General features: G+C 38.5%; 5 protein-coding genes across 10 annotated transcripts; 2 read left to right on the top strand and 3 right to left on the bottom strand.

Annotated features, from left to right (window-relative positions):
* Nucleotides 1-13,788: 13,788 nt before the first annotated feature.
* Nucleotides 13,789-17,492, top strand: LOC121744999. 2 transcript variants are annotated; one of them, XM_042138735.1, is made up of 2 exons: nucleotides 13,789-14,031; nucleotides 14,430-17,492. In XM_042138735.1, exon 2 carries the CDS (start codon nucleotides 14,594-14,596, stop codon nucleotides 17,363-17,365), a length of 2,772 nt encoding a protein of 923 aa, XP_041994669.1. In that variant the 5' UTR covers nucleotides 13,789-14,031; nucleotides 14,430-14,593; the 3' UTR covers nucleotides 17,366-17,492. The 2 variants fall into 2 exon arrangements, with proteins under 2 accessions (XP_041994669.1, XP_041994668.1); XM_042138734.1 differs by having other exon boundaries at nucleotides 13,789-14,101.
* A 14,978-nt stretch (nucleotides 17,493-32,470) lies between these two features.
* Nucleotides 32,471-36,271, top strand: LOC121744799. 2 transcript variants are annotated; one of them, XM_042138448.1, is made up of 2 exons: nucleotides 32,471-32,765; nucleotides 33,148-36,271. In XM_042138448.1, the coding sequence occupies exon 2, from the start codon at nucleotides 33,284-33,286 to the stop codon at nucleotides 36,053-36,055; it is 2,772 nt and encodes a 923-aa protein (XP_041994382.1). In that variant the 5' UTR covers nucleotides 32,471-32,765; nucleotides 33,148-33,283; the 3' UTR covers nucleotides 36,056-36,271. The 2 variants fall into 2 exon arrangements, with proteins under 2 accessions (XP_041994382.1, XP_041994380.1); XM_042138446.1 differs by having other exon boundaries at nucleotides 33,116-36,271.
* A 1,175-nt stretch (nucleotides 36,272-37,446) lies between these two features.
* On the bottom strand, nucleotides 37,447-43,391 carry LOC121743740 (splicing factor U2af large subunit A-like). The gene is made up of 14 exons (XM_042137095.1): nucleotides 43,153-43,391; nucleotides 42,441-42,554; nucleotides 41,397-41,689; nucleotides 41,187-41,300; nucleotides 40,845-40,915; nucleotides 40,201-40,271; nucleotides 40,077-40,121; nucleotides 39,941-40,000; nucleotides 39,490-39,550; nucleotides 39,099-39,211; nucleotides 38,525-38,971; nucleotides 38,261-38,399; nucleotides 37,977-38,044; nucleotides 37,447-37,875 (listed from the first exon to the last, which is right to left on the bottom strand). The coding sequence occupies exons 2-14, from the start codon at nucleotides 42,552-42,554 to the stop codon at nucleotides 37,738-37,740; spliced, it is 1,734 nt and encodes a 577-aa protein (XP_041993029.1). The 5' UTR covers nucleotides 43,153-43,391; the 3' UTR covers nucleotides 37,447-37,737.
* Nucleotides 43,392-50,918: 7,527 nt separating this feature from the next.
* Nucleotides 50,919-57,682, bottom strand: LOC121743741 (splicing factor U2af large subunit B-like). 4 transcript variants are annotated; one of them, XM_042137098.1, is made up of 16 exons: nucleotides 57,560-57,682; nucleotides 56,691-56,804; nucleotides 55,476-55,753; nucleotides 55,280-55,393; nucleotides 54,374-54,441; nucleotides 53,742-53,812; nucleotides 53,610-53,654; nucleotides 53,468-53,527; nucleotides 53,018-53,078; nucleotides 52,812-52,924; nucleotides 52,241-52,687; nucleotides 52,007-52,145; nucleotides 51,745-51,812; nucleotides 51,500-51,638; nucleotides 51,351-51,418; nucleotides 50,919-51,261 (listed from the first exon to the last, which is right to left on the bottom strand). In XM_042137098.1, exons 2-14 carry the CDS (start codon nucleotides 56,802-56,804, stop codon nucleotides 51,501-51,503), a joined length of 1,716 nt encoding a protein of 571 aa, XP_041993032.1. In that variant the 5' UTR covers nucleotides 57,560-57,682; the 3' UTR covers nucleotides 50,919-51,261; nucleotides 51,351-51,418; nucleotide 51,500. The 4 variants fall into 4 exon arrangements, with proteins under 4 accessions (XP_041993032.1, XP_041993033.1, XP_041993030.1 ...); XM_042137099.1 differs by having other exon boundaries at nucleotides 51,558-51,638; XM_042137096.1 differs by having other exon boundaries at nucleotides 51,351-51,638.
* Nucleotides 57,683-62,788: 5,106 nt separating this feature from the next.
* On the bottom strand, nucleotides 62,789-68,413 carry LOC121743742 (splicing factor U2af large subunit B-like). The gene is made up of 14 exons (XM_042137100.1): nucleotides 68,290-68,413; nucleotides 67,856-67,976; nucleotides 67,065-67,339; nucleotides 66,859-66,972; nucleotides 65,789-65,859; nucleotides 65,133-65,203; nucleotides 65,002-65,046; nucleotides 64,877-64,936; nucleotides 64,454-64,514; nucleotides 64,247-64,359; nucleotides 63,709-64,155; nucleotides 63,445-63,583; nucleotides 63,184-63,251; nucleotides 62,789-63,094 (listed from the first exon to the last, which is right to left on the bottom strand). Exons 2-14 carry the CDS (start codon nucleotides 67,934-67,936, stop codon nucleotides 62,957-62,959), a joined length of 1,683 nt encoding a protein of 560 aa, XP_041993034.1. The 5' UTR covers nucleotides 67,937-67,976; nucleotides 68,290-68,413; the 3' UTR covers nucleotides 62,789-62,956.
* Nucleotides 68,414-68,742: the final 329 nt, after the last annotated feature.

Genomic DNA, 68,742 nt, shown 5'->3' with positions numbered 1-68,742 from the left:
ACATACTTAGTGGTGATGTAAGCCACGACCTAGTTAGTGGTGATGTAAGCCACGACCTAGTTAGTGGTGATGCAAGCCACGATCTTAGTTCAATGTATAAATAGAACTTAGATCAGAAGGAAAAGAGAGCTCTCTAGACATAAAAGATCATATAGCAAGTCTGTATTGTAAGCTGTAGAAAACAGATCAAGCAATACAACTCTGCCCTCTTTTCTTCCCGTGGACGTAGATTTACCTCAGTAAATCGAACCACGTAAATCTCTGTGTCGTGATCTGCATTTTCCTGCATTCATCACCATCAAAAATTCGCCAAACCATCATGGATAATTCTGTGTAGTGTGATATTTACTGATAAATATCTACTACTATAAACTAACAGGGATATCAAGACATCTAAAATTCCTTGACGGAGGTTATAATGCAATATTTTGCATTTTTCACGTATTCTTTAATATTAACAACATTATGAACTTGTCCTTATTTTTATCACGGCTTTAAATAATTAGTGGTTCTAATCTTAAAAAAGAAATTCCATAAATATCTAGATTTATGTATAATAACATATGTAGAAGAAAAATGAAAATCATTTTATCTCAAATCCTACTTACATAATGCGTTTCTCTCTCCTATCCAACTTTTCTGTACACATGAGTTAATTTTTGAGGATAAATCCGCAGTCTTTTTTTGATTGGTATTCACTACATTCGACAAATGTTCAGCCGAAGTAATAAAATTTATACCAAATTTATATTTTCCTCGAAATGTTGTTCAATTCAATTTCTAAAGAGCCCAAATGATTTTATTCTTTGGACTTTCTTCTTTCACATATGGTTGGATTGCAATATCTTGATTGGAGGAAGTGCAAGAAAGAAACGATATTGTTTTGACTTTCTTTTGGCTATATACGTCCTATATATTATGTTCATGTCACACTCCAAAGTGTCATTGATTTGCCACACAAATAGGAGTATATATTTTTCCATATTAGTTTTTTTATTTGGCCGAAAATTAATATTGCAGAAAATTTTAAAATATCAAGTTTATAATTTGGGAGAAATATCAAATTTTGATGCAATTTGATGATATTTCCGACAATGAGTAGAAGAAGCGATTGAAATTACATATGATAATGGGTGTTGGAATAGCGTGGGGGTGCAATTATTGGATTGCTCCTCATTCTGTGAGGGCCCACGGGTTTTAGGTTCTCTACATTCAATTTATGAATTGGAAACAACATTAAACATTTTTTATTTGTTCGTGTGTACATATTTAACTAACTTATGAATTGGAAAAAATATTGCTAGTTTATTTTGAAAAAAAATATGAAATGCTCATGAAGAAGTTATGCTAATGCATTAATATTGTCGAAAAAGCAAAGAATTTAAATAATCATTTTATTTAAGAAAAAAATAATTCTAATTATAAAATTTAAATTATATTATAAATAATAGCATATTTTTTAAGAAATTAAAAGCAATGTTCTCCTTTTAATAAGATTGTGAATAGTATTTGAAAATTATTTTTGGATATTGTATGTAAATTGCAAAGCGAATTTAAAAATAAAATTAACCAAAAATTACATTTTGTGAGTCATTTAGCTTGGATCAGAATCAGATGTAGAGTATTATGTAGTACATAATTATCCATTCTTCAAGGTGAATTAAATTAAATTAAGAAGTTAATAGTACATTATTTGAGGATAAAAATATGTAGAAGATGTAGAGATGAGTGATAAGGATGAAACCTTAGCTATTTCTACTTGTTTTTTCAAGGTTAACTGGTGTGGATGCAAGAGAGCAGTATGAACATCTCCAAAGGAAGGTGACATTTGAACAATATTTAATCAATTCATAGTTTATTATGAATTAATAGCCAACATATGTAAAACTAATCCCCACTCCAAATGCGTATGTGTATGTAAAACTAATCCCCACTCCACAAATGAGAAACACCCAAATTTGTTAGGGCATCCGCAACGCATCTCTTAATCGTCTCGGTCTCGTCTCAGAGAGACGAGACGGATAAGAGACGGCGTTGCAGCCTTCCGTCCCGGTCTCGTCTCGCCGAGCGTCTTGTGGAGGGTACGGCTCGCGCGACAGCTTGCCACACGCCAGCGCCACGTGGCGAGCGCTGGCGCTAGGCGTGACGCTCACTCGCCGGCCCGCGAGTGGGCGTCGTCACGCTGACGCAATAAATCATTTTTTTAAAAAAATCGATTTTAATAAAAAAAAAATTGATAAACGGTAATATTACCGTTGAAATTTTAATTTTTTTTCTTTTTTTATTCTATATATACTCCTCTTTCATTCTCATTTATATACACAAACACACATCTATTCTTCTCAAATCATCTCTCTTTCCTATCTAATTTTCATCTCAAAATATTATTCTTCTCCCAAATTTAATCCATTCATGGATCCGTTTGAGCAAATGCGTCGAATAATGGAAGAATTGCTAGAAGAAGATCGACGTAGGGAGAAGGAGGAAGCCGCGACGCCTCAACGTCGATCCCGGACTTACATCCATCGTAAAAAAAATTTTAGATTTTATTAATGTGGTTTTTTATTTTTTAGAATTTTAAGTTGTAATTTTATTTTATTTAATAAAGTGTATTTTTATTAATTGAATTTGCTGAAATAAAATAAAATAAAATAAAATTGAATGAATAGTTAAGGGATGAGATGGTTAAGAGACGCTTAAGAGATGCAGGATTGCGGATGTTGTCTCTTAGTTAAGAGATGTGATGAAGTGAGACTCATGAATAGTGAAGAGATGAGACGATTAAAAGACGGATAAGAGACAGTGTTGCGGATGGCTTAGCTGCGTAAAACATTGCATGCCTAAAGAAGTGGATGCAGTGACTGACAGTGCAGGTGTCGGCCCAGGCTTCTATCTCTCTCTCTCGCTCCTCCTGAATTTGGTCTCTCCAATTCCATCCAGTCATTTTCTATACTAACACTGCCACTACTTGCACGCTCTATCCTCTTTCTCTGTCCTCAGAGTAGACACACACTGTGTATGTGTATGTGTATGTGTATGTGTATGTGTATGTGTATGTGTATGTGTATGTGTATGTGTATGTGTATGTGTATGTGTATGTGTATGTGTATGTGTATGTGTATGTGTATGTGTATGTGTATGTGTATGTGTATGTGTATGTGTATGTGTCATACTTATATTTTTCTGCCCGTTGCATACATACATATACATGAGTTTGTATGGTTGATCCACAATTTAGGATATGACATGCTACATAATATATACATCCAAATGCTGTCACAGTTTATGCATATTGTACAATTAATGTTTTGGTGCAGTAGCTCATGTCAAATTGTTATGCTTGTGAGTGGGTTGGTGGGTGGGTGTCAGTTTCCTAGTTTAAAAATAAAATAAAGGGAAACAAACTCCTTTTTCCTTTTGGCTTATAGTACTACGAAGAATATTACTATCTTCACAATCCATGTCAGAAGATCATTTCTCAATCTCGGTACAAATACAATTCCAACCTTTTTGTTTCTCCAAAACAAAAATTAATACTCCATATAAATGTATTCATATGGGATCATTAATTACCTTATACTAGTATAAGAACTAAGAACTATTATGGACCTTTATCAAATAAAAAGTTTCAACCCATATGATTTTTTTATAAAACTTTGTCAAGTAACAATTTATAGTAGAATAAAATAATATTTCAACATTTGCAATCAAACAGTAACATTTAATTAGTGAAATGATTGAGATTGGTAATATTTAATTGCATCAATAGTTTAATTTGTTTGGCCAAAGTAATGTACGACGGAAAAGTTAATTTATACGTTATGGTCATAAAAGCACTTCAAATTAATACTCCCTCCGTCCCGCACTACTCGCACCTTTCCTTTTGAGCACGGAGATTAAGGAATGAGTGATAGACAAAGTCAACAATTACGGCTGTAGGTATAAATTGTTACTAAAAATGGAAATAGTGCAAATAACTTGGGACGCCCAGAAAGGAAATAAGTGTAAGTAGTGCGAGACGGATGGAGTATAATAATACTAATATGCGATAATATATATACGGGGATTTTATTCTTTTCAAGATTTTAAAAAGATGGGGTCGGCCCACGGAGCTGAGTTTTCTTTATAAATCTTGACCTAGGTCAGACCTACTTGATGAATGGATTGGGCTGGGCTGCATAAAAATACTCTTTTCATTTATAACCATTAGGGCTCTCGTTAAAGCACGAAATGCTTTGCAAATGTCACCATACGTAATTTTGCTTTTATTTATGATTAATTTTAATTATTAATCGTAGAAGATGCCCAAGGTTTTCGGTTCCGGCAGTTAACCGCGGAACCGTAATCGCCGGTTCCGGTTCCGAACTGGAGCCGACACTTTTTTCTTGAACCGGAACCGCCATATTTTGAATCGCGGGCCGGTTCCGGTTCCAAATTTTACGAACTGAAACCGTGCCGGAACCGCCGGTTCCAGACCGGAACCATGAAAAACTATCGGAAAACCGTGAAATCTAGCCGGAATCGTGAAAAACCGTCGGAAACCGGCGGTTCTGTACCGTGAAAAACGGTAAAAAAATCACCGAAAAACCGACGGTTCCGAACCGAAACCGTAACCGTCGGTTTTGGAACTAGAACCGTGAAACACCCTCACGGTTCAGTTTCGGTTCGACAATTTTCGAAACCGGAACCGGCGATTCCGAACCATAACCGCCGGTTCCGGAACCGTTGGCATCTCTATCTATCATGTGTCACGCGGATTCATTTAGAAAAGTTTTTACAGCCAGCAAAAGTGTAAAAGACTGAAAAAAAAAATAAGAAAACCAGTGCAATCATAAAAAATTATGAATGATGATTTCATCATAAAGTAATAATTAGAGATAAAAAAGATTCATACACCCTTCATGGCCAAAGGGCAAAATGGTCATTAGGAACACTTCATATGTAATTTTTTATTGTCTTTTTTAAAACGTGATTTTTTCTATTTCAAAAGATCTAAAATGAACAAATCTCATTTTCTAGGGTCTAATTATTTAGTTAACTCTAAATTCAACAAAGACAATTAGTCGTTAATATCATTTGTCGTAAAAATTATAGGTTTGTTGCTTTTGAAGATTTCCTAGAATTGACGACGACGCTGAGTGTAGAGGAGGCAGGAGCTCAACTGGGCGCCTATTGGACTTTACCTACATTAAACCTAATTGTCCAAAGTAGACCAAAACATTTGTACAAATGGATACCCATCAAAATTGATGGTACAGTACTAATCATCTACCACTAAAAAAAATATACGACCCCTGTGAATGATAAAATTTGTATGAGGTGTCGAGTTCTAGTTTCTTGACATTCGTTGTAATTTCTTCCTTTTTATACGAGTTTATTTGTAATTTCCTCCGAGATTATTTTTTAAAGAAAATGTATTAAAAAAAGTTATAAATTAACCATCAAAGTGAAATGATTCCGATGAAATGAGTTATAGTGTGGCCTTGAACTGATTCAAGTGGGTTCTAAAACGAGAGTTGTGTTCAAATTTATTAATCTCAGAAAGTAAAATATAGTACTAGCATAATGGAATATACTTCAATAAATAGTCCACATTCTTGGATAAATTAATCAAAATAGTGCACCTTGTAAAAGTGCTGGTTTTGAATTAGCACCACATCCTTTAAAAAAGTGACCAAAGATCATAAAGCAAAAGCACTCACATTAAAGAAAACACAATAATTTCAAACTACTCCTGCATGAGTTGGTATGGTAAAGATTCAAAATTACTCTACGCATTTACTAAAATAGAATTCTCTTGAAGAAAAATACTAATTTTACTAATAATGTGAAGATTTTTTTTCTCTTGCAAAAGTGAATGGCAGGAAGTAAATCTGTGTATCTTGGTACCAAATTCATCTAGATTTATTTTCATTTATACTAATGAAAATAAAACCGAATGGATAGTAGAAAAGGACAAGGTGTGTATTATATTGGTCTCTATCAAAAACAAGAAAAGGGACAGCAAACTGATCTCCTAAACAACGTGATTATCACAATTAAGTTGACCAAATCTATACATATATTGACAGCGCATGCAATTAAAAATCAATAGTCCACGCCACATATAATAATAATAATAATATATTGACAACGCACGTCGTGGTGGCCCCTTGCACCACGACGTGCAACGTCACCAGCCCATGGCTCGACTAAAACTCTCAAGCATGTTAATTATGGAGCCTAAAATATCTCCTACCATGTTTAGGATTTGTTTCCTTGAAGTATATTTCCTTGTGATAGATTTATTCCTTAAAAGATATTTCCTTATGGAATATGTTTCCTAGTTTGACTAGAATTAGGGCTCTCTAGTTACTTATAAATAGAGGTGCTCCCTCATTGTTAAATCATCCTGAAATTATATAGTGAAATCCCTGGCTTGGCATCGCCCCCAGACGTAGATACACATTGTATCGAACTGGGTAAACAACTTCTTGTGTTCATTCTCTTTCATATTCGTGATTGCCTGTGTTTATTTCCCAACAACTGGTATCAGAGCCTAGGGTTTAAGAGGCAGAAATCACGATGGGGATCGACGAGAAAATTGCTGTAGAGAAGTTCGATGGATCTGATTTCGGATTTTGGAAGATGCAGATTGAGGATTACATGTACGGTAAAGATCTATGGAAGCCTTTAAAAACCAAACCCGAAAAGATGGAACATGAGGAGTGGGAGCTGCTGGACAGAAAAGCGATGAGCGCGATTAGGCTATCGTTGTCCAAGGATGTGGCTTATCACACGACTGCAGCAAAGTCGACAAAGGAGATGATAAAGATCTTGGAGGACATGTATCAGAAACTATCAACGGCAAACAAGGTACATCTGATTAGACGATTGTTTAATTTTAGAATGCAAGAGGGAAAGCTGGTGCAACAACATCTCAACGAGTTCAACATGATTACTTCGCAACTGAACTCGGTTAATATAAAATTCGATGATGAAATTCGTGCCCTGATTTTGCTATCGTCTCTGCCTGAGAGTTGGGCTGGCACAGTGATAGCAGTTACTGCTGCAGAGACAAAACTAACAGTTGACAGAGTAAGAGATCTGATGATTGGTGAGGAAGTTCGCCGGAGAGAATCAGGATCTTCTACTTCGGGATCAACACTGAATACAGAACAGAGAGGCAGATCGAAGGGAAAGCAAAATCGTGGAAGATCAAATTCCAGAGGAAGGAGTCAATCCAAGAAGGATTTGGATAAAGTTAAATGCTGGAATTGTGATGAGTTTGGGCATTTTAGAAATCAATGTGAGGCACCGAAGAAGTATAAGAATAAGGATCAGAAGGACAAGAAGACAGCAAACGCTACCATGTCTGATGACGATGGCGAGGCGTTGGTCTTGAGCGTCAGTAGTCCGATGGAATCGTGGGTATTGGATTCTGGGGCGTCGTTTCACTCCTGCAGCAATGTGGAGATAATGGAAGACTACGTTTCTGGCGATTTTGGGAAGGTACATCTGGCTGATGACGAGCCCTTAGATATCGTGGGAAAGGGAAACGTGAAGGTAGTGACGTCCAATGGATCCGTAATAAAACTGAATGGAGTCAGACACATTCCTGGATTGCAGAGAAGTTTGATTTCGATTGGGCAGCTTGATGCAGAAGGGTACACCGTGACGTTTGGCTGCAACAATTGGAAGATTACCAAGGGAGCTATGATAGTAGCTCGAGGTAAGAATGAGGGTACGTTGTATACCACAACTAACTCCAAAGATTGTATTGATATTGCAAGTGAGGCAAATAATGCAGATTTGTGGCACTGTCGTCTTGGCCACATGAGCGAGAAAGTGATGAAGATAATGTGCTCAAGAGGTTTACTGCCTGGCTTGAAAACTGTTGAAGTTGGCCTGTGCGAGGATTGCGTGTTTGGGAAACAGAAAAGGGTGAGTTTCTCAAGAGGAGGCAGAAAATTGAAGACACAGAAGTTGGAGATGGTCCACACTGATCTATGGGGACCAGCACCTGTGAAGTCCCTAGGAGGCTCTGAATATTATATGACTTTCAACGACGACTCTACTCGAAAGCTATGGGTTTATTTTCTGAAGAGTAAATCCGATGCGTTTGACGCTTTCAGGAAATGGAAAGCCCTTGTTGAAACTGAAACCGGGATGAAGGTGAAGTGTCTAAGATCCGATAATGGAGGAGAATATGAACTTGCAAAGTTCAAGGAATTCTGCGCCGAGAATGGAATCCGCATGGAGAAAACTGTGAAAGGAACTCCACAGCAGAATGGAATCGCAGAGCGCATGAACAGAACGTTGAATGAGCGAGCAAGATGCATGAGGTTGAAAAGTGGATTGCCAAAGAGTTTTTGGGCAGATGCAGTCAACACAGCTGCATTCCTAATTAATAGAGGTCCATCAGTTCCCTTGGAGTTTCGGATACCCGAGGAGGTTTGGACAGGAAAAGAGGTAAATCTATCTTTCCTACGCATCTTTGGTTGTGTTGCTTATGCTCATGTTAGTTCCGTTGAGAGAAGTAAGTTGGATGCTAAATCTATTAAGTGTACGTTCATTGGTTATGGAGGCGATGAGTTCGGTTATAGACTCTGGGATGAGCAGAACCGTAAGGTTATTCGCAGTAGAGATGCCATCTTCAATGAACAGGTATTGTACAATGATAGATTGGAGGCGTCAAGTCCCTGCAGTTCTGAGCCACAAGTGGTCGAGCTAGACATCTCAAACTCGAGTGGGAGCAAGGAGAGTCAGAATGCTGAAGAGGTGCTTGAAGAAGAACCAAGCACTCCACCACCGACTATTCCGCTGCCTAAATCGACTAGAGAGCGACGTGCACCTGATAGGTACTCGCCCTCTAATTTCTATTTGTTACTTACTGATGGTGGTGAGCCCGAGTGTTATGCAGAGGCAGGAGAAGGCCCTGATAAACGAAGGTGGAAAATTGTCATGGATGACGAGTTTGCCTCTCTTCTCCTAAATGGCACATGGGAGCTTGTGGAACTTCCTAAAGGGAAAAAGGCATTGCATTGCAAGTGGGTCTATCGAATCAAAGGTGAAGCTAATGGTAGCAAGCGCTACAAGGCTAGGCTGGTTGTCAAGGGATTTGAGCAACGATACGGTATTGATTATACAGATGTGTTCACTCCTGTTGTGAAACTAACTACTATTCGTTTAGTGTTGAGTATGGTAGTTGCAGAAAATCTATTGTTACATCAGATGGATATAAAGACAGCATTCCTTCATGGTGATTTGGAGGATGAGTTGTACATGACACAGCCTGAAGGATTCATAGTAAAAGGAATGGAAAACCTTGTATGCAAGTTGAAGAAGAGCTTGTATGGTTTAAAGCAAGCTCCAAAGCAGTGGTACAAGAAGTTTGATGGATTCATGATGGAGATTGGCTATAAAAGATGCTACGCTGACCATTGTTGTTACTACAAGAGGTTTGACAAGAGCTATCTTATTCTGTTATTATATGTTGATGATATGTTGATCGCAGGAGGTGATCAAAAGGAGATGGATAAGTTGAAAAGGCAATTGTCTGAACGATTCTCCATGAAAGATCTTGGAGAGGCTAATCAAATTTTGGGCATGAGAATCGAGCGTGACAAGGCGGCAGGAAAATTGTATCTTTCGCAAGCTGCTTACATTGGTAAGGTTTTGGAAAGATTCAACATGGATAATTCGAAGCCAGTAAGTGTGCCTTTGGGCAGTCACTTTAAGCTGTCGAAGAAGGAGTCGCCGAGTACAAAAGAAGAACGTGCTGAAATGAAGAAAATTCCTTATGCTTCAGCAATTGGCAGTATTATGTATGCAATGGTGTGTACGAGGCCTGATATTGCACAAGCAGTGGGAGTAGTGAGCCGGTTCATGGGTGATCCGGGCAAGCAACATTGGGAAGCAGTTAAATGGATCCTTCGATACTTGAGAGGTACTACAGAAAGCGTCTTATGTTTCAATGGCAAGAATGTCGAGCTGGCAGGTTATGTGGATGCAGACTTGGCGTCCAATGATCTTGATGGGAGAAGAAGCACAACCGGGTATGTATTTACTTATGGTGGTACTGCTATTTCATGGACTTCTAAGTTGCAGAAGACTGTTGCTTTGTCTACTACGGAGGTTGAATATGTAGCTGCGACAGAGGCAAGCAAGGAGATGGTGTGGTTGCAGAGTTTCTTAGATAAACTTGGGAAGGAGAACAAGAGTAGCATACTCTACAGTGATAGTCAGAGTGCTATTTTCTTGGCGAAGAATCCAGCGTTTCATTCTAGGACAAAGCATGTGGAGTTGAAATATCATTACATCCGACACCTAGTGGAGATGAAAATCCTGCAACTTGTGAAGATACTTGGAAGTGAGAATCCTGTAGACATGTTTACTAAGGTGGTGACCTTAGAGAAATTGAAGTTATGCATAGCTTCAATTGGCCTTGGAACTTGAAGAGAAGGTTAGGCGATGCTAAGCGGATGAAGGGATCAGATCACGAGGAAATGGTTGTTTAGGAGTTGTTAGTCTCAAAGTGGGAGATTGTTAATTATGGAGCCTAAAATATCTCCTACCATGTTTAGGATTTGTTTCCTTGAAGTATATTTCATTGTGATAGATTTATTCCTTAAAAGATATTTCCTTATGGAATATGTTTCCTAGTTTGACTAGAATTAGGGCTCTCTAGTTACTTATAAATAGAGGTGCTCCCTCATTGTTAAATCATCCTGAAATTATATAGTGAAATCCCTGGCTTGGCATCGCCCCCAGACGTAGATACACATTGTATCGAACTGGGTAAACAACTTCTTGTGTTCATTCTCTTTCATATTCGTGATTGCCTGTGTTTATTTCCCAACAAAGCATTGTATGGAGTGCCTTGTTATCCGATTCTCCTCCCATATTTATAGACTACTTGTTGGATTTGGCTAGAAATTTAAAGTGATTTGGATATGTCTTATTTTAATAGACTTTGCTTAATTAAATTGGCTTAATTTAATTAAAGTTTGTAAGAAATATTAATTAGTATTACTAGCGTGATTAATATTAATTTATCATTCAAATTCACATTACATAATTCATGCTCCTTTTTAATTTAAGTCATTTATCGTGTTTAACATATTCCATGTCCATTAATTAATGGAACTTGCCTACTACTATTAGCTCAATCTAATTACTTTTATTTCAAAAGAGTTCTATTATTGTCGATATTACTTTTGATAATAATAATTTTATACTGTATGTAATTCTGGTTTCTATAGCTTATCTAATTATTTATCTCGTTACTTATCTCCATCGTAGTCTAATACGATGTAGATCGTATCAAAGACTAGGATCGTCAGGGAAGGAGCGAAGTGGTCGGAGATGGACTGCGTGCGGAGATCTTTTCTGTCAGACAGTCGGTTCTGTTGAGAGAAAGAAACGAAAAGAACAATTTTTGGGAATAAACTTATCATTAAAAAAATGGATATGATGACAAGTTCCCTTTTTATACTCGACCTCCTATCTCTCGGGAAAGAACCACAAAGAAAACCCGAGATAGAGCTTATAAGTACGCTCGACTCACTAATTCTATTACATTATACTACTCAACTAAATACTGAAATATAACTAACGACTAACATAGTCTTGGAAACGAGATGGGGTCGCCTTGTGCGACGAAGCTTGATTGTATCTTCAACAATCTGACTGGAGAGCTCGTCCTCCAGCAGTTGATCCTCCTTCCTGGTGATATGAATCGTATCATAGTCCCTGCTACTTATTGAAAAATATCCATAAACACGAAGATCGTTTGGAGTTTGGACATTAGTTAAATATTTCTCAACAAAATAAATAATTTTCGGACATTAATTAAATATTTTTTAAGATGTGATTGATGTATATAACTGAAGTTAATTTTCGTTCTAAAATAAACTACAATTACTCTAAAAAAACATCAATTATCCTAATATGTTTCACTAAAGAGAGTTCAAAAAAATAGTCAAAATATCAACAGATATAAAAGGTAGGATTTGAAACCCCTGGTGACTTGAAACAGATTGTATACAATTTCATTTATATATAAAGAATCATATTATTGTGGATATCACATTTACAGGTAAGGGAAAGGTAAAATGGGCGTGCATTAAAAAAAGTATGTTACGATGAACCATTAGATAAAGCACATGCAAAAGCTAAAGCAAAATCAGTAAATTGCAATAATTGATCAGTCAGAGTGACCAAATAATTAGCAATCAGCACATCATAAATGTTTAAACACCGATTTGGCACTATTCATATTTCAAAAGGGTTATTGCATTACTTTGCAAGAGTGAAGGAAGACCGACCGACTTGGCACTATTCATATTTTCAAATGTTTTAACTTATGTACGTATTTGTAATTTTTATGCAAAATTGAAGGTGTACTACAATTGTTTTTCGATTGTCAAAGTAAGTGTAAATTATTTCTGATGTATTTTGATTAAAACAAGAAATAATCTTAATATAAAATGCATATATTCTGACCATGACATTTGCTAATTGCATAGTTAAAAAAATTGCATCTTATACTAATGTCATTATTAGTAGTTTGTAGGTATTTTAGAAAATTCGATTTAATGCATTTTCAGATCATTTTAGGTCATATCTAAAAATAAACTAACAATTTCCTATATGGTATCTAAAAATAATCTCCATTTTAGTTCTATATTATGCAATAAGATTGAGTTCTGCATATATCACAACTATGTTTATGATATTATAATATCTTTTATCTTTCTTTCTCTCTTACTTTACCAATTATACATTAAAACCCGTATCGAACCAAATGTTCATACTTTTCAGGGACGAATGAAGTGTAAAATAATCATCAAAAAACTGAACAACTAATGTGCTCGATAAAATTGTGGATAGTCTCTTATGTTTACCAAGAAAATATATGTTCGGACAATTACTTTTTTTTTGTGATGGGAGTACTTTTTATTTGATACATGTCAATATTATTTACGAATATTTAAATATTAATTCGTACCAATTACTCTCTCAGTCCACCATTGAATGTCCCAAATTTTTTTTGGCTGGTCACCAATAAATGTCGGATTTCACTTTTACTAATTTTAGTGCGTGGACCCAACATTTAAAAAACAGGTATCATTCACATTTTTATTATTAAATTTATATAAAAGTATAACTTACATTCCATTATCCACTATCTCTTTTTTATTCATTATATTTATAAAGTTAAATAATTTATTAAAATTCAAGTCGATAAAAAATGAGACGTTTATTGCCAATAGAGACAACCATATATAATTTGACCGTTTCATCCAAATTATATAAATAACACTATCTATTAATCTATAGGACGAATTTGAATTAAGTCAAAATTAATGATTTTAGCAGGCAAGTTTGTTACCTAAATATTGAAGCGTTTGCATCCAAATTATATAAATAACACCAACTACTTAATCAATAAATTATCACCTAAATACTTAACCATTTGCATCCAAATAATAAGAAAAATAAAGTATATGACACTAATCAATATCTAGATGACAAAACATGAATTTAAAAACAAAAAATCCCCTGCATATTGATCTTGATACTTGAGTGGGTAGCAGTTGGACTTTTGGGCGAACCAACTTTGTACAGTTATGCAAATTAGTTGACTTTGAGCCAAGTGAGCAGGTCCCACCATCAATATATTTTAATTTTATTGTATTTTCTATTAAACGAAATCGCTTTAATAAAAGATTTATTAATAACAGAATGATAATTTTAAATTAAGGAAGTCAATTTGTCATTTCCCGTCAATTCATGTTTGGGTTAAGTAAAGAATTCCAGTAGCTTAGATAGAGCCCCCAAAAAGGTCAATGTTATATGTAATCAATTGAAGTATGTAGGAGTATGTTTTTTTGCGAATCACAACTGTAGTAAATGTGCGTTCGTTGTAGAAGGTCAGCTTTAAATTTGCTTGCACAAACGAAGAGACAGAGAGAGAGTGGTGATTGTTTCAACAATAGTTTTGAAGATTTTACAGCTCATAGTAGCTTCAGGTGTCAAGAACAAGAGGTAAGGGGGCTTCTTCATTTGATTTGCGAAAAGCTTGAAAATTCCCAACTCTGTATCTGCAAATCTGTAGGTAATTTGTTGTCGATTTTAATTCCTCCATTTATGAGTTTTTTTTGTAGAATTGGATGTTCGAAACTTTAATCTTGAAGCGATTCCATTTTCATCTTGTCTGAGTTAATTCTCGAAGAAATGCTGAGTTTAGGGTTTCATTAATCTGCCCCGATATTTACTTTTGTCCATTTCTTTTGATTAAACTCAAATATCTATCCGTGCTGTTTGAATGTTTGCTTAAAGCAATGCTCTTGCCCTTTCCCTCCTTAAGTTGGGGGATTTTTTTTGATTTTTTTTTAAAGCAAAGGTTTATTCTTGCTTTGATTCCTTTTGCCTTTTGAACTTAGGTTTTGAATTGGGTCTCCTTTATCTGGGTTCAGCGAGTAGAAGGCTTCACCAATAAAGGGGGAAAAAGAAAGCTTCATTTTGTTTTCCCTGGCTCTATTGAATTATTTTCAGTTTGAATTTCTTGAATTCTAAGAGCAAACAAGGGAGAAGAAAGCAAGATTTAATGCATCTCTCTCTATGGAAACCACTCTCTCATTGTGCTGCACTACTATTGGATAGAAAGAGCAGAAAAAGAGATGGTTCTGAGCATTCAAATGAGGAAATTCAGGCTAATCCTTCAATTCTGAGGAAATTGCAAGAACACAAATTGAGGGAGGCTCTTGAAGAAGCTTCTGAAGATGGTTCCCTTGTTAAGTCCCAAGACATTGATGCTGAGTTATTGGCCAATCAAGATGAGGGGTTAGGCCGTTCGCGGTCACTGGCACGGCTCAATGCCCAGAAGGAGTTCCTCAGAGCCACTGCTCTTGCAGCCGAGCGCACATTCGAGTCTGAGGACTCGATTCCTCAGCTCACTGAGGCCTTCTCCAAGTTCCAGACGATGTATCCAAATTACAAGTCGACAGAGAGGATTGAGCAGCTGAGGCAGGATGAGTACTCGCATCTCTTGGGGGTTGGTTCAAAGGTATGCCTTGATTACTGTGGATTCGGATTGTTTTCATTGCTGCAAAGTGTGCATTATTGGGAATCATCAACGTTTAGTTTGTCTGAGATCACAGCTAATTTAAGTAACCATGCTTTGTATGGGGGAGCTGAGATTGGGACGGTAGAGTATGATATCAAGACTAGAATTATGGATTATTTGAACATCCCTGAGAATGAATACGGCCTTGTTTTCACTGTGAGCCGCGGCTCAGCCTTGAAGTTGCTTGCTGAGTCGTATCCGTTTCACACTAACAAAAGATTGTTGACCATGTTTGATCACGAGAGTCAATCTGTGAACTGGATGGCTCAGAGTGCTAGAGAGAAAGGCGCCAAGGTTCAAAGCGCGTGGTTTAGATGGCCTACTCTCAAGCTCTGTTCGACTGACTTGAGGAAGCAGATTTCGAACAAAAAGAAGAGGAAGAAAGATTCAGCAACCGGTCTTTTCGTGTTCCCTGTTCAGTCGAGAGTCACTGGTTCCAAGTACTCATATCAGTGGATGGCTCTTGCCCAACAGAACAACTGGCATGTCTTGCTCGATGCTGGAGCTTTGGGCCCGAAAGACATGGATTCTCTTGGATTATCTTTGTTCCGGCCAGACTTCATCATCACGTCGTTCTACAGAGTGTTCGGTTATGATCCAACTGGTTTTGGATGCCTTCTGATCAAGAAATCTGTGATGAGTAGTCTACAAAATCAATCGGGTCATGCTGGGTCGGGTATAGTCAAAATAAGCCCCGTCTTTCCTCTCTACTTGAGTGATTCTATGGATAATATCCCTGGATTTGGGTTTGATGGGGATGAAGAAGTGAGTGGGACTGGTGAAGTGAATTCTGAAAACCGTCCCGAATCTCAGATGCCGGCCTTTTCTGGTGCTTACACTTCTGCTCAGGTGAGGGACGTATTCGAGACAGAGATGGAGCATGATAATGGCTCTGACCGAGACGGGGCAAGCACCATATTTGAAGAAACTGAAAGTATTTCTGTCGGGGAGATGATGAAAAGTCCAGTCTTCAGTGAACATGAATCATCTGATAACTCACTTTGGATTGATTTGGGTCAGAGTCCAATAGGATCGGATGCTGCAGCTCCTTCAAACAAACATATGGCATCCTCACCCCTACCGCCGGCGTGGTTTAGCCGGAAGAACAATAAACTCGCTTCTCCGAATGCCTCAAAGTTATCAAGCCGCGGAATGTACGACAATGAGTTGAACCCGGGTCATCATGAGGTGCTGTCATTTGACGCTGCTGTTCGAACAGTTTCTCAAGAACTAGACCATTTTAAGGAGATACCTGAAGAAGAGCCATTCTCGGAGGGATATCCAGCTTCACGGGAATATAGGACTCCGAATAATCAGCAATTCCAAGAGATTGAAGATGAAGTCGATATCAACAATTCAACTAGTTCGGCGATTGTGGGCTCCAATCGCCTGACAATTCAGAATGGCTGTGCTTCTGAGATATGCCTCGAGAAAGAAAGTGCCATACGACGAGAGACAGAGGGAGAATTCAGATTGCTGGAAAGGCGAGAAAAGAGTAGAATTGCCGGAGGCAGGTTTTTCGGGATAGAGGAGAGTGAGGCAGCTGGAAATAAAGGGAGAAGGGTATCATTTAGCACAGAAGACAACAACAGTGCTCATATCGGTCAGGCTCCGGAACCGGGAGAAATGTCTCCCAATAGTATAGACAATGATGACTATTTGAGCAATGGGGAGTATGACGAGCAAGAATCAGAAAGGGGTGAACCCGAGATAATCTGCAAGCATCTGGATCATATAAATATGTTGGGCCTGAACAAGACCACCTCCCGGCTCCGTTTCTTGATCAATTGGCTTGTGACCTCTCTGCTGCAACTAAGGTTGCCTAGTTCGGGTAGGCAAGACAGTGTGCCGCTTGTTCACATATACGGGCCAAAGATTAAATATGAAAGAGGTGCTGCAGTGGCTTTCAATGTGAGGGACAGAACTAGGGGTCTGATCAGCCCGGAGGTTGTACAAAAGCTGGGTGAATCGCACGGTATCTGTCTTGGTGTCGGAATACTGAGTCACATACGTATCATAGAAGGGTCAAAGCAGCGTGGACCTGTGAGTGTTGATGATACCACCCTTTGCAAGCCGATGGCGAATGGGGGGAAAGGTGGGTTCATCAGAGTAGAAGTTGTGACTGCTTCACTTGCATTTCTGAGTAATTTTGATGATGTATATAAGTTGTGGGCTTTTGTGGCTAAATTTATTGACCCAAACTTCGTGAAAGAGGGCGTGTTGCCATCTGTTGCAGAAGATGTTGAAGAATGAGATGGTACACCATTGCTGCTGCTCTCTGCATTTCTTGCTGCTTGTTTTTGTCCCTCTGGTTTGGCTTCTTGTAGATTATGATTTCCGAATGTTTAGTATGAACTGAATGAGATACGCCTTAGCATTACACTCTGTTCAGAATGAATTGTCACTCATTCGATTTGCAGCAACATTTGATAATAAAAAAAATTGATGGGAAAGGAAGGCATAAGAGGAGTCTGATATCAACAAAATTAGAGCTATGATCACACTTCCATCGCTCTATCAAAATCACTCCAACAATAAAACTGGAATTGGAAAAGAGAATTGTAATACTCATGTTTTTGGATGGCTGTCGTAACATTTTTCATGAATTGTTTAATGGCTACTAGTTTAATCGATGCCCCATCCATGAATCTTCCCACCATACAGAATTCAATATTTTTGTAGTCAACCAGATCGTTCGCATCCATGTCGAAAATTTCATTCTGTCGTCCTTGACAGACAGATTAGCATACTCCCTTTTGAGATATGTGTCGCAGCCATGAGTTGATCAGAGCAGTAGCAGCTAGAAACTCTAGCGTACCCCGTGGTGTACTTTATCTCTTACTCTCTCTTGTCTCATAATAGATGACACACTTGGATAATGACACGGTATTTTAGCAGATGTTATTTCGTGTTAACTGCACAGATAAAATAGTACTCTATCCGTCCCATAAAAATATGTGAACTTTCCATTTTCGTTCGCCCCATAAAATATGGTCATTTCCATTTATAAAAAGTTGCCCCCAACTCATTACTCATATACATCAATTTATTTATAATTTATATCATTATGACCCACCATTACAACTCATTAAACACTAATAATAATGTGAATCTCACTATCCACTAACACTACTTTAATTAACTTGCTTATCTCTCTTACTTTACCAATTGTGCATTAATTCCTGTGTCATTTTATATGTCCATATTTTTATGGGACGGATGAAGTATTTATAATAATGTGAGAGATGACGTTTTTTCAAAAAAAAATGTGTCATTTTTTTAGGACAAACTAAAAAGAAAAGTGAGACATATATTATGAGACAAATAGAGTATTATTTAGTAAATTATATTTTAAAATTGTTCTTGAATTTGAAGCTATTATAGATAAGTTTTGCTTTAACTATTATGGATTGGTTAATCATATAAATAGTAAACCATCATATGAACAACATATTTTTGTATGTTTAATATAAAATATTACAAATACATTAAAAAAAGTATAGAAAGAGGTCATATTGATTAAGACAACCTAAAAGGAAAATATGATCATCTTGAGAGCATCTGCAGCTGTGACAATCCGAACTTTGATATTATAAATGTAAGAAGTGACGGCTAAATATGTATATAAATAACAATCGAAAACTGAATTTTGGTTTTTATGAACTTGAAGCCTTATGTAGTTCTATGATAAAGTTGTGAGTTCAGGGCGAGCCATGTAGAAAGTTTCGTTGTCAATTGTTAGTTGTCGAAGTTGTCGCCACCAATTATAATAAATTCTTAACTCAAATAAAATATTAACCCCAAAAAGAAAAAAATATAACTTTTGCATATGCATGTTCGAAAGTTCCATATAAATCAATTAGATATGCACACCTTTTTTTATACCTCTTTCACCAAACAATAAAACATGGAGATATAATTCAGATACCGGGATTTGAAGTGAAACAAGAAGCAACACCAAGAAGGGGAGATTTACGAAGAAAGTAACGACGGGAAACGAAGGATCTTTTCCTAATAGTTGGAAAGTAAATAAGGTGGGCTTTCTATCTTACATACTAATGTGGATAAAAAAATCCCAAAGTAACTTCGAGATGAGTTTTGGTGAAAATCCAAACTCATGCTCGTCAATGCCAAATATGTTATAATCGAATTCGGGTTCAAGTAAGGTCGCAAACCTTGCTTGGACTAGTGTACACAAATGGACCGTTAGCCGTTGGCCGGTCCTGTGACCGTCGTGGAAGGTGGCCACCTTCCCGGTACACAAATGTTAAGATATGGTAAAAGAACTTAGACCGTGGTTGAACATAGAATTTTAGCAAGCTCAGACCTTTTAAGTAAAAATCCATGAGTGTTGCTGTGATGACGTGACAATACTTTCAAATGTATAATTGTATCTTTAAAATCCATGAGTGTTGCTGTGATGACGTGACAATACTTTCAAATGTATAATTGTATCTTTCGGCACTATGTTCACTGAGTACTCCTGTACTCAGCTCTGCATGTATTTCTAAATGTGCAGTTTGAGCTGCAAAAGGGTGAAGCAAGGGTGTTGAGAGAAAGTTCTTTTGAGTTTGATCTAATAAGACCTCTAAGGTTCATGTCTCTATATACATGAAACCGTGTTGTTTACTTCCACTGTGAAAGCTAGAACTACTAATCCTATTTTGCATCATAACTCTATCTTTTGGTCCTATATAAACTCCTACTCAAGTATTCCAGGATGTAGTACATGATATTTTGATAATCTCCCGTTTGAGTTTGTACTTGTTTTTGCTCATTCCTATTTCTCATCCCCACTTCTCTTAACCCTTCCATTTTAGTCACGAATTTCCATACTATACTATCCTTAGGTAGTGCGGGCGTGACAGCAGCGGTGAGCAGGACGGCGTCCGTCCCTCCGTGCTAGCGGCACGGCACCGCTGTCCGCCGTTGCGCTCTGGCCGCTGGTGCGGCGCTGCTCGATGCATCGAGCACGTCCGCGGCAGTGAGCAGCGCACGTGGCAGCCTCCCATTGGCCAATGGCATAGCCGTTGGCAATTTAAATTTTTTTTTAAAAAAATCAGATTGTAATTAAAAAATCCTATAAAAAAATAAAAAATATATATATATATTTTCCCATTTCTCAAAAAATTATATTAGTTTTCTACCCACTTTTAATTTATTTTTCAATTTTTTCCCCAAACATACACATTTTCATCTATAAATACTCTCACTTCCACACTCAATTCACAACACACTACACAATTCTCATCTAAATTCTCTCATTTCCATTCTCAATTCTCAATCTTTCTTTCACTCTTACTCTTACAACAAAACAATGTCCGGCCACGGCGATCACCCCTCCGGCTCCCACGGTTGGAACCCTGATTGGTTCGGTTCACAACCAAATAGAAACGGAATATTCGGCCCCTCCTCAAACCCAAGGTTCGCAAGTTCCGGGTGGCTACCGGCCTTACGCGGTCGACGACCAAGATGCCCCCGAAGGGCAATATGGGTGGACACCCGAGCCATCCGTGCCTAGAGAGGGAGGGAGCGGCCCCTCTCAAACTCCTCATCTTCCTACTCGCGGTGTCCGCACCCCATACACTCCGGGGAAGATGGAGCAATTGTTCAAAGCGTTCTTGTCAATCTCCGAAGATCCGGGGGTTGGCACGAACCAAGCCGGTGACCATTATTTGTGGCGCATATGTCGCCGGTACAATCAAAACTGGCTGGCTGGAACAATCGAGCGCAACGAGAGTATGGTGCTCAATGCCATATACAGAGCCAACGAAGAAATCCAAAAGTTCCAGGGGTATTACCTCCAAGAAGAGCAGTCGGCGGGGAGCTGCCGGAGCGAGCTTGACATCATCAGTTCCGCCTTGGCGACCTACCAATCCATGAACTACAAGTTGTTTAAGTACCTCAACATTTGGCAGGAGACGCGGTCGCATCCAAAGTATAGGGGAGGCGTAACATCCTCCTCTAGCTCCTCCTCCAAACGGTCAAGGTCGGTATCCCTATCCGACGGCGGCTCCGAAGATGTGGCTAGCCAACTTGCCAGAGCTAACTTGGGTAGCCCCGACGCCGGCCCGAGCGGTTCCCAACGCCGACCGCAAGGAAGGAAGAAGGCAGCGGCCAACCGACGTCGCGCCGCGACTACATCCGCCCCCGCTTCCTATGTGCCACCTCAACCCCCACCAACTCGTTGTGGGGGATTTTGGCCCAACTCAGTTTGGCCAATAGGTCAAATATGTCCCCCGAGCAACTTCGATCGCATGTGGCGATGATACGGGGTCTCCAAAGAACATTGGGGTAGAGTCAGATGAATAGTCATCCACGGGGGTAATTTTTAATTTTTAGGTGTTTAATTATGTAATTTTTAATTTTTAGGATTTTAATTATGTAATTTTTTATTTTTAGTATTTTAATTGTGTAATTTTTAATTTTTTTATAATTTGTAATATTATTTCGGGTATTTTTAATGCATTTTGATTTTATGGATATGTTTTTATTTAAATTGAATAATATAATGGTGGGACCCTTGAGCTTGTCCTTGCGGAAGAGCACGGATGTGGGTGTTGTGCTCTTGCCTAAAAGCAGGGAGTAAAAGTGGGACCGGGCCCACATCCGTGCTCGTTGGCAAGAGCACGGATGTGGATGCTCTCAGAGCACTCCAGTTGTGGGCTTGGGCTGAATCGGGACCTAAGTTCCCCGTCCTGAGGCGGGTTTGGGTCGGCCTAGGCCACATAACAACATTACTTGGGCTGCCACTTAGATTTACCCGATTTGCTTCACTTGTGCATCTGAAGTTTACATCCAAATATGCACATGTGATGTTAATATGTTACACACATCTTCAATATTAATACTCAAAATTCACCTCTACTTCAGTTTAACCAAAAAACATCATTGTGAAAAATATCACAAAAGGTTATACTTCTAAAGTTGTCCACGAGAGTTTAAAACGTGCGCCATCTCTCCAGGTCATGGCTTTTGGTCTATCATCACTCTCTCTCATTTCTGTCCCAGACCATTCTTCTACTATATGCACTTTCTCCCTAGGCCATAACATTTAACTTACCAGTCATTGTTTTACCTGTAAAATTAAAATATGAGACAATATATAATACGAAAATACTTATTAGATGATAAAATAAAATTACGAATCATAAAATTTTAAAAATTCCAAATCCTAAAAACTAAAAAATCCAAAATCCAAAATCCTAAAAATTTGAAAATGACAACTACAATTAAAAATCTTTTAAGCAGCACCGTCGCTTTTCTTAGCAAGTGAGAATAATATTGATAGGAAGAGAAGGGGTGAAGAAGGGGTGAAGAATTGGAGATAAAGGTGTATTTCTAGGATTTTTAAAAAAAATTACAAAATGCCTACCCACCCCCATTCCGGCGCAGCCTCGCCAGCCACAGAGGGCGTTGCGAGCTGCCGCGCCTCTTCTGGCTCCCGCTAGTCCCTGAACCCCACAGTGGGGGAGCTGCGGAGAAATATTTCTTAGATAATAAAATAAAATTATAAATCATAAAAATTTAAAAATTAGAAAATTCTAAATTCTAAAACTTGAAAGCGACAAATACAATTAAAAATCTACAAAGCAGCTCGTCCGATTTTCTTAGCAAGTGAGAATGGTATTGATAGGAAGAGAAGAAGTGAAGGAATGAAGAAGAATTCGAGATACAGATGTATTATAGGATTTTCTGGAAATTGTTTTTTGAAAAAATACAAAAAAAACCTACCCATCTCCACACCCCATTTCGGCGCAGCCTCGCCATCCACAGTGGGTGTCGCGAGCGGTCGTGTCTCTCCTGGCGCCCCTCACGGCCTCTCGCCCGTTCCCCACTCCCCATGCCAGCCCTCGATCCCCACAATGGGGGAGCCACGCGCTGTGCCTCCCTTCCCTCCTCTCCTCCCTAGGGCATCAGCAATGGGGCGGACGATAGGCTGCCCGATGCCTCGGGCGCGCCATCGTCCGCCACTGTGGGTGTGCGGACGATGCCCGATGCATCGTCCGCGCCCTATAGATAGTCCTCGGACGATACGCGGACGATAGGGCATCGTCCGCCCACTGTGGGCGACGCGGACGATGGCGCAGACGATGCAACGCGTTTTTATTTTTATTTTTTTTAAATTCAGAATTTTTTTTATATAAATACCTCATACCCCACGTTCATGTTTAACATTTCCATTCACATTTTCACTCTCAAATTACACTATAAAATGTGCCAACTTGTGCACGACTTATTATTTTGCATTTCCACGCGGATTTGCCGTTTTTAATTAATCGTTGTGTTTTTTAATTATTTTGCATTGACATATTTGAAAACATTTAAATTAATTAACAAAACAATAGTGAAACCTATAGGGCGGCTTATAGGGCGCCCCACTGCAGGTGGAATGGTAGGAGGATAAAATGATGATGTGGCGGTGCATAGGGCGTCCTATAGGGCGCCCCATTGCTAATGCTCTTACTAAGTGCTCTAAAGTAATTAGGGATGTCAATGCAGCCCGCAACCTGTGGACCGGGCTGAATAGCCCGCCAAATTTATAGGGTTAAGGTTGAAAATTTCTAACCCGATAAAATTACAATCCGATTAACCCACAACCCGTTAGGGCCAGACCCGAAAACCCGATAAAATTTCTATTGTTCTATTTATTTGACTCCTAATTTGATACTTTCATGGATTATTTTTAAAATATAGATAACTAAAAAAAATAATTTTCAATTTCATATTAAATATACAAATTATATATTAAACTTTTATTAATATGATAATAAATAAATACATTAGAAGCTTCTAATTCATTAAAAATATTTAAATTTCTAAAACATGTTTTAAAACATGCTTTAAAATATTTAAATTTATGTTTTATTTTGTACAAATCTCAAATATTAGTATTTGATCATGTTCGTGTTTAAGTTTGAGTATATATCTCAAATAAAATGATGATAATTATTTAAGTATATTTCAGCCACTCATCCATAATATTTTCAAAATGTCAACTGCAAGTAGATTATGTCAACTCGAGGGTATTATCGTCAATAGCATGCACATCAAATGTCAACAACTTATACATGACATTATATGTGTGTAGTTGACATGACTTGTATATGTAGTTGACATTATATGTGTGTAGTTGACATGAATTGTATATGTAGATGCCAAGAAAATTTTTTTTAAAAAATTATAAAAAAATTAAAAAATTTTTAAAAGGTATTTATTGAATAAAATGTACCATAAAATTACCATTCTGCCATTTCATAATTAATTAGTCTAAAAATATTTTCCATGTGGCAAATTCTGGACCACTCATTTAATAAAAATGAGTGGCTGATAATGCATCTCAATTCTCAATTAGGCTAAGAAATCCCAATTGATCACAACACTAATGGACATTGTATATATGTAGTTGACATGGACTGTACATACAGTTGACATTACATGTTTGTAGTTGATATAAATTTTATATGTAGTTGACATGGATTATATATATAGTTGACATTGTTTTCGTACTCAACAATAAACATTTTCATGTCAACAACTTATATAATTTATGTCAAAAACAATATTTTAGGCAATATCACAAACACCTTATCTACACAACGCACAAATTCCAGCAACACAATCGAATTAAAAACTACATCCATATATTTCACAAATTAATCGTGATTGTTGGACGTCAAATAAATCGCCTTCTCAAATTCATCTACATATTTCACAAATTCATCTACAAGTTCAAAGCGGGACCCACAAACCTAAAACCGAGAAGAAATAGGAGAGATTTCGATTTGAATCAGAGACAAAATCGTGTTAATGCTGAGGAATCGTTGAAATCTGAAAGAAATTCTCAATTAGGCTAAAAAATCTCATTGATCACAACCCCTAATTTGTATGACAATTGTTTTGAATCACTTAAATAAGATATTACAACTATATTCTACTATATTACTCTAATTATTACTAGCAATTTCTTTATTTTGTATTATCATAATTATAAATTATTTGAGATATATACTTATAATGTCAAGTATAAGTCGTTGACATTTGATTTGCATGCTATTGACGATAATACCCTCGAGTTGATCAAATATTAGTATTTGATCATGTTTGTGTTTAAGTTGAAGTATATATCTCAAATTTATCATAATTAAATATTTTATATTTTATAAATATAGCTAATTTCGCCATTATTTATTGGATTAATTGCATATTAATTTTATTGGTATCAACCCGATTAACCCGCTGGGCTAGCCCAAAACCCGACCTTTTAGGGTTAGGGTTGAACTTTCATAACCCGCAACCCGAGTAGGGTTGGCCCCAAACCCGGTGGGCTTGCCCGATTGACATCCCTAAAAGTAATAACTCTCTTCCCTATTGTAAGTAGGGATGTCAATGCAGTCTGCAACATGTGGACTGACCCGAATAGCCCGCCAAATTTATAGGGTCAAGGTCGAAAATGTTTAGCCCGATAAAATCACAATCTGATTAGCCCACACCCGACTAACCCGCAACCTGTTAGGGCCAAACCCGAAAACTCGATGGACTGGCTTGAAAACCCGATAAAATTTCTATTGTAGTATTTGTTTGACTCGCAATTCAACACTTCATTGATTATTTTTATAATATAGATAATTAAAAAATAACTTTCAATTTTATATTAAATAAACAAATTATATACTCCCTCTGTCCCATTAAAAATGAAACATTTTTTTTATATTATCCCATTAAAAATGAAACTTTTCTTAAAATAGAAATAACTTTATCTCTACGTTTCCCTCTTTCTTAGTTTATTCTTTAACTCACAAAATAACATTACATAAAAACTCATGCCGAAAAGCAAATGTTTCATATTTATTGAGACAAGGGGAGTATTAAATTTTTATTAATATAATAACAGATAAATAAATTAGAAACTTCATATTCACTACAAAAATATTTTAAATTTCTAAAACATATTTTAAATTTTCTCAAAATATGTTACTGTATTATTTTGCACAAATCTCAAAGTATTTGATCATCTTCATGTCTAAGTTTAAATATATATCTCAAATTTTTCATAATTAAATGTTGAGGGAACATCTTTTTAAATCCACGAACTTTGGCAAAGTATCATTTTAGGTCTGTGAACTTTGAAAATATCATTTTAGGTCCGTCAACTACAAGTTAATATCATTTGAGATGTTTTGAACTTTTTCAGGATGAAAATGCCTTTAACGCCTTCAATGGGCACTTTGGACGATTCTTTCGTCACTCATCTTGCGTCAAAGACCTAGAGTCCAACAATTTTTTTTACTACTATTTAATTCAATTACCATCCAAATTGAATTTAAATATAATTAAAAATTACCGTAAAAAATGTGTTAATTTTTCAATTATTAGATGACCAATTATTTAGGGATAGTGAATTGAGACTTGATACTTTATTTTATTTTTTCAATGTAAACAACATTTTAACAACTTACTATAGGTGATTTGTGAATTATATTTAGTTTATTTGTTTTGAAATTAGATAGCTATTAATTTGGATTGTCATTCGAGGTATTATTTGTATGAGTTTCAGAATAGAGATCAATTAACATCCAAATTGAATTTAAATATAGAAATTTGCAATTAAAAATTGTTGGACTCTAGGTCTCTGACTCAAGATGAGTGGCGAAAGAATTGTCCAAATTGACCTTTGAAGGTCTTAAGGGTATTTTCGTCCGGAAAAAAGTTCAAAATACCTCAAATGATATTAAATTGTAGTTGACGGACCTAAAATGATATTTTCAAAGTTCACGGACCTAAAATGATACTTTGGCAAAGTTCGTGGACCTAAAAAGATGTTCCCTCTTAAATGTTTTACATTTTATAAATACAACTAATTTTCATTATTATTTATTGGACTGATCGCACGATTTATTGCTAGCAACCTGATTAACCCGCTGGACTAGCCCAAAACCCGAGCTTTTAGGGTTAGGGTTGAACTTTTATAACCCGAAAAGAAACACAATCCAACTAGTCCGCACTCAATTGACCCACAACTCGAATAGGGTTGGCCCGAAACCCGCTGGGCAGCCCGATTGACATCCCTAATTATAAGTGCTCTAAAGTTTACAAGATTTACAAGAGATAGAAAGAACTTGAATTAAATCGAAATTAATCATTTTTAGCAGGCTAGTATCACCTAAAATTGACCATTTGCATCCAAATTATATAAAATGATGCTATCAGTAAAAAAAATCCCTCGCAGTTGGTTTACTGACTAACCAACTTTCTACAAAACAATCGCAATAACCTATTTTATTGTGTTTTCTCCTCTCTTTGTCTCATAAAATTCATTTTTGTACTTCTATTTTTAAGTAACTCATTTCATACTTCTATTTTAGGTAACTCATTTCTTTCTAACGAGGGAAGCCATATTGTGTACTAAGAATAATCTAATTATTTTTTCTTTCTATCTCTTTTATTTTATCAATTATAGATTAAAATTTTTACAATTAAAAGTTTTCTATTTTTTTAAATAAAAAATTCCATGATCCTTCTATGGTGGCATAGTGACTTGACGTGTCTCGCCAATAAATTTTTGACAAATGAAAATAAATATTACCCACGTGCCACCTCAATTATACACATATTTTATAAATAACGGACAACAAAAGGCGCCCACTTGCTCATTTTATGAGCAATCATATTAAACTCTTTGACGATAGTACTATTTGAATATTTTTGGGTAAAACTTAGGGCACCCGCAATGGGGCGCCCGATGGCGTCCATCGTCCTCGGGCGCGGACGATGCCCACATTGTGGGTGCCCGCCATCGTCCATGCCCTACGTCCGCGCCCTACGTCGCGGACGATGGCCTATCATCTGCGACGTAGGGCGCCCCATTGCGGGATCAGTGGACGATGGCACGCGTTTTTATGGCTATTTAAACCTCGTTTCTCATTCACTTGTTCGTACGAACATCTCACCGCTCTCATTTCGCTCATCTCTCACATTTCTACCTCTCTCAAATACCAAAATGAACCACGACGATGACGCCACTAGTTCTAGCTCCTCGGAGTCGGGTAGTTCGACCCCGGCCACCTCGGAAGCCTTAGATGCAGCCGTTGAAGAGGCCATGGCGGAATGCTTAGCCCAAATGCAGCGCGAGGAGGCTGCGGCGGCGGAGGAGCAGATCCACAGGCCTATTTGACGTCGGAGGTCTGTCCGACACGACCACACGGCAGCGCACAAACGTCTGGTTGCAGACTATTTTGTCGATCAACCGCGGTGGGGACAGACTGTTTTCCGCCATCGGTTTAGAATGTCGCGTTACCTTTTTCTCATCATTGTCCGGATGTTGTCATCACGTGATGAATACTTCACATATCGGGAAGACGACGTCGGCAGACCCGGCCTTACACCGTTGCAAAAGTGCACGGCTGCACTCCGTCAGTTGGCCTACGGCACCACGACGGATATTTTCGACGAGTACCTCCACGTCGGGGAGACAACAGGACGGGAGTGCCTGAAGAGATTTTGTAGGGGAGTTGTGAAGGCCTACGGCGCCACATATTTGCACAAGCCGACTGCCGCTGATTGCCAGGGCCTGTGAAGATGCATGAAACGGCGCACGGCTTTCCTGGGATGCTAGGGAGCATCGAATGTATGCACTGGCAGTGGAAGAATTGTCCGACGGCGTGGAGAGGTCAATTCACTAGTGGATACAAGGGCAGCCACCCGACGATGATCCTCGAAGCCGTCGCTGACCATCGGCTCTGGATCTGGCATGCTTACTTCGGCGTAGCCGGGTCGAACAACGACATTAACGTCCTAAACTCATCCACCCTCTTCACCGAGCAATGCAATGGCAACGGCCTGGCCATCGAGTTCTTTGCCAACAGGCGCCAATACCACATGGAGTACTACTTGGCCGATGGCATATACCCACGGTGGCCTGTTTTTGTGAAGACGATCAGCTGCCCAATTGATGAGAAGAGGGTTTTATTTGCGCAAAACCAGGAGTCAGCGCGGAAGGATGTCGAGCGGGCATTTGGTGTGCTCCAAGCACGGTGGGCAATTGTGAAAGGGTCGGCTCGTCTCTGGTTCAAGGAAGTCATCGCCGATGTCATGTATGCGTGCATAATCATGCACAACATGATAGTCAAGCATGAGGGTGAGAGCATCACCGACTGGAACGATGATGACGGTGCATCTAGCTCGTCCAGCACGGCGACTGAGCCCCCTGCTAGAGGATTACCGTCGGGCTTCAATGAAGTTCTAGCTAGACAGGCCTCAATGCGCAACCAACATGACCTTGTTCAGCTCATGAACGACATGATTGAAGAAGTGTGGGCCCGTAACCGCCGTCGCTGAGTTTGCGTATTTTTCTAATTCGTATTGGAATGTATTAATTTCTATAAATGAAATGAAGTTTTTTCCCAATTTTTGTAGTTATTTAAATATTCAAATAAAATGAAAATGCATAGGGGGGGCGCCATAGGGCGCCACATTGCAGGTGGGGTAGGAGGATAAAACTGATGACGTGGAGCGCCATAGGGCTCCCCATTGCAAATGGCCTTATATGCATATTTGAAAATTTTAAACAAATAAAAATTATGACTATAACTTATATTTTGTTAGCATAATAAATTATAATCTGTAATTTTATTTTCTTTTTATTAGCTTATAAAAATTCAAGATCTTAAAACAATGAAAATAGAAAATCAAAAATGAAATATTCTTATATTATTTCAAATAAATTCAAGATCTTAAAACAATGAAAATAGAAAATCAAAAATGAAATATCTGTATATTATTTCAAATAAAAGTATAATGAGAGAAATGTTGTATATGGCACGCCAATATGACTATTCTTTTTATATGTATAATATTATTATATTATGAGATCAATGCACATATATAAATATTGTAGTAGTAAATGGAATGCCGATAATTATATATGGCGATTTTCATATTTAATAATATTAGGAGGCTTTCCATAAATTAGTAAATGGACGTCTCTTGTTCCGTCAGTTTATATAATGTAGGTGTACAATTGATGTGGCATGTGAATATATTTATTTCCATTTATCAAAATTTTTTTGACGAGACACACCACACCATTATGTCACTATGATATGGAAGGATCATGAAATTTTTTATTAAACGAAATTGTTGTGGTAAAAGATTTAGGTCATCTGCAACGCAGTCTTTTATCCGTCCCTTACCCATCTCTTAAATTACTATTCTTGGGCCCCACTGTACTTTTTACTTCATCTCTTAACTAAAGGACAAAACTTGCAACCCTCTATCTCTTAAATTACTATTCATTATTTTCATTTTTTATTTTTATTTCCAACAAATTCAATTAATAAAAGCACATTTCATTAAATAAAATAAATTTACAACATAAAATTCTTAAAAAAAATAAAAAAATATAATTAAAAATCCTAAAAAATGAAAAATACATAATTTAATTTATTCCGATCACTCTCACTAAATTCAAAATCTTTAAAGCTCAAAGAAGCAGAAGAACGGCGATGATGTGCGTCTACCGATTGCCAAATTTTAACCAAATGTGTTCAATTAGATCATCTTGGAATTGGGCGTGGGCGGTAGAGTCACGTGTCCTTGCTCGAATAGACAACCGTTCTTGTATAGATGGATGCACTCCACAGCGAGGCGGACTACTTGCGGTAGAGCTTCCGGGGGCTTCAGGGTCGAACCAGTTTCTCGCCTCAGGTCCTTCGTCTTGGACAATCATGTTGTGCAAGATTATGCACGTATACATGATGTTGACCATACTCTCCATAAACCACGTACGAGTCGGGACTTTGATAATGTTGAAGCGCGCTTGGAGAACCCCGAACGCCCTCTCCACATCCTTGAGAGCAGCCTCCTGCTTCTGCGCAAAAAGAGCCTGCTTTGCGTTCACAAGCCTGCTGCACGTCTTCACGAAGGTTGGCCACTTCGGGTAGATATCGTCGGCAAGATAGTACCCCATTTTATACCGTCGGTTGTTAGCGATGAAGTTGATGGCCGGCGCTTTATCATCCAAAACTTCGGCGAAGAGGTCGGATTGATGGAGCACGTTTACGTCGTTGTTCGATCCGGGGACCCCGTAGTACGCATGCCAGATCCATAGCCGGTAGTCGGCAACGGCCTCGAGTATAACGGTGGGGTGGGTGCCTTTGTGGCTGCTCGTGTACGACCCCATCCATGCCACAAGGCAATTCTTCCATTGCCAATGCATGCAATCGACGCTGCCAAGCATCCCGAGAAATCTGTGCACTTCTTCGTGAAGGTGGAGCAGAAACTGACAATCTGTCGTGCTTGGCTTCTGGAGAAATTCGTAGGTGAAGGCTGCCCGGACGCCTTTGCAGAATTGGATCAAGCACATTCTCCCAATGCTTTCTCCAATGTGGAGGTATTCGTCGAACATAGCCGCCGTTTGTCCAGTCGCAAGCTGACGAATTGCTGCAGTACATTTCTGCAGCGTCGTATGGCTGGGACGGCCGACGGCGTCGAACCTTTCTTGGAAGAACTCTTCCCGGGCTGCCAATGTATTTGCAATGTGGAGAAATAACGATTTCCGCATGCGGAAACAGCGACGGAAGTATGTATCTCCCCAAACCGAGTTATCGCAGAAGTAGTCGCGTACTAGCCTTACCCCAGCTTCCTCCCGGTTACGATGGATGTAAGTCCGGGAGCGTCTTTGGGGCGGCGTGGCTTCCTCCGCCTCCCGGCGTCGATCTTCTTCAAGTGATTCTTCCATTATTCGACGCATTTGCTCATATGGATCCATTAGATCGATTAACTTTGGGGGAAGAATAAAAGAGTTGATATGAGATGAAAATTGGAGTGGAAATAGAGATGATTTGAGAAGAATAGATGTGTGTTTGTGTATAAAATGAGGATGAAATAGGAGTATTTATAGAGTAAAAAAATAAAAAATAAAAAAATGGAAAAACGGTCGAAAAACGGTAATATTACCGTTTTCGAATTTTAAATTTTTATTATTAAATAAATCATTTTTAAAAAATGATTTATTGCGTCAGCATGACGAAACCTACTCGCGGGCCGGCGATTGGGAGTCACGCATCGCGCCTGAGGGCGCCCCATCGCGCGCGCGCGTGGCGAGACAACTCGCGGGCTGGGGACAAGACGAGACGCTGCAACGCGTCCTGCGCCCATCTCATCACGGAGGGACGGGATTCGAGCCACCCGCGTAACGCGTTGCGGGTGGCCTTAGTACTAATAATAGAACGATAACTACTCCTATAACTTAAGAAAGTCAATTTGTCATTTCCTGTCAACTCATGTTTGGGTAAGTGTGTTTTACAATAAAGAATTCCACTAGCTTAGATAGAGCCCACAAAAAAGGTCAATGTTAAGAAGAGAGAGAGAGTGTGTGTGTAGTGGGGTAAATGTAATCAATTGAGGTATGTTTAGCGATTCACAACTGTAGTAAATGTACGTTCGTTGTGGAAGGTCATCTTTAAATTTGTTTGCAGAAACGGAGAGAGAGAGAGAGAGAGAGAGAGAGAGAGATGTGATTGTTTCAACACAGGTTTTGAAGATTTTATAGCCCATAGCAGCTACCTCAGGTGTCAAGAACAGGAGGTAGGGGGCTTCTTCGTTCGATTCGCGATAAGCTTCAAAATTCTCAGTTGTATCTGCACATCTCTAGGTAATTTATTGTCGATTTTGATTACTCCGTTTATGAGGTTTTTGTAAAATTGGATGTTGGAAAGTTAGATCTTGAACGCATCATTTTACAATTTCATTTTCATCTTCTCTGAGCTAATTCTTGAAGAAATGCTGAGTTTAGGGTTTCATGATCTGCCCCAATATTTGTCCATTTCGTTTGATTAAACTCAAATATCTATCCGTGCTGTTTGAATGTTTGCTTAAAGCAAATGCTCTTGCCCATTCCCTCCTTAAGTTGGGGGATTTAAATGGTTTTTTTTTTTTAAAGCAAAGGTTTATTCTTGAGGAAGCTTTTTTCTTGCTTTGATTCCTTTTTCCTTTTGAAATTAGGTTTGAATTGGTTTTCCTTTATCTGGGTTCAGTGAGTAGAAGGCTTCACCAATAAAGAGGGAAAAAGCTTCATTTTGTTTTCCCTGGCTCTATTGAATTCTCTCTACCTACTTCAGTTTAAATTTCTTGAATTCTGAGAGCAATCAAAGGGGAAGAAAGCAGGATTTAATGCATCTCTCTCTATGGAAACCACTCTCTCATTGTGCTGCACTACTATTGGATAGAAAGAGCAGAAAAAGAGATGGTTCTGAGCATTCAAATGAGGAAATTCAGGCTAATCCTTCAATTCTGAGGAAATTGCAAGAACACAAATTGAGGGAGGCTCTTGAAGAAGCTTCTGAAGATGGTTCCCTTGTTAAGTCCCAAGACATTGATGCTGAGTTATTGGCCAATCAAGATGAGGGGTTAGGCCGTTCGCGGTCACTGGCACGGCTCAATGCCCAGAAGGAGTTCCTCAGAGCCACTGCTCTTGCAGCCGAGCGCACATTCGAGTCTGAGGACTCGATTCCTCAGCTCACTGAGGCCTTCTCCAAGTTCCTGACGATGTATCCAAATTACAAGTCGACAGAGAGGATTGAGCAGCTGAGGCAGGATGAGTACTCGCATCTCTTGGGGGTTGGTTCAAAGGTATGCCTTGATTACTGTGGATTCGGATTGTTTTCATTGCTGCAAAGTGTGCATTATTGGGAATCATCAACGTTTAGTTTGTCTGAGATCACAGCTAATTTAAGTAATCATGCTTTGTATGGGGGAGCTGAGATTGGGACGGTAGAGTATGATATCAAGACTAGAATTATGGATTATTTGAACATCCCTGAGAATGAATACGGCCTTGTTTTCACTGTGAGCCGCGGCTCAGCCTTCAAGTTGCTTGCTGAGTCGTATCCGTTTCACACTAACAAAAGATTGTTGACCATGTTTGATCACGAGAGTCAATCTGTGAACTGGATGGCTCAGAGTGCTAGAGAGAAAGGCGCCAAGGTTCAAAGCGCGTGGTTTAGATGGCCTACTCTCAAGCTCTGTTCGACTGACTTGAGGAAGCAGATTTCGAACAAAAAGAAGAGGAAGAAAGATTCAGCAACCGGTCTTTTCGTGTTCCCTGTTCAGTCGAGAGTCACTGGTTCCAAGTACTCATATCAGTGGATGGCTCTTGCCCAACAGAACAACTGGCATGTCTTGCTCGATGCTGGAGCTTTGGGCCCGAAAGACATGGATTCTCTTGGATTATCTTTGTTCCGGCCAGACTTCATCATCACGTCGTTCTACAGAGTGTTCGGTTATGATCCAACTGGTTTTGGATGCCTTCTGATCAAGAAATCTGTGATGAGTAGTCTACAAAATCAATCGGGTCATGCTGGGTCGGGTATAGTCAAAATAAGCCCCGTCTTTCCTCTCTACTTGAGTGATTCTATGGATAATATCCCTGGATTTGGGTTTGATGGGGATGAAGAAGTGAGTGGGACTGGTGAAGTGAATTCTGAAAACCGTCCCGAATCTCAGATGCCGGCCTTTTCTGGTGCTTACACTTCTGCTCAGGTGAGGGACGTATTCGAGACAGAGATGGAGCATGATAATGGCTCTGACCGAGACGGGGCAAGCACCATATTTGAAGAAACTGAAAGTATTTCTGTCGGGGAGATGATGAAAAGTCCAATCTTCAGTGAAGATGAATCATCTGATAACTCACTTTGGATTGATTTGGGTCAGAGTCCAATAGGATCGGATGCTGCAGCTCCTTCAAACAAACATATGGCATCCTCACCCCTACCGCCGGCGTGGTTTAGCCGGAAGAACAATAAACTCGCTTCTCCGAATGCCTCAAAGTTATCAAGCTGCGGAATGTACGACAATGAGTTGAACCCGGGTCATCATGAGGTGCTGTCATTTGACGCTGCTGTTCGAACAGTTTCTCAAGAACTAGACCATTTTAAGGAGATACCTGAAGAAGAGCCATTCTCGGAGGGATATCCAGCTTCACGGGAATATAGGACTCCGAATAATCAGCAATTCCAAGAGATTGAAGATGAAGTCGATATCAACAATTCAACTAGTTCGGCGATTGTGGGCTCCAATCGCCTGACAATTCAGAATGGCTGTGCTTCTGAGATATGCCTCGAGAAAGAAAGTGCCATACGACGAGAGACAGAGGGAGAATTCAGATTGCTGGAAAGGCGAGAAAAGAGTAGAATTGCCGGAGGCAGGTTTTTCGGGATAGAGGAGAGTGAGGCAGCTGGAAATAAAGGGAGAAGGGTATCATTTAGCACAGAAGACAACAACAGTGCTCATATCGGTCAGGCTCCGGAACCGGGAGAAATGTCTCCCAATAGTATAGACAATGATGACTATTTGAGCAATGGGGAGTATGACGAGCAAGAATCAGAAAGGGGTGAACCCGAGATAATCTGCAAGCATCTGGATCATATAAATATGTTGGGCCTGAACAAGACCACCTCCCGGCTCCGTTTCTTGATCAATTGGCTTGTGACCTCTCTGCTGCAACTAAGGTTGCCTAGTTCGGGTAGGCAAGACAGTGTGCCGCTTGTTCACATATACGGGCCAAAGATTAAATATGAAAGAGGCGCTTCAGTGGCTTTCAATGTGAGGGACAGAACTAGGGGTCTGATCAGCCCGGAGGTTGTACAAAAGCTGGGTGAATCGCACGGTATCTATCTTGGTGTCGGAATACTGAGTCACATACGTATCATAGAAGGGTCGAAGCAGCGTGGACCTGTGAGTGTTGATGATACCACCCTTTGGAAGCCGATGGCTAATGGGGGAAAAAGTGGGTTCATCAGAGTAGAAGTTGTGACTGCTTCACTTGCATTTCTGAGTAATTTTGATGATGTATATAAGTTGTGGGCTTTTGTGGCTAAATTTATTGATCCAAACTTCGTGAAAGAGGGCGTGTTGCCATCTGTTGCTAAAGAGGCTGAAGAATGAGATGGTAAACCATTACTGCTGCTCTCTGCATTTCTTGATTGTTGTTTTTTGTCCTGCTGGTTTGGCTTCTTGTAGAGTATGATTTTCGAATGTTTAGTATGAACTGAAGCAGATACACATTAGCATTACACTCCACTGTTCAGAATGAATTCTCACTAATTGGATTTGCAAATTGCAACAATCTATTTTATATAAAAAAAATTTGATGGATGCCAAGCTTGAGAGAAATGGTCTGATATTAACAAAATTACTTTATCTAGTCTTCCAAAAAGATGTCGACTTAAAAAAGATTAAGAATTTCGGTCTACTTGTTGTCAGACGCCTTCAGAGACGAAAGAGTTGTAGTTAGTCTCTGTTGTGGAGACACCCAGTTTTCTATTTGGGAGATTTTGAGTTTCGAATATGGAATACTAGGAATTTGAGGTCTCAATTTATTGTTTTTTCTATAACTTCAAATGAATGAATAAAAGGATAATCAATTTATGTAATTTAATGTCAATAAAAATATTTAAAATATTAGATTTCAACTAAATATTTGAAACAGAAAATTAATACTAATATAGACTAAATGAAAACGATGTTAGCTAATGGTGCTCAGCATGTAACATAACATTTCTTTCTCTAAGTATAATATGGCTGGAAAATTGTGTTGGTTGGGTCGTTATCGGGTCAACTTAATAACCCAATAAGGTCTAAATAAAATCTAAACTGTTAAAGAAACAATTAGCCCGAACGCGAACCTGACATGTTATCTTCAACCTAGCCCACTATAAGAATCGGTTTACGACACGATACATTTTGACTTTAACAAATACACGAATCTAGGGTTCTAGACCTTCCATTGATATATCTGTTTTTTATGCTCAAAGTTCTATTGCTTTTTGAAAATATTAGTTCTCATATTTCTAAGTCGTTCAAGAGAAATTAGAATTGGATAAAAATGGAAATCTCATAATTTTTTTACATATGTTCTTCTCTCGCAGCCTTTTCCTTTTCCTTTTCCTTTATGAGCATTATTCATTAAACATACACATGATTGAAGGATTTTTATGGATGTCGATGTTACTCATATTAGTCTGTCTACATGATATAGTACTATTACCTTTGTGACTTTTTCCGTATTTATAAACTTATTTGGAAAAATAAAATTTGAGTTCTTATAAATTTGTTTGGCTTTGTGCATTTGAAGTGTTTGTTGCATTATTATTGGAAAATTAAAACGATTTTCATTACTGAGTGGCAGCTTTACATCTCCGTATTTGCATGTCTATAAAAATATAAGAGTTTTAGGTCAGCTTATAAACATAATTTTAAAGAAGATGTATTTTTATCAACTGGGGCTATCTGTTTTTCTTAGTTCAAAATATCGTCTTAAAATAAACAAGATTGGATGCATCAAACTCGGGTGATCTCTTCTACTCACCTTTGCATAAGTCATAACTAAGCTAACACTTAAGTAACGTAGATCAAACCCTTGTCCAATTCTCTTCTCTTTTTATCAAAGATTTGAGAATGGCATAAAATACAACGAAGCAAGAACACACTGCCAAAAACATCCTATCAAAATCATAACATCATACGCGGTCATTGTTGTAGAAGCCGTTACGAGCACAACCAAATCTTTGCACCAAAATAACCTACTTCAAATTAAATAAGTGAAAACGTCCTACAAGACGACGGAACTATCCGCTGTAATCTCCCTCCCAAAACTTATCTTCTGGGTAGAAAACTGCAACAACTTCATTTCCCCCAAATTTCCTTCCATTCAGTCCTTGCCGAGCTTTTACAGCACTTTCAGTGTCCGCATATTCCAAATAAACCTACATCACCAATTACGATTTTCATAAGTGGCACAACCAAAATATTTGATTGCAGGCAACACATCTCTTATAATGGGAAGAAAGAACGCTTAACAACTAACCTTCCCTACACCAGGTGCATTTTCTACATCGGGAACTGGGCGGGGGATTATCAAAGTCACCAATGTACCTGCAAATTTCAATTCAAAACTCAGAATCAGTGTTTTAACCACTGAAGACAGTATATCAGCCACATTTATCATAGGATTTTCTTGTATGTAAATATTCCGTTTAGCAGAACAAGTAGTTGAAAACGCTGCCCGGAAAATGAATTACTCAGCACCACTAAAAACTAGGAAAAACAGAAAAAGGTGATTTTAGAAGCAGAGGAGCTCAGATTACTAACCAAACTTTGCACATTCAATTCTCATGTCTTCAACTATATCTTCATAATCTTCGTCATTCATGAGCTCATCTGGGGTAACCACATTTGTTAAGCAAACAACCTTTGTAACTGGTGCAATAGTCGGTGCTAACATGAGTCTCTGCAAAAGAAATGACATTCATTTCAAGTTTCAACAAATGTGCCAGTCAGAGTCACATATGAAATCAACAGCCTTGAGGATCATGATAAGAATACAAGGATATCAGAGAACATGAGTATTATTACCTGTAATGCAATTTGTTGTTGCGCATGTAATAACACGCTTTCCTGCTCGGGTTTAGGCTGTGTTGTACCTTGATTAGCACGCCTAACAGTGAGTGTTTTATCACCCATCTTTATCCCATTAAGAGCTGCACAAGCAATATCTGTAACAGATAAGTCCTGGTAAACACAAAATGCATAGCCTTTGGAGTTCCCTGTTTCTCTATCTTTGACCAGATCAAAACCCCGAAGTGGTCCAAAGGATTCGAGCAGCTCCCTGATTTGCGATTCTGTGAAATAATATGGCAACCCACCAACAAATATACGGTCAGGACCCTCAAGCCCCCCAGCAGATCCTGGTGTTAACCCAACAGCTGCAAGATTCAGATTGGGATTAGGTTGACTGGGGCCCAGCGTGGCAGCAAGAGAGGGGTTATAGTCACTCGGTCTTCTAACTTTAACAGGTGCACCCTGAATAATGAAGAAGAAATTAGTCGAAATGCATAGTAGCAATGCATGCAATTGGCATCTCAAAACAAGCAATAGGTAAACAGATTGTAGTAAAAAAAATTCAACTTGCAGTAAGATCAGTAGCTACCTCAAAAATAATGCCATCTAAAGACATTGCATTGCTAGCCTCTTCAACTGATCTCATCTCCACAAAAGCAAATTTCTTCTCATGGTTAATGTAAACATTGACAACAGCATCTCCTGAATAATGAAAAGAACAAAATGAATTTAATGTGAATCTTAATGTCTCCACCCTCTTCTCGGGCCCCAATCAACCCATGGCCCTTGACATCGTTGTATTCTATGATTGTGAATACATGGATTCACATCATCCTCTCCTTCTTTGTGAAAGGATTTGTCCTCAAATCCGGTTCTTTGATTCATTATTATGACACCCGGATTCACATCAGAATTATTACATAAAATCCCTCACAGATATATGGATAGCCGAAGGATTTATAACAGTGTAGAGATGTTACCTGGACCAGCAGTATTTCCTCCTATTGCTGACATAACATGACTAAAGAATGTTGCCACAGACTGCACAAGGAGAACATAAAAATGAATTACTTGTTGATCACACAGAAAAATGAAACAAAATACAGCTGAGCAAGGAAAGAAATATACAAATCAGGGATTAACAGCAAAGTCTATGAAAAGGACGAGACTCTGTTAAAATGATTGAATATGCTGCCCTCAAAATATTAAAGAAAACTGTGGATGTGGATATGATGTACCAACAGAATCACTCCATTCACATGCGAATAACAGCATGGGAAGAATTATAACTTTCATTAACTGGTGGCAGAAGAGTTAGACTTAACAAGAAAAATCAAGACATTAAGACGTCTATCTAGTGCCAATTGCCAAATCTATGAATGATATACCCAGCTACAATACAAGAACTATAGAGATGGAACGTAGCATCACCTGCTCATTAGCAGTTGGTGGAAGTCCACCAACATAGACCCTGCGAGCATGCCTAGTAGCCTGACAAAACAAAATTTCTTAAAGGATTTCTCATATTAAGGTTTAAAATATAATACATTAAGCAACATTAGAAGACCTGCTGAGTCATTGCCTGCACAGGCATAACAGGGAGGGCTCCAAACTGAAATCAAATTTAAGATACGTTTTCAGGAACTATATTAAAGAGCTACAATAAATGCCAGGGGTTAAAGTTAGAACACCTGTCCGCCTGGCAAAGGTAACATATTAGGGAACATTCCTGGAATTGTGGGGGTGGCTCCCGAAAATTGGCCTGTAAATGTCACCCCAAGTTACATCCATCATAAAAAACGCAGTCCATATTATTCTCAAGTGATGGAGTTGATATTAATTAATATATTTTCTCCATGACTATATTCCAATATAGGCTATCGATTTACAATAGAACTCTAACATCTATTAGAAATTATGTAAAGCTACCAAACATGCAATCCTGGTCAGAGATGGACAAGACCTGTATTCATTCTTCCTTGTACATAAAAGCTACAGAAGTCAGCTCAAGCCCATTGTCAGCACAGTGGGGCTAGTGGCCCAACATTGCCTTCTTAGAACATAACATAGCACATACAAAACAAACAAGAAAACACAAACACAACAAGAAACCAAAAACTCTCTCAGTTTCCATCACCAAGCAAATAATTATATAAAAAACTGAACAGTCAATTTTAGGGACTAGTACTCCAAAATGTGATATGCAATTGAAGGACCGAGTACGCTTACCAAAATGAAACCATTTTTTTGATACGACCATTCCACACTATATCACAGAAAAGAAACATAATAGTTAACATAAAAAGAAAACTATAGGCCAAGTGTTTGGTTGTACCTGCAACAACAGCGGCAGTATTTGGAAGCAATGCAGTAGGAGGAGCCATGTCAAAACCACTCATCCTTTTACTGTAAAGTACAATATTAATGCCAGAGACAAGTAAAACATGTGGCGGTAATAGTTGAATTTAAAACACATGAAATAATTTGCACGAGTTATTGAACCCTAAATTAATTAATTCTAGTATTACAGAAGGGCAGGGATTAATATTAGTAAAACAGTTACTGGTGGAAATACTAACTAACTTCAAGCAATATTATAAGCCAGTAACATGACTGCTCACTCACATACTCTAAAAAATGAATATCAGTTACTCTGAAGAGTACAATCACAAACTACCTTTTGGAGCGTGAACGTGAACGTGACCTCGATCTGTGCTCAGATTTAGCCCTTGAACGAGACCTAGATCCGTGCCTGTGCCTTTCCTCCCTATCTTTATCATAATCTTTCCGCCTGAAATTAGAATGTTTAACTTTCAGTCCTTAACAGCAACAAAGAAGGAAATTGTTGGTAGAGAAGATACTACAAAAGAAGTTGCACTTGTCTCACCTCTCATAGTCTCGGCTTCGGTAGTAGTCATCAGCATCATCCCTATCTCCGGTCCTCTCCCTTCTCTCACTTCGGTCTCTGTGGCGATCTCGGTGATGTCGATCACGATCCTTATCCCGTTCCCTCTCCCTGTCTTTATCCCTGTCCTTATCCCTTTCCCTGTCTCTGTCCCTCTCCCTTTCCCTATCCCTCTCTCTGTCCATGTCTCTATCTTTGTCTCTACCTCTTTCCCTTCCCCTGTCTCTGCTTTTAGACTCCCTCTCCCTATCTCTTGTACGATCACGAGATTCATGCTGCAAAAAGTGAAGTTTGATAAATGTAACGTTAGGCAACATATAGATAACAGAGAAACGGAGAAGTATGCTCTGGAACTGATCTTTCTGATGAATATAAAATTGTGAAATAGTACAGCCAGAACATGCAACAGTTTTCTTGTGGACCTTTCCATTTGTGAGATGGAAATATATGGATGCTCTGATCCCCACATTGTTTCTTGAATTTAATGGCATTTGATATTTTTCTCATTTATTTTTTTTTCTCCACTACTATAAAACAATATAGTTTTTTTTGGCAAACACCAGTTGTCTGCAACGTTTATCAACTGTCATTCTTTTTTTCTAAGTGAAAGAAGCATTCTCCAGACAAAAATAATTTTTATATGGAATATGTAAACCTACCAGCCAAAAATGGCGAATATATTAATTTATTTTAATTAACTAAAAGTAGACCCATTAGCATATACCATTTTGGGGTGGATTGAGAAACTACTCCCATAAGTCACTAACCTCAGTCCTTAAGCCAACAAAACCATACAAATCCACAATAAGAGGAAAGTTCAATTAAGAAATCCAGAAAAATATATCTTCCAACCTAGTAAGAGTAACCATCAAGCAAAAAGGAAACAATGTCACATAAATTTATTTAAATTGGTAACAGCATTTCTGGCACTTAAGAATTTTAAAGGGGCTCTTGCAGCATGAAATAACAATTAAAACAAACAGGAGATGATCCAGCAACAAAATAAGCTAACTGTATCTCCCTGACCTTGGATCCAGAACTAGTAGAACCTTTGTGAGCTTTCTCCTGCATGGCTGCTAGTTCGGGTGATTCTATTTGAGACGGAGAAAGGGAATTTCCATGAGCCTCGTGAGTTGCCATCTGAAAACAGAATTTGTGCCCGTGTTAGGATGGAGAGGATTGAACAGAGTGAATTTTACTTCCTCAAGCAATAGATCAGTACAGTGAAATTCCGCACATAACCAGCAGCAGAATACAAATCAGCAATTTAGTTTCATATACCGGAACTCTACATGCATATAGTTTCATACTACATTCCTAATTCATCAAACAGTTTAAAATACTGCGAGACCCTAATGTGTTAGCTATAAGATACTACTCCCAATTACAAGTATTCCATAAAATAATCCACTTAGAAAAAAAAAACTCGATGATAGCAACTGCAATAGTCCAGCTGTCCAAGTAATCTATGCTAAATACAAAAGTAGATTTTTGGGGAAATTACATAAATTCAATTTTCCCTCCACGAGCTACTGTGACTGTCCAATAGACCACCAAGAGTACTTAGTCGTCCAACAAATTTTTACACTTCACAATGAAAATCAAACAATTTGACAATAGATCTAAATCTTACTATTATTCTAATTTTCAGGTACACAAATTCAGGAAAAATAAGCAAACCTGCAGATCTTGGACTGAGATGGAAGAAGAAGATGAAACGTCGAAGAAGAAAACTGACCTGATGGACAAAGAAATTTAGGGCTATGTTGCTGTATTGATGGAGAGAAGAACACAGCGAGCACAGGTACACAGCGGCAGCGGCGGGGGGGAGTCGACGAGTTAGCCGGTCAGCCAAGAATAAGAGGGGGCTGAGGCGGCGGCGGTAGTAGTAGATTGATGTGTTTCGCTTGATATTTTTTGAAGAGAAGTGCTCGTATTCGTAGGAGATCGCAAAGATTTTAAATCTTGTGTTTTTATTCAATAAATAAATAGGCCAGATTTGTTTTAATACAAGTAGGTATGTCAATCGGGCCGGGCCAGCGGGTTTCGGGTTAACCTTGCTCGGGTTACGGGTCAATCAAGTGCGGGCTAATCGTGTTGTGTTTTTTTTCATGCATAAAGATTCAACTCTAACCCTAAAAGCTCGAGTTTCGTGCTAACCCAACGGGTTAATCGAGTGGTCGTTGATGAAATTGACATGCGCTCAATCTAATACTAAATAATTATGAAAATTAGTTATATTTATAGATGTTAAAAACATTTAATTGTGATAAATTGGAGATATATGCTTAAACTAGTGTTGGGGAAAAATATCGAAATACCGAAATACCGGCCTTATCGTACCGAAAATACCGAATTTTCGGTACACCGTGATTTTCGGTATGGTATGATACCTTACCGAAAGATTAGGGTAAGGTAACAGTATGTATTTTCATATACCGCGGTATACCGCAGTGTACCAAAATTCGGTATATACAGTAAAATATAAAAATTTATAATTAAAAATAATTATATTTTATATGTATATTTTTAAATTATAAAATCTATTGTAAAATATAAATATAATTATGAATACAATATTTTAATATATTTTCTAAATTATAAAATATAAATAATATTCTAAAAACTCAAATTATCTATTTTTATTGATGTTGAAAGTTAGGTATACCGCAAAGGTACGGTATACCGAAAATGAAGTACGGTACCAATATGGAAATTTGTCATATCGAAAATAAGGTATACCGAAAATTTTGGTGAGGTAAATGTATGATATTTTCGCATACTGAATTTATGGTAATGTGGTTTCGGTAAGGTATACCGTACTTAGGCCATCCACAACGCTGTTCCTATACCGTTCCTATACCGTTCCTTAAACCACTATTTGACGGCCCCACTGTACTTTTTTACTCCATTCCTTAACTAAGGAACGGAACCTGCAACCCTCCGTTCCTTAACCGTTCCTTAACCGTTCCTTAAATTACTATTCATTCAATTTCATTTTTTTTTATTTCCAACCCAATTCAATTTAAATAAACACACTTTAAAAAACAAACACACTTTATTAAAAAACACACAACATTAAAAAAAATTACAACTTAAACGTAAAAAAATAAAAAGCACACAATTAAAATCCTAAAAAAATAAAAGTACACAATTTTAATAATTTCATCCGCCAAAATTTGCCCAAATGTGCTCAATTAGATCATGTTAGAGTTGGGTGTGGGCACTAGAGTCGGGTGTCCTTGCACAAATAGATAACCGTTCTTGTATAGACGGATGCGCTCCACTTCGAGGCGGACTACTTGCGGTTGAGCTTCAGGGGGATTCGTCGTCGAACCAATTTCCCGCCTCGGGTCCTTCGTCTTGGACAATCATGTTGTGCAAGATTATGCACGTATACATGATGTCGACCATGTTTTCCATGAACCACGTACGAGCCGGGGCTTTGATGATGTTGAAGCGCGCTTGGAGAACCCCGAACGCCCTCTCCACATCCTTGCGAGCAGCCTCCTGCTTCTGCGCAAAAAAGAGTCTGCTTTGGGTTCGCAGACCCACTGCACGTCTTCACGAAGGTAGGCCACTTCGGGTAGATGCCATCGGCGAGATAGTACCCCATTTTATAAAGCCGGTTGTTGGCGACGAAGTTGATGGCCGACGCTTTACCATCCAAAACTTCGGTCAAGAGGTCGGACTGGTGGAGCACGTTTACGTCGTTGTTCGACCCGGGGACCCCGAAGTACGCGTGCCAGATCCAAAGGCGGTAGTCGGCAACGGCCTCAAGTATAACGGTTGGGTGGGTGCCTTTGTGGCCGCTCGTGTAGGACCCCTTCCACGCCACCGGGCAATTCTTCCATTGCCAGTGCATGCAATCGACGCTGCCGAGCATCCCGGGGAATCCGTGCACTGTTTCGTGAAGGTTGAGCAGGAACTGACAATCGGTCGTGCTTGGCCTTGGCAGAATTTGAGCAAGCACATTCGCCCAGTGCTGTCTCCGATGTGGAGGTATTCGTCGAACATGTCGGCCGTTTGTCCAGTCGCAAGCTGGCAGATTGCTGCAGTACATTTCTGCAGCGTCGTGTGGCTGGGACGGCCGACCGCGTCGAACCCTTCCTGGAAGAACTCTTCCCGGGCTGCCAAAGTATTCGCGATGTGGAGAAATAACGGTTTCCCCATGCGGAAACGGCGACGGAAGTACGTATCTCCCCAAACCGGGTTATCGCAGAAGTAGTCGCGTACTAACCTTGCGGCGGCTTCCTCCCGGTTACGATGGATGTACGTACGGGAGCGTCGTTGGGGCGGCGCGGCTTCTTCTGCCTCCTGTCGTCGATCTTCTTCAAGTGATTGTTCCAATATTTGACGCATTTGTTCATAAGGATCCATTAGTTTGATTAAATTTGGGAGAAGGAAAATATAATTGATTTGAGATGAAAATTGGGGTGGAAATAGATAGGAATAGATGTGTATTTGTGATTGAAATGAGTATGAAATAGGAGTATTTATAGAGTAAATAAATAAAATAAAAATTAAAAAAAAAATAAAAAACGGATATAAAAAAAACGGTCTCATTACCGTTGCAAAAAAAAAAAAAAAATTTTATTAAATTCGAATTTTTTTTTAAAAAAATGAATTATTGCGTCACCGGACGAAGCCCACTCGCGGGGCAGCGAGTGGGCTTCACGCGTCGAATGGGAGGCCGCCACGTCGCCTCGGCGCGTGGCGGAACGTTCCGTTCCGCGTTCCTCCGGAACGGAACGCGGCACGGCATAGGAATGGCGACGGCACGGAACGGCGACGGAACGCACCCCGCAACGCGTGCCGCCGCGGAACCGTTCCGCCGGAACGGCATAGGAACCGCAACGGCACAGCATTGCGGGTGCCCTTACCCACCCCTAGCTTAAACTCAAATATAAACATGATCAAATATAAATATTTGTGATTTATACAAAATGAAATATAAACATATTTCAAGTTATAGAAATTTAAATATTTTTAATTAATTTGAGGTTTCTAACTTATTAATCTATTATTATATTAATAAAAAATTAATATATAATTTGTATATTTAACATAAAATTGAAAGATATTTTTTAGTTATCTATATTATAAAAATAATCAATGAAGTGTTGAATTAGAACGTGTAATTATTTTCTAATGTGTCTAAAGATTGAAAATGATGCCTTTGTTTAGCAAGAATGATGGTGTAATGGTTTTTGTGGGTAAAGATAATGAATCTTTGTTATTTCTCATTTTCTTTTTAAATATTATTTATTTTGTATAAAGGATAAATTATTAAAATAATTACAGATATAATTAGGGAGTTAATAATCATATTTAACCGCTTAATTTAGTTAAAATCGAGATTTAAAACGTTGACCGTTAACATTTGACGAAAAAGTTAACTTTCGACCGATTGTCATCCGAGTTGAAATGTTTTGAATCCAAAAATTCAAAATATAATGTCTATGACCAAAATCGTAAAATTGACATATGTTCATGATCAGTTTTGGCCTTTACTCTTTGCAAAATAGATCAAGTAGAGGAAATGTACGTAATTTTTTATATCGATAGTATCTACAAAATATATACTCCATGTATAAAATAGGTATTTGGCCTATATTAAAATTTGACTTATTATGAAATTGGAGAAATGGGATACAATTTTATCAATTATCCCATATATGCATAATTCAACGTCTTTTAGTGATGGTAAAAATGACAATATTTCAATTTAAAAAATGAGTAAATGAAGAGAAAAGAAAAAATACTTATTTTTATGAAACATGTCGTTTTAAGCATTATTAAAAGACGATATTTTGTGCACGGATCATTGGCGGACCCAAGATTTTCATACTGGGGGATCCAAACTATTAATAACGATTGTTGAATATTTTTAGTGTCGACGACATCAAAAACAGCCCGACACATTACGGATCTGGGAGAGAGATGGATGAGAAGAGATAAATAATTTGAGAATAAGAAATATAAATTAAAAATACATACGAAGACAATGTCAGCATGAAATAATTAAAGAATATAGTAGTTTTTTTAAACTAAAGATAATTAATTATGATCTTAGTGTAATAATATTTACACCAATGAATTAAACTGGTAATGAGAAATCTATAAAAGATACTAATGAATTGAACTAATTATGAGAAATACTCAAAGAATAAAACTAGTTATAAGGATTACTTTACTTATAAATATTAGAAATCTACAAAAGAACTAACAATTAGAAATTCAAACAAACCACCTTAGGATTCATACCTAGGAACATTCAGTCATTAGTCACTTCAACTACCAACTGAGCTAGCTGATTACCTTGTAAAGTGTTGTATGATTATATACAACTCCCTTCATCTCTAAAAGTATGAATATTTGATTTGATACGAGATTAATATATAATTAATAAAGTAAAAAAGAGAGATAAGTGATAATATAAATAGTATTAATGGAGAGTGAACTCCACATTATTAATAGTATAGTGTAATGGTATAAATTATAAATAAAATGATAGGTAGAAGTAATGTATTGTTTAACTATTCCAAAATTAGAAAGTTTATATTTTTTAGGGATATACCAATAAGAAGGTTATTTTTCAAGGAAGGATTAAGCAGTGTATGGAGTAGAAAAAACAAAAGTTGTTGGGGGTGCCAAGGACCCCTCATGCGCCAGACGTAGGGGCGCCACTGGCATGGATGTGATAATTAAGAGAGAAATTTTTTTTATTTAATATTCAAATTTCAAAAGTTGTGAAACAGATTATAGTTTGACTAAACTTCCTAATTTAAAGACTTATTATCCCATTTGTTTAGTTAGTCAAACTTTGAATTAGTTTACTACTATTATTTAGTTATTTTAATACTCTCATCCGTCCTTAAAAAATAGATAAACTAGTAAATGTCACGAGTTCTAATGTGCAATTGATAAAGTAAGAGATAAATAAGAAAAAGTAAGAGAAAGACAAAAAAGATGGCGAAAGTAGTTTAGTGTATTACTGAATTATGGAGTTGAAAATTTTCCATATTTAGAATTGTGGAGACCACCCAAAATGGTAAAATTAGTCTATTTTTTTTAAGACCGGGAAATATATTTTTTATGAATATTGTATAGTTATTTAGGATTACCAACGTCTAAAATTTGTTATTTGAAATTATGAGTATTGAATAGTGTGTAGTGGGAGAGACCAACTTGCTCCTATCTTAGAGCACCCGCAACGCTGTGGAGGAACGGTTCCGCGGCGGCACGCGTTGCAGCCGCTGTGTCGTCGCCATTCTGTGCCTATGCCGTGCCGGGTGTCGTTGCCACGTCACGCGGCATGACACGTTCCGCCACGCGCCGAGGCGACGTGGCGGGCTCTCAACGCACGCGTGACGCCCACTCGCTGCTCCGGGAGTGGGTTTCGTCACGGTGACGCAATAATTCATTTTTTTTTAAATTCGAATTTAATAAATAAAAAAAAATTGCAACGGTATTGTGACCGTTTTTTTATCCGTTTTGTATTTTTTTATTTTTTTTTATTTATTTACTCTATAAATACTCCTATTTCATATTCATTTCACTCACAAACACACATCTATTCCTCTCAAATTCTCTCTATTTCCACCTCAATTTTCATCTCAAATCAACTATGTTTTTCTTCTCTCAAATTTAATCAAACTAATGGATCCTTTTGAACAAATGCGTCAAATATTGGAACAATCACTTCAAGAAGATCGACGACGGGGGGCGGAAGAAGCCGCGCCGCCCCAATGACGCTCCCGTACGTATATCCATCGTAACCGGGAGGAAGCCGCCGCAAGGTTAGTACGCGACTACTTCTGCGATAACCCGGTTTGGGGAGATACGTACTTCCGTCGCCGTTTCCGCATGGGGAAATCGTTATTTCTCCACATCGCGAATACTTTGGCAGCCCGGGAAGAGTTCTTCCAGGAAGGGTTCGACGCGGTCGGCCGTCCCAGCCACACGACGCTGCAGAAATGTACTGCAGCAATCCGCCAGCTTGCGACTGGACAAACGGCCGACATGTTCGACGAATACCTCCACATCGGAGAAAGCACTTGGCGAATGTGCTTGCTCAAATTCTGCAAAGGCGTCCGGGCAGCCTTCACCGACGAATTTCTCCGGCGGCCAAGCACGACCGATTGTCAGTTCCTGCTCGACCTTCACGAAACAGTGCACGGATTCCCCGGGATGCTCGGCAGCGTCGATTGCATGCACTGGCAATGGAAGAATTGCCCGGTGGCGTGGAAGGGGTCCTACACGAGCGGCCACAAAGGCACCCACCCAACCGTTATACTCGAGGCCGTTGCCGACTACCGCCTTTGGATCTGGCACGCGTACTTCGGGGTCCCCGGGTCGAATAACGATGTAAACGTGCTCCACCAGTCCGACCTCTTCACCAAAGTTTTGGATGGTAAAGCGCCGGCCATCAACTTCGTCGCCAACAACCGGCTTTATAAAATGGGGTACTATCTCGCCGATGGCATCTACACGAAGTGGCCTACCTTCGTAAAGACATGCAATGGCTCTGCGAACCCAAAGCAGACTCTTTTTGCGCAGAAGCAGGAGGCTGCTCGCAAGGATGTGGAGAGGGCGTTCGGGGTTCTCCAAGCGCGCTTCAACATCATCAAAGCCCCGGCTCGTACGTGGTTCATGGAGAACATGGTCGACATCATGTATACGTGCATAATCTTGCACAACATGATTGTCCAAGACGAAGGACCCGAGGCGGGAAATTGGTTCGACCCCGAATCCCCCGGAAGCTCAACCGCACGTAGTCCGCCTCGAAGTGGAGCGCATCCGTCTATACAAGAACGGTTATATATTTGTGCAAGGACACGCGACTCTAGCGCCCACACCCAACTCCAACAGGATCTAATTGAACACATTTAGGCAAACTTTGGCGGATGAAATTATTAAAATTGTGTACTTTTATTTTTTTTGGATTTTAAGTGAGTGCTTTTTATTTTTTTAAGTTTAAGTTGTAACTTTGTTTTAATGTTGTGTGTTTTTTAATAGTGTGTTTGTTTTTTATTAAAGTGTGTTTTTTAATTGAATTGAGTTGGAAATAAAAAAAATAAAATTGAATGAATAGTAATTTAAGGAACGGTTAAGGAACGGAGGGTTGCAGGTTCTGTTCCTTAGTTAAGGAATGGAGTAAAAAAGTACAGTGGGGCCCGCAAATAGTAGTTTAAGGAACGGTATAGGAACAGCGTTGTGGATGGCCTTATGCCCTTTCGATTCCAACCTATGGGGAGGGTTTTGCCACAGTAGACTCGTGTCCCTTGTCGCGAGGCTAGGTATGATGCCCTGTTCCTCTCCCGCCAAAGGCTATCCTCACGGTCACCATGTCATACACACTTTCATCTGACTCTCATTTCAAATTTGGGGCGATTAGAGTTATACACAGCTACTAAAATAAGAGAGGAGAAAAAATGATGCAAAAATTTATATTAAAAAAAATAAAACTAATTTTGACAGACGAAACCAAATAAAACTATGTATCATGGACAAATGAAGTTCTATTAATAGTTACGCATCTTCAATAAAACAAGGTAGCAAGAGCAGAATACAAAACATCCTATAAAAAATCATAACACCTTACCACATAGACATAGTTTTAGAAGCGCAGAACATAACCACAATAGGCCATTGCAATAAAACCTACTTCAAATCCAAATAAGTTAACTTCCTACAATAGGGAACACTATCCGCTGTAATCTCCCTCCGAAAACTTATCTTCTGGGTAGAAAACTGCAACAACCTCATTTCCACCGAATTTCCTTCCATTCAGTCCTTGCCGAGCTTTTACAGCACTTTCAGTGTCCGCATATTCCAAATACACCTATACATCACCACTTACAATATTCATACATGATTGGAGGCAACATATACATCTCTTCTAGTGGAATGAAAGGATGCTTAACAACTAACCTTCCCTACACCTGGTGCATTTTCTACACCAGCAACGGGACGAGGAATTACTAAGTTCACCAACATACCTGCAAATTTTTTTATAATATCTAATTCAAAAGTGAAACTTGCTTGTATTATAAAGCAAGCCTAAAACTTTCCAGTCCTACACTATCCGCTGTAATCTCCCTCCGAAAACTTATCTTCTGGGTAGAAAACTGCAACAACCTCATTTCCACCGAATTTCCTTCCATTCAGTCCTTGCCGAGCTTTTACAGCACTTTCAGTGTCCGCGTATTCCAAATACACCTATACATCACCAGTTACAATATTTATAAGTAAGACTCAACACAATATATGATTGCAGGCTTATTACACCTCTTCTAGTGGAATAAAAGGATGCTTAACAACTAACCTTCCCTACACCTGGTGCATTTTCTACACCAGCAACGGGACGAGGAATTACTAAGTTCACCAACATACCTGCAAATTTTTTTATTCCAAAAGTCAGAACCATCGTTTTAATAACTAAATAATGTAGGGTGTGCATGTGAAGAATATTCCGTGTAGCATAGCAAGGAGTTGTAAAAAATAGCACAGCCCACAAAAAACCTAATTAAAGAATGAGAAAATAGAGTAAAGGTAAGTTTAGAAGCAGAGGAGCTAAGATTACTAACCAAACTTCCCACATTCAGTTCTCATGTCTTCGAGTATATCTTCATAATCATCGTCATTCATGAGCTCATCGGGGGTAACCACATTTGTTAAGCAAACAACCTTTGTAATGGGTTCAATATTAGGTGCTAACATGAGTCTCTGCAAAAGAAACAACATTCATTTCAAGTTTCAACAACTGCACCAGTCAGACTCACAATTGAAATGCACCAGTCACTCACAATTGAAATCATTACCTGTAATGCAATTTGTTGTTGTGCATGCAATAACACGCTCTCCTGCTCGGGTTTAGGCTGTGTCGTGCCTTGATTAGCACGCCTAACAGTAAGCGTTTTATCACCCATCTTTATCCCATTAAGAGCTGCACAAGCAATATCTGTAACAGATAAGTCCTGGTAAACACAAAATGCATAGCCTTTGGAGTTCCCTGTTTCTCTATCTTTAACTAGATCAAAACCCCGAAGTGGTCCAAAGGATTCGAGCAGCTCCCTGATTTGCGACTCCGTGAAATAATACGGCAACCCACCAACAAATATGCGGTCAGGGCCTTCAAGCCCCCCAGCAGATCCTGGTGTTAACCCAACAGCTGCAAGATTCAGATTGGGATTAGGTTGACTGGGGCCCAGAGTGGCAGCAAGCGAGGGGTTATAGTCACTCGGTCTTCTAACTTTAACTGGGGCACCCTGAATAATAAAGAAGAAACTACTTTCAAAAGCATACTACCAAATGATGCAATTGTCATTTCAGAACAAACAACTCAGAATCAAGTAAACTTTAATTTCCACAAGCAGTTAGATCAGTTGCTACCTCAAAAATAATGCCATCTAAAGCCATTGCATTGCTAGCCTCTTCAACTGATCTCATCTCCACAAAAGCAAATTTCTTTTCATGGTTAATGTAAACATTTACCACGGCATCTCCTGAATAATGAAAGGGAACGGTATGAATGATTCATAAACTCTCTCATGGATACATGGATGACCAAAGGATTTATAACAGTGTAGAGATGTTACCTGGACCAGCAGTATTTCCTCCAATTGCTGACATAACATGACTAAAGAACGTTGCCACAGACTGCACAAGGAGAACATGAAAATGAAATGCGTAGCTGATTACACAGAACATTGAAATAAAATGCATATGATCAAGAAAAGAAATAGCCAAATCAGGGGTTAACAGCAAAGGCCGAGAGAACAACAGGACTTTGTTAAAACGATTGAAAATGTGGCCCTCTAATTCAAAGTAAACACTGGATGTGATGTATCACTACAGAACCAATCCATGCAAATGATAATAACAGCATGGGAAGAATCATAACATGCATAAACTGGTTGCAAAAGGGTCAGACTTAAACAGAAAATCCTAGGCATTATGACATCTAACTAGTGCCATATCTAGTAACGGATATACCTAGCTATACAATACGAAAACTATTGAGAAATTGAGATAGAACTTAGTATCACCTGTTCATTAGCAGTAGGCGGAAGACCACCAACATATACCCTGCGAGCATGCCTGGTAGCCTGACAAACCAAAATTTCTTTAATGCCTTCTCACATTTACTTATTCAGGATTATCAAAATACATAAAGCAATATAAAGAGACCTGCTGAGTCATTGCCTGCACTGGCATAACAGGGAGGGCTCCAAACTGCAATAAGATTTAAGATACGTCTTTAGAAGCTATATTAAAGAGCTAGTGAGCTACAATGAATGCTAGAGGTAAAAGTAAGACAACCTGTCCTCCTGGCAAAGGTAACATACTGGGGAACATTCCAGGAATTGTGGGGGTGGCTCCAGGAAGCTGACCTGTGAATGCAACATCAAGTTACATCAAACATTAAAGGCAGTCCATTCTAAAGTTACAGGTGCCAGAGTTTATATATTATTTAATATATACTTTTCCATGATTATGTTCTAATACAAGCTTTCGATTTACAAAAGAACTAAAAGCTACCAGACATGCAATCCTGGTTAGAGATGGACAAGACCTGTATTCATTCTTCCTTGTACATAAAAGCTACAGAAGTCGGCTCACGCCCATTGTCAGCACAGTGGGGCTAGTGGCCCAACATTGCCTTCTTAGAACATAACATAGCACATACAAAACAAACAAACAAACACAAACACAACAAGAAACCAAAACTCTCTCAGTTTCTATCACCAAGCAAATAATTAAATAACAACAAAGTGAACTGTCAATTTTAGGGACTACAACTCCAAATTGTGATGTGCAATTGAAGGACCGAGTTCGCTTACCAAAATGAAACCATTTTTTTGGTATGACCATTCCACACTAAATCACCAAAAAAAAAGAAAATACAATAGTTATCATATCAATAAAATTGTAGAACAAGTGTTTGACTGTACCTGCTACAGCAGCAGCAGTATTTGGAAGCAAGGCAGCAGGAGCCATGTCAAAACCACTCATCCTTTTGCTGTAGAGTACAATATTAATGCCAGAGACAAGTAAAACATGTGGGAGCGATGGTTCGATTTAGACCAATAAAATAACTTTCATGAGTAATTGAACCCAAATTAATTAATTCAGGTATTATAGAAGGCAGCATATATGAGGTAGAAGCAGAGTTCATACTAGTTAAAAAACAATTCTGGTGGAGAAGAGTTCATACTAGTAAAAAACAATCATAACATATCCATGCAACAACGATGTTTAAGCCAGCTATGTGTAACTAAAGCCTACAACCTTGTCAGCTAATAAGGATGATTGTTTTCATTTTTTTCCAAAGACAGAGTAGGTGAGGTCAATGCTGTATGTTAAATGCATGAAATCTATTAAGTTTACTTGACAAATTTTACTATATGCATCCCACAATGTGTATTACTACCAATGCGAGGCACCATTTTTTAAAGGGGAAGTGGTTCTCGCATGTTATAATGTGATGGAATTTTTGTTTATTGGTTTATTAAGTAATAAGTGTAAAGTCAAAGGGGTTGAAGTGGATTTATTAATTATTCTGTGAGGGGACCACGTCTTTAACTTGAGAAGATTCAATGTGTCGGGGCATCACAATTTTATGCAATTTTTATGAAATTATATGCTCTATCTTTGTTACAGCCTCTCTCATTAAATGTTAGACAAGTTTAACTACTACCCAATTTTTTTCCTCAATGTAAAGTTTGAAATTAAGAAATCCGAGCATTCTGCAAATTTGATGGATTTCCTTTGCAATTTGAAGCACCACATAGAGAACACTTTCCGAGCTGACAGTCCCAAAAGATAAAGAACAAGAGAAGAGTAGCATCACAAATTACCTTTTAGAACGTGAACGGGAACGCGACCTTGATCTGTGCTCAGATTTAGCCCTTGAACGAGACCTAGATCTGTGTCGGTGCCTTTCTTCCCTATCTTTATCATAATCTTTCCGTCTGAGATTAGAATATTGTACTTTAAGTCCTTACCAGTAACTAATAAATGACCATTGTAAGTAGAAAGTTGCACTGTTCTCACCTGTCATAGTCTCTGCTTCGGTAGTAGTCATCCTCATCACCCCTATCTCTGGTCCTCTCCCTTCTCTCACTTCGATCTCTGTGGCGATCTGGGTGATGTCGATCACGATCCTTATCCCGTTCCCTTTCCCCATCTCTGTCTCTACCCCTCTCCCTTTCCCGATCCCTATTCCTCTCTTTGTCCCTGTCTCTATCTTTGTCTCTACTACCTCTTTCCCTCTCCCTGTCCCTGCTTTTAGATTCCCTCTCCCTATCTCTTGCATGTTCACGAGATTCATGCTGCAAAAAGTGGAGTTTAATAAATGTAACATTAGGCAACATATAAAAAACAGACAAACTGACAAGTTCATTCTCCAACTGATCTTGTCCATGAATAAAAAGAAACAGCACAACAAGATGTAACAAAAATTTTGTGCAACTTTCCACATGTGACATGGAAATACATAGATGCTTGGATCTCCTAATGGCTTCGAAAATTAAATATTTTTCTCATATTAAACTTTTCTTTTCCCTCCACTGCTATAAACTAATCTAGTTCCTTTGGCAAACTCCAGTTGTCTGAAAAAGATTATCAACTGTCATTCTAGTTTTCAAAGCATCATAGAGAAACAAGCATTCTCGAGACAAGTATGATTTTTGTTGGGAATATCAAACCTAGTGGCCAAAATTGCTGAAAATAGCTGGCATTGAAATAATTTATTTTTCATAAATGAAAGCAGACCTACTAGCCTGTCCCATTTTGGTGTGGATTGAGAAGCTTCTCCGATCAGTCACCAAAATTAAGTATATAAAACTACCAAAATCCACAATATGAGAAAAGTTCAATAAACAAGCCAGAAAAATATATCTTCATCGTAGTAAGATAAACCATCAAGCAAAAAAGGAAACAATATCACAATACCCATAACTTCAGGAGAAGGGGTGCCTCCTCACAAAGGGATCATTCATGTATTCAACTTTACCAAGTAAAAATGACTCGTTAAAATTTAATAGTTTATTATTCGTACAAAAAAATCTTCTGTTTTTTCCAACTGCAATGCCTAGAAGGCTTTTTCTTCTCTTGGGTTATGTAAAAAAATGAATTTGAACTAACAAATTTATTTAGAATAAAAAACAGCTACTTCAGAATTTTTAAAGGGGAACTTGCAGCATGCAATTACAATTAAAATTGAAAGTAGATGTTCCAACAAAATAAGTTAATGGTATATCAAAATACCTTGGATCCAGAACTTGAAGAACCTTTGTGAGCTTTCTCCTGCATGGCTTCTAGTTCGGGTGATTCTATACGAGATGGAGACAGGGAATTTCCATCAGCCTCATGAGTTGCCATCTGAAAACAGTGTTTGAGCCTGGGTTAAGATGGAGAGAATCTAACAGAGTGATTTTTTATTCCTCATTTCTTAGCAATGTAATTAACTTAAAGTCAAAACTATGTCTTTAATTTGAGGAAGTAACTCAATACATGATTCTAAAGCTCCAACCTTTATATCACGCAATATATCAGTACAATGAAACTCCACACATAACCAGATGCAGACTACATAACAGCAATCACTGTATTCATACCTACAATTTTTGTATATACCTGAACTCTACGTGCATCATGCATTCCTAATTCATAAAACATGTCAGAATGCTACATGATTAATTAAGAAATTTAGGCTGCAGAGACCCCCAAACGTGTTAGCTAAACAGGGATTATGGCATGCAGTTCATCTGATTCTCATGACCACACAGCATCCCAATTATAAATCTTCCTTCCATAAAATAATTTACTTAGAAACAAAAAACTCTATGATAGCAACTGGACCAGCACCGGTAATCTATATCAATACTAAACATAAAAGCAGAGTTTTGGGGAAAGTTGACACTTTTCCTCTAAGAGGAACTGTTCATTAGATTTCTACACTTTACAATTAAAAAACAAACAATAGGCATCAAACATCAATATCTCATAAATCTTATCATTCTAATGTTTAGATACATAAATTCCAAATCAGGATAAAGGAGAAAACTTGCAGACCACACTTAAGAGTCGACTGAATTGGGAAGAAGAAGGTGCAACATCAATTAAGAAAAATTGACCTTATGGACAGAAAATTAGGGCTATGTGGCTGAGTTGAAGCAGAGTAGAACAGAGAGCACGGCGGCGGGGGGTTGGCTGAGGCGGCGGGGGGTTGTAGATTGGTGTGTTTTGGGCCTACAATTATTGGGATGTGAATGTATTTATAGGTACGAATATAGGGTAGCTAGATTTTGTGTTGCCAGAATTCTGTTCGTGTGGGCCTAAAGCCCGATTGTTTAATTAATCATTAGCCCGTAAATTCTTGGTTCACAATGTCTGTATTATCATTATTTTATTTAAAATGCAATATAATAGTAAAATAAATGATTTTCGTTAAGCAAATAGGATTAGTTATATTATAAAGATATTTATTTGACTAATTTATAATATACCATAATATAGAAGACAAATAAATTAGGGTTAATGATTTTGTATATTTTTGCTATTTTTTTACTATGTGTTGTATCTAAACTATTTCTTTCTCTCGCCTCATTTCATTTACGATTACACTCAGCTTCACTATTTCAGTATTTTGTAATCTCTCCTCTCTCCTCTCTATTTTTGTTCAGTAATATAAGAAAATATTTCAGGGTCTTAACATACCAAATTGGCTATATGATTTGGTGTGACCAACTAATAGTTTTTTAATAGTGTAATCAATAACTATGTGTAATATGGAAACTAAATACACCTAATATATTGAAGATTTCATCAATTTATTGGCCTTTATTTCTTTTATTTGAAATTTTTTATGCATATAAAATTTATTTCTTATTTTTCAATTTTTTACTATTAAAAATTAAAAATTTAAATTAATTAATTAATTAATTAATTACAACTTTAATATTTTTTATAACATGTAAAAATAATTTAAAAAATTTAAGCTAGAAAATAAAATATTACTAACAGTGTAAGAACACTTTCACTTTTATGCAACGAAACAAATTTATATGCATCAAAAATTTCAACGACATATAAAATGTTAAAGATGGAAGAAGACTTATTTTTTGATGAATATTAATTAGTTTATATTCCAAGAAAACTAAATTGTAGTCATAATAAATTAATATAGTAAAATAGTATTTTATTTTTATTTAAAAAAATATATAGAAGTAGTGATATAATCTGACAATTTGGACTTTTTTAATATATTGATTAATTAATCTGATTTTTTAATAATATATAAAAAATTAATGAAACTTTCAAAATATTAAAATCATATAGCCAACTTGGTATGTCAAGATCATGGAATATTTTCTCAAGTAATATAGATGTTTCTAAGCTACTTCCTTTGGAGAAAATATTCAATGGTCTAGATTCATCAGGTGGCATGATGGCATGATGACATATTTTAATTTTTGATAACTTCCTCTCTCCAATTAATACACTAAACTACTTTTTTCTCTCTCCAGTTAAATATTCAATTCAATTTCTCTTTTCATGTAATAGTTACACACTATTTGTGGATGGACAAAAATAGAAATAAATGACAAACTTTCTGGAATGTAATGAGTACTTTCGAGAAAGCATTATTACCTTCTCTCAGAGCATCCACAATAGTGGACGAACCGACGGACGAGCGACCAGCGAGCCGCTCACGGACGAGCCAGACGGACGACCCCTCGTCCGTCGTATAAGGCGCTCGTCTGTTGGCTAGTCCGCTATTGTGGGCACCCGACGGACGAGCGCACGGACGAGAGCCTTGTTTGTTTTTTTTTTAATTTTTAAAAAACTCTATATATACGGCTCGTTTCAGTTCATTTTCATTTGCACCACTTGTATTAACGAGTTTCTATCTCTCTACTCTCATTTCTATTCAAGATAAATGGAGCACCACGATAGCGACTCCCCAGTCACTAGCGAAACGCAAACTACCACGTTCCCTGTTGGAAGTGGAACGGGTGTGATGCCCCAGATGATGCCACAATACTACAACATGTACTCTTGGCCCCAGATGGCAGGGATGATGCCTTAAATGGCGGGCATGAGTGCTGCCGGCACGACCCAGATGAGTGGGATGATGCAGGGGATGATGCCCCAAATGATGACCCAGATGAGCGGGATGATGCAGGGGTCGCCCGGGGACAATGTCTATCGCCCAACTATTGATTTTTTTAAGGGGGCTTCCCAGACATGTACTCCACTAGAGTCTCAGTACACTTCTGCTGAGAGTTTATCACTGGAGGAGTTGGGTCTATCTCCGGTTAAGGTGCCTCCCACTCAGAGTCCACCGGCTGTAGGGGTCAGGGTGGTTCGAAGAAGAAGAGCAGGGGCAGGGGGTGGCGGCTGAGTCCTCGCAGGCGAGGGCTGGGGCGGAGGAGGGGGGGCTGGGGGGATGACGATGAGGAGGAGAGACGACGGACCGTCTGGAGTGAGGAGGAGTGTGTGGCTTTGTCGAAAGCTTGGATCAATGTCTGCGATGATCTCATTCGCTCAAGCAACCAGAGAATCGACAACATGTGGAACCGCATCTCCCAAGCCTACTGTGCGTTTAAATCGGCGAATGAAAGGTTTCACACGGCTGAAGAGTGCCGGAAGACATGGGACCGACTGAAGACCGATGTCTCCCGATTTGCCGGCCCATACGAGAACAACGGCCGCTTGCTTACCAGCGGCCAGACCATGGAGGATGCGAAGAGGATGGCGATGCAAGAGTTCCCCGAGCATGGCAAACACGACCCATTTAACCACTGGGACTCCTATGTGGTGCTGATGGAGTCGGTAAAGTTTCGGGCGGGTGTTGCCGTTGGTTGGCCAAAGCGGCAGAAGATCAACATCAGCGGCGACTACAGCAGCAGTGTCGGTTCCACCGACCTCCCCGACGATGCCCAAAATATCCCGACCCCTCCCTCGTTTAACCGCCGTCGTCGCCCGATTGGGCAAAGCCAGCAGCGGGTCCCAGGAGGTCCAATCGGCAACCCTTACAGCAGTCCAGCCAACCCTCGAGTTCTCCCGTATAGCGAATATCCAACATCATGTTAGGGTTTTTATACTAGAAATCACCTTTCGAGTGATTGAATACTGTAAAACTCTAATAATTATTTTCCAATTAATGCAACAAATTATTTTTGTCATAATGTTGTTATGTTTTACATTAGTGGAGGTTTATTGCATATTTAAATGTATAAGTGAACATAACATAAGTCTAAGTCTTTGTTCTAGTAGACCGGTTGTGGGCTGCGCTCAATTTAAGGTACATGGTCAGTTCTAAACAAAGAAAAATAAGAATTTCACAACCCAAGTAGACCTAGACTACCTATCGTGAAAGGTTGCAATGTCAGTCCGATCATTTCTAAGCCTTATTGAAATATGATGACGTTGGTGTGGTATAGCACTGAATGGATCTAACAGCAAGACAAGTCTTTATGCTATCTAGTGAAAGACGAGGTCTTGATAATTAATTTCTTAATCAATGTACATTAGCATTGAGCATGCGATATTGAGTATCTACTACTTTGACTTACCAAAGGTGCGGGTTTTTCGTCACCCAATGATCCATGTATATTGGTTAGTGGTGATCATTGTCTAGCGGTACTAGGATTGCTATTATGTTGAATCGTGCGCGAGGAGAGTCTCGTTTGATAACATCCACAAGAGGAGCTCGAAACGAGGTTTTATTATTCGGAACCTAGCTAGTTGGAGTTTAATTACTCTATGAATAATAAATAAGAGTTTCTTGCTAAGTCCACTCTTGGAGAATAAAATATGTTAATTAATTAAGTCCATAGCAGACATTAATTAATTAATGGATGTTTCTATCTTAAGCGCGGGAAATGAATTAAACAAATAAAAGGAAACCCATAATACTTGTAATTTCGGATTTGGAAAGGCGCAATATTACTTCTGTAGTGGCTGCTTGTAATATTCCAATATAAGCTTATATTAAATTGTGGGTTCAATTTAATTAGTAAAAAGCTAATTGGGTGAGGTCATGTCCAAATTCTTCCTTAGATCTCTGACTGGACCCAATATGTGACTTAATATAAATAGGAGAATAAAGGAGACAGAAAACATAATTATTATTGCTAAAATTTTCGTCTCCCTCTAGAAAGAGAGAGAATTCGAAAATTGTTCCCTCCGTGAGTTGAGTCCTGTCTTCATTATTCGAGTCCTAGTATTCTGATGAGATTTGCCCACACAAATATCAACATACAGTCTGGGACACCAGTCAGAAGATCAGAGGTCGAGTACTGAAGATCTTCACGTGGAGACGGAGCAAGCCATCATCGATTCTTGATTGAATCAACGAGGTAAATTGGCTAATTCCGTAGTAAGCATGTTTTAGGGATTTTATTTGCTAAAGCATGTTTAAATTCAAGTTATGAGCATGATACATGTGATAATTACGCGAATAGAATTTGTCTAAATAATCTGCTGAATAGATCAAATTTATGTGATCGGATCTCATGCACGCTTCCGCTGCCAACCCCTGCACATCATACGAACATGATAGAAACCATAAAGGAGTGGAGAGCGACTGACGACCCCATACATAAGGAGATGCTGCAGGGGGTCATCGACTTGATGAGGCGTAATGTGGGGCTCCCACCCATCGGCGGTTTGGAAGCATCTGGGGACTTCGATGCCACCGCGACTGGCCTAGGGGACGACGAGGAGTGAGACGGGGGCGCGTGTGTCGAAGCTTTGGGATGGTTTTTTTCTTTTTATTTCTTTTTGAACTATGTATTTTTTTATTTCACTATGTAATTTTTTTTGTTATGTATGTTTTTTTATTTATAAAATGTTCGCATTTTCTCCGTATTCGTGTCGAAATTTTAATTCCGTATATAAAATGTGAATTTGTTTGTTGGGAAGTCCTAGTGCTTGTCCTAGTGCTAGTCCACTATTGTATAGTGGGAAATGATGTGTATTTTTCGAGCTTTTATATCAATGAACTAATAACACACAAGCTTAATAAATTAGCTCTAAAATTACAACCTTTCTGCAAGAGTACAGATGTAGTTGTAGTAAAAGAGTGTCGAACCACATGTAGTTGTAGTAAAAGAGTACTACATAAAAGTATCAGTGCTCCCTCCATCCGCTATTAAACACCCCTATTTTCTCTTTTTCTTATGTCCGTCAATAAATATTTTATTTCACTTTTACTTTTTTTGGTAAGTTCTTAAAACCTGCATCAGTCAAAATTGAGATATTTATTAGCGGACAAAGAAGAGTTTATTTCATCTACTAATTAACATGTTCAATTTAACAAGCTAAACTTGGAAAATCAGAGTAAAACATGTTCAATCTAACAAAAAAACACTAGATAAAATTTGAAGGAATAAATCTCGGCTTCCTTGAATTTTTTGCACGGTTGCGCTTCAAATCTATGTGAAGCTTGCTTGGATTATAATATCTAATTCAAAAGTGAAACTTGCTTGTATTATAAAGCAAGCCTAAAACTTTCCAGTCCTACACTATCCGCTGTAATCTCCCTCCGAAAACTTATCTTCTGGGTAGAAAACTGCAACAACCTCATTTCCACCGAATTTCCTTCCATTCAGTCCTTGCCGAGCTTTTACAGCACTTTCAGTGTCCGCATATTCCAAATACACCTATACATCACCACTTACAATATTCATACATGATTGGAGGCAACATATACATCTCTTCTAGTGGAATGAAAGGATGCTTAACAACTAACCTTCCCTACACCTGGTGCATTTTCTACACCAGCAACGGGACGAGGAATTACTAAGTTCACCAACATACCTGCAAATTTTTTTATTCCAAAAGTCAGAACCATCGTTTTAATAACTAAATAATGTAGGGTGTACATGTGTAGAATATTCCGTGTAGCATAGCAAGGAGTTGTAAAAAATAGCACAGCCCACAAAAACCTAATTAAAGAATGAGAAAATAGAGTAAAGGTAAGTTTAGAAGCAGAGGAGCTAAGATTACTAACCAAACTTCCCACATTCAGTTCTCATGTCTTCGAGTATATCTTCATAATCATCGTCATTCATGAGCTCAACGGGGGCAACCACATTTGTTAAGCAAACAACCTTTGTAACTGATTCAATATTAGGTGCTAACATGAGTCTCTGCAAAAGAAACGACATTCATTTCAAGTTTCAACAACTGCACCAGTCAGACTCACAATTGAAATCAACGGCCTTGAGGATCATGATAAGAACACAAGGATATCAGAGATCACGAGTATCATCACCTGTAATGCAACTTGTTGTTGTTCATGCAATAACACACTCTCCTGCTCGGGTTTAGGCTGTGTCGTACCTTGATTAGCACGCCTAACAGTAAGCGTTTTATCACCCATCTTTATCCCATTAAGAGCTGCACAAGCAATATCAGTAACAGATAAGTCCTGGTAAACACAAAATGCATAGCCCTTGGAGTTCCCTGTTTCTCTATCTTTAACCAGATCAAAACCCCGAAGTGGTCCAAAGGATTCGAGCAGCTCCCTGATTTGCGATTCTGTGAAATAATATGGCAACCCACCAACAAATATGCGGTCACGGCCTTGAAGCCCCCCAGCAGATCCTGGTGTTAACCCAACAGCTGCAAGATTCAGATTGGGATTAGGTTGACTGGGGCCCTGAGTGGCAGCAAGCGAGGGTTTATAGTTACTCGATCTTCTAACTTTAACAGGTGCACCCTGAACAATGAAGAAGAAATTAGTCGAAATGCATAGTAGCATTGCATGCATTTGGCATCTCAGAACAAAAGCAAATTTCTTCAGTAGCTACCTCAAAAATAATGCCATCTAAAGCCATTGCATTGCTAGCCTCTTCAACTGATCTCATCTCCACAAAACCAAATTTCTTTTCAGGGTGAATGTAAGCATTCAAAACAGCATCTCCTGAATGACCAAAATGAAAAGTATGAATTATTACATAAAATCCCTCACTGATATATGGATAGCCAGAGAATTTATGACAGTGTAAAGATGTTACCTGGACCAGCAGTATTTCCTCCAATTGCTGACATAACATGTCTAAAGAATGTTGCCACTGACTGCAGAGAGAACATTAAATGAAATACTTACCTGATCACAGAGCATTGAAATAAAATACTACATATGAGCAAGAAAAGAAATAGACAAATCAGGGATCAACAGCAAAGTCCATGAGAAGGATAGGAATTTGTTAAAAAGATTGAAAATGTGGCCATCAGATTCTATATAAAACTATGATTGTGATGTAGCAGCAGAATCGCTCCATTCACATACAAATAACATCCATAAAATTGTTGCGAAAGGGTCAGACTTAACAACAAAAATAATGACATTATGGCATCCATGGTGCCAAATCTAGCAATGAATATACTCATATGCCCAGCTACAATACAAAAATTATTGAGATTGAACGTACTATCACCTGTTCATTAGCAGTTGGTGGAAGTCTACCAACATAGAACCTGCGAGCATGCCTGGTAGCCTGACAAAACAAAATTTCTTTAAGAATTTCTCATAATACATATACATAGAGTAACATGAAGAGACCTCCTGAGTCATTGTCTGAACAGGCATAACAGGGCGGGCTCCAAACTGCAATCAGATTTATGATACGGTTTCAGTAGCTATATTAAAGAGCTACAATAGTCAATAAATGCCATAGGTAAAACTCAAACAACCTGTCCACCTGGCAAAGGCATCATATAAGGGAACACTCCTTGACTTGTGGGAGCGGCTACTGGAAACTGACCTGTAAATGCTATACTAAGTTACAACCAACTTAAAAAGGTAGTCCATCTTATTCTTCAGTTACAGGCGACGGAGTTGATATTAGTTAATATATTTTCTCCATGATCAATTTATCATATTTTAATTTAGGTTATAAATTACAGTAGAACTCTAACATCTATTGGAAATTCTGTAAAAGCTACCAAACATGCAATCCTGGTTAGAGATGGACAAGACCTGTATTCATTCTTCCTTGTACATAAAAGCTACAGAAGTCGGCTCACACCCATTGTCAGAACAGTGTGGCTAATGGCCCAACATTGCCTTCTTAGAACATAACATAGCAATTAGAACATACAAAACAAACAAACACAAACAAGAAACCAAAAATCTCTCAGTTTCCATTACCAAGCAAATAATTAAACAAATAACTGAAATGCCAAATTTAGGGACTACTCCTCCAAAATGTGATGTGCAATTGAAGGACCGAGCACGCTTACCAAAATGAAACCATTTTTTCGATACGACCATTCCACACTATATCACAGAAAAGAGAATATAATGGTTATCATATCAAGCAAACTGTAGATCAAGTGTTTGGCTGTACCTGCAACAGCAACAGCTGTATTTGGAAGCAATGCAGCAGAAGAAGCCATGTCGAAACCACTCATCCTTTTTCTGTAGAGTACAACATTAATGCCAGAGACAACAAAATATGATGCGGTAATAATTGAATTTAGACCACATAATATAATTTGCATGAGTGATTGAACCCCAAATTAAGTAATTCTGGTATTAAAGAAGGGCAGCAAAAATAATGTAGAAGCAGGGGAACTACCTTATCTAGAAAGTAGAAAGAGTTAAGAAACACAGACATCAATCACTCCAATTACTTGATAATTCTCCCAAAATGCCGCTCAGAAGAGTAACTAATTTCAAACAATATTATAAACCAGTAAAATGTCTGGTCAACAACATACTCTAAAAAAACGAATATAGGCTACTGATATTGCAAGATGAGTATGATGCAATCATTGCATATCCATTCCATGCAGCAACTATGCTTAAGCCAGTTATTTGTAACTAAAATATGATGATTGTTTTCATTTGTTACTAAAGAAAAGGTAGTGTGGGCAATGCAATCTGTTAAATAGGTGAACCTATTATGTTTACTTTATAAATATGGCTGTACGCATCAACCACGATACATGAGTAAAAGCAAATCAATATATTACCAATGACATATGACTGTACCTAATATTTTCCTCCACCAGCAGAAGATAAAGTAGTAGAATCAGAGTTATTTAATCAGAATTTTGTACCTAATATTTTTCTTTTTACCCTGTACCCTCAAGAGCTCAGTATAAAGTTTGAAACTAAGAAATACACCCACCGTCTACTACCAATGGTTTCAGTAGTGGACGGCAAATTGGTAAAACATGGGGGAGAGAGAGACATGGCTGGAGTATTATTAGTGAAAAATAGGTTTCCCGCCATATACAGAAATTTAACAAAAATGGAAGGGAACTATTTTTTGAGGACGGACAAAAATGGAAAAATAGGACTATTGGTTGTGGACGGAGGGAGTAGAATTATGCAATATTGACGAGTTTCCTTGCAAATTGGACCACCACGTTGGCAATCGGAAAAGCAAGAGAAAAGTACATCACAAACTACCTTTTTGAACGTGAACGGGGTCGCAACCTTGATCTGTGCTCAGACTTGGCCCTTGAATGAGACCTAGATCTGTGTCGGTGCCTGCCCTCCCTATTTTTATCATAATCTTTCCGCCTGAAATCAGAATATATTATTATAAGTCCTTAAAAGTAATAATAAATGACCATTTCTTGTAGAGAAGATACATAAAGTTGCACTCTTCTCACCTTTCAACATAAGCATCCCTATCTCTGGTCCTCTCCCTTTTCTGACTTCGGTATCTGTGGCGATCTCGGTGATGTCGATCACGATCCATATACCATTCCCTTTCCCTGTATCTATCCATATCCTTATCCCTTTCCCTATCTCGCTCGCTGTTCCTCTCCCTTTCTCGATCCCTGTCTTTACCTCTTTCCCTCTCCCTGTCGCTACCTCTTTCCCTCTCCCTGTCTCTGTTTTGAGACTCTCTCTCCCTATCTCTTGCATGTTCACGATATTTATGCTGCAAAAAGTGAAGTTTGATAAATGTAACATTAGACAACGCACAGAAAACAAACAAACTGAGAAGTGCGCTGTCCAACTGATCTTTCTGATGAATATAAAGTTGGGAATTAGCATAACCAGAACACGGAACAACTTCCTAGTGAAAAATTACAATGGCGTTTGATATTTTCTCATTTTAAAATTTCTTTTCTCCCCACTGCTGCTACGAAACAAAATAATCTAAGCATTCTCCAGACAAGCATGATTATTACTAAATATCTAAACCTAGCGCCAAAAATGGCATAAATGTAAGTATAGGCTAAACTGGCCAAAAAACGGTGGTTCCTTAACCGGGTGGTTTACGGTTCAAACCGAAACAATCTAATTCTTTCCCGGGCCGGTTGTGGTTCACATTTCCTCCGAACCAGAACCAGCGGTTCTGGGTCAGTGAGCATCGCTACTTGCAGCATGAAATAACAATTAAAACAGAAAGGAGATGAACTGACAACAAAATAAGATAATCAAAATTGATGACCTTGGATCCAAAACTTGAAGAACCTTTGTGAGCTTTCTCCTGCATGGATGCTACTTCGGGCGATTCTTTACGAGTTGCCATCTGAATACAGCGTTAGAGTTCGATACCCGTACATCCTTAGCTGCAGCAAGAAAATCTTGTACCACAAATTAGGGTTTGGGAAAAGTCATAACTCATATAAGGGTTTCCTAGAATCCAAGAACGTCAAGCTACCGTCAAATGTCCAATAGACCGCCAAGAGTTACTACTTACTATTATACAATAGACATTTACACTTTGCAATGAAAAAATCAAATAATGTGACATCAAATTTCATAAATTTTGTCATTCTAACTTTTAAAACCATAAATTACATTTCAAGAAAAATGAGCAAGCTTGCAGATATAGCTAAGAGTGGGAAGAAGAAGATACAAGATCGGTGAACAAAAATTGACCTGATGGACAAAGAAATGTAGCTGCGTTAACGCAGAGAAGAAGACAGCGAGCACAGTTCCACGGAGGCAGCGGCGGTAGAGTCGACGTGCTGGCCGGTCGTTGGAAGACTGGTGTGTTTTAGAGAAAAAAATACAGTCATTAGAGCACCCGCAACGCGGTGCCGTCGCCGTTCCTATGCCGTTCCGGAGGAACGGTTTCGCGGCGGCACGCGTTGCAGCGTGCGTTCCGTCGCCATTCCGTGCCGCCACCGTTCCCATGCCGTGCCGCGTTTCGTTCCTCCGGAACGCGGAACGAAACGTTCCGCCACGCGCCGAGGCGACGTGGCGGACTCCCATTCGACGCGTGAAGCCCACTCGCTGCCCCGCGAGTGGGCTTCGTCCCGATGACGCAATAATTCATTTTTTTAAAAAAAAATTTCGAATTTAATAAAAAAAAAATAAAATTTTTTTTTA

Source organism: Salvia splendens, chromosome 8, assembly GCF_004379255.2.
Source record: "Salvia splendens isolate huo1 chromosome 8, SspV2, whole genome shotgun sequence".
Lineage (NCBI taxonomy): Eukaryota > Viridiplantae > Streptophyta > Magnoliopsida > Lamiales > Lamiaceae > Salvia > Salvia splendens.
Note: the sequence above shows the minus strand (reverse complement) of the source record. Positions and strands in the feature narration are given on the sequence as shown.

Excerpts from the sequence above, each read along its gene's own strand:
- LOC121744799 (XM_042138448.1), top strand. The coding sequence starts at position 33,284 with ATGCATCTCTCTCTATGGAAACCACTCTCTCATTGTGCTGCACTACTA.
- LOC121743740 (XM_042137095.1), bottom strand. The coding sequence starts at position 42,554 with ATGGCAACTCACGAGGCTCATGGAAATTCCCTTTCTCCGTCTCAAATA. Across the intron at positions 40,122-40,200 it reads TACCTTTGCCAGGCGGACAG|TTTGGAGCCCTCCCTGTTAT; the intron begins GTGTTCTAACTT and ends ATTTGATTTCAG. Across the intron at positions 38,045-38,260 it reads AATTGAATGTGCAAAGTTTG|GTACATTGGTGACTTTGATA; the intron begins GTTAGTAATCTG and ends TGAAATTTGCAG.
- LOC121744999 (XM_042138735.1), top strand. The coding sequence starts at position 14,594 with ATGCATCTCTCTCTATGGAAACCACTCTCTCATTGTGCTGCACTACTA.
- LOC121743742 (XM_042137100.1), bottom strand. The coding sequence starts at position 67,936 with ATGGCAACTCGTAAAGAATCGCCCGAAGTAGCATCCATGCAGGAGAAA. Across the intron at positions 66,973-67,064 it reads AGGGATGCTTATGTTGAAAG|GCGGAAAGATTATGATAAAA; the intron begins GTGAGAAGAGTG and ends TTCTGATTTCAG. Across the intron at positions 64,937-65,001 it reads TTCAGACAATGACTCAGGAG|GCTACCAGGCATGCTCGCAG; the intron begins GTCTCTTCATGT and ends TTGTTTTGTCAG.
- LOC121743741 (XM_042137096.1), bottom strand. The coding sequence starts at position 56,804 with ATGGCAACTCATGAGGCTGATGGAAATTCCCTGTCTCCATCTCGTATA. Across the intron at positions 54,442-55,279 it reads TCCCGTTCACGTTCTAAAAG|CAAAAGGATGAGTGGTTTTG; the intron begins GTAATTTGTGAT and ends TGTACTCTACAG. Across the intron at positions 52,688-52,811 it reads TAGATGGCATTATTTTTGAG|GGTGCCCCAGTTAAAGTTAG; the intron begins GTAGCAACTGAT and ends TTTATTATTCAG.